The sequence below is a fragment of the Schistocerca americana genome, chromosome 4 (genome assembly GCF_021461395.2).
Source record: "Schistocerca americana isolate TAMUIC-IGC-003095 chromosome 4, iqSchAmer2.1, whole genome shotgun sequence".
Classification (NCBI taxonomy): domain Eukaryota; kingdom Metazoa; phylum Arthropoda; class Insecta; order Orthoptera; family Acrididae; genus Schistocerca; species Schistocerca americana.
Genome location: NC_060122.1, coordinates 561101258 through 561173346, shown reverse-complemented (window position 1 = coordinate 561173346; position 72089 = coordinate 561101258). Strand labels below are relative to the sequence as shown.

At 42.7% G+C, this 72089-nt stretch overlaps 1 protein-coding gene across 1 annotated transcript; it reads left to right on the top strand.

Annotated features, from left to right (window-relative positions):
* Positions 1-12616: 12616 nt before the first annotated feature.
* On the top strand, positions 12617-58641 carry LOC124613615. The gene is made up of 5 exons (XM_047142331.1): positions 12617-12719; positions 22762-22920; positions 33034-33702; positions 44916-45123; positions 58286-58641. The coding sequence occupies exons 2-5, from the start codon at positions 22885-22887 to the stop codon at positions 58639-58641; spliced, it is 1269 nt and encodes a 422-aa protein (XP_046998287.1). The 5' UTR covers positions 12617-12719; positions 22762-22884.
* Positions 58642-72089: the final 13448 nt, after the last annotated feature.

Sequence of the window (72089 nt, the reverse complement as noted above, 5' to 3'; positions counted from 1 at the left end):
TGAGAATATTGACAACCATCAGCTGTGTGATGGAATTACAATGAACATTTGCATGCATGTCCGAAGGAATATTGCATCGTTCTTCCGAACAATACAGACATTGCCATATCGTACTTGTCCGATATGTCCCACTCTTCAATGGCAATTCTGCGTAAGTCACACAGAGTACAAAATCGGTATCGACGTCCAAAACGAGTTCATTTTATTCGATTCCACGTCTGCTCTACTGGATTCATTTCCGTCGATCAGGCGAACCGCTTCAGTCTGGTTATCGTAGCATGTTGAAGGAACGTGTTCACGAGGGCAGCACGGAGAGCACGCGAGCTATCATTCATCGTGATGAAATTGTCACGAAACTCTTGGCGATACAGTCCCGCTAATGGTCGCAGAATCTCGTCCCTGTACCATAGTGACTGTTCTTAAAAAGCACGAGAGGTGTACGGTGACCCCGAGTAATGCCATGCCAGAATACCATTCCACCACCGACTTGTTCCACATGTGGGATCCTATGCTGGAGGCGTTCAGTATAACCGGATTATTTCCAAACTCTTTGTCTGTGACTATCAGATATAAACAGATCAGACTTTCGTCCTTAAAAACACCCGACACCAATCCTGGGGCGTCCATTCTGCCTGATTTCTTTCCGCTCTGTAATGGAGTCTATTGTGTTATGGTATATTACGTGGTGCTCGATAGGGTCGTCGGGAATGAATATTCGCATCATGCAATCGTCTCCTAACAGTTTGATGCCATTCTTGACGCCCTGTGACCTCTTAAAACGCCGGTTTCAGTTCTGGAACTCTGAGCTCACGATTTCTTTGACTTAAAAGTCGTAATTATTGATTATCCTTTGTATCTGTCAAATGTGAGCGGCATGTGCGGTGTAATTCCTCAGCACTACCTGTCAATTGAAACTAATATAATGTCCGCACCACAACACTTTGACTCCGGTGCATACGTCGAGTAACTTCCCTGGTCAACAAGACTTCTGCTCATAACATGACGGGGACCCGATCATGTGTCGCGATTGTCTTTCGTAGCATGAAGGATGTCTCTAATACACCTATAACAGTGCTTTACTTTCAGCTTAAATGCTGCAGTCCATTTGAGTGCGGCGTTCTATCCATAGGTAGGGCTAATGGTAACTGTATGTGTGTTACAACCAACTTCAGTCGTGAGCTTCGGATCGGTACAGGAAAGTTCACAATAGCTACACGTCTGCACGACATATCGGGGCGATGCAGCACTTTGCACGTACGAGCGCGTACGTAGTATCGGGAATACTTATAACGATTGTATCAATCGAGACATTGCGGAAAGTGTGGCTTTTGAATGGAACGGCGTACTTTTCGTTAAAGGGTGTTCGAAGGCTCTTGAAAAGATGAGCGCAGCGATATAACCCATGTTGATACTGCTGTTAAAACTTTTCACTAAAGTCTCTGAGGAGTGTGCTACAGTTGAAAGGCAAGGCGTCAGCAATCTGCTATTGCGGTATAAGTAGGACTCTCATGCTTGTCTTAGTTGCAGCATGAAAATAAGTGTACGCTACCAAGGTAAAATATATTTCCTCTTGGCTCTACGTTATACGACGTAGGTACTAACAAATCAAGCGTAGATGTTGTAAATAGATTCATGTGCTTACATCTAGCGTACGAGAAGGGCTTAGAGAGCTTTAAAAATGTGGATGCATCTGTTTAAGTGAACAGATTTTATGGAAAGTAGTTAACAGTCGAAAGGGTTGATAGGACGATGGAGTCTGTCAAGATAGCCCCTTTGGCGATGTTTACTCCCAGTAGACGATACTGGCAGCCTTGACATTAATTTTTTGCACAATTTTCATATTTTCGCAATTAGTTCTAACAATAAGACCAGCAGGTGTTATATCGCTGTACTCGTGTTTTCAAGAACTTTGGAATGCTATTAAAAAGTACTTCATTCTACCACAGGGAAACCGTACTTGCCTCAGTATCTCGTTTCATGTAAGAGTTAAATTAGTTTTATGCTTCATGGATCATTTTCACCATAAATCGTAATGATGTGGAACGATTAACTTCACATCCACATCACAAATTCACATGTAAATATGGCTACATGGTGAACAGTTGTAAGTGTCCTTTGTTTTCTTCTTTTTGCTTTATTATTATTATTATTACTATTAAACCCATACAATGTGAGTTAGTAATTCCTGTCCACCACCCTTTACACATAACAATAATAGAAGTGCTTCTATGAAGTAGAGTTATCAGGGAGAAAATTTTTCAGTTTGTTTTCTAATTTTGCTTGGTTGCCTGTCAGACAGCACGTTTTTTTAACAGTGAAGACGTCCTTTCTTAATTATAACTTATCCTAGAACGTTATTCCATGTGAATTGAATTGAAATAGGCAAAATATGTCAGTTTATTGATTTACCTCTCCGCAAGGTCTGCCGTGATTCTAAGCGAAAATGTTGCTGAAGTCAGTTGTTTTAGGGGATCTAAAATTTGGTTTTTCCAGTTTAAATTCTCATTAATATGATTACCTAAAAATTTTGCGGTTTCCAGGGTATTATTATTTCCTCGCCTTGTTTTAGACGTATCATTGGAGTAGTACCTCTATATGTAAAAAAAAATTAATGTATTGTGTCTTCTTAAAATTTAGAGAGACCGTTCGGAAGAAACCAGTCAATGACACTGTTAGGAACATTGTTTGCCATTTATTCTGTTGTCGTGTGCATACTTGGCTTGATTACAATACTGATGTCATCCGGAAATAGAACTTTTTCTGCTTGTTGTATATCAGACGGAAAATCGTTTATGTATATTTGTAACAAAGGCGGACATAAGGCGCTCTGCAACTTCTATGTACCTATTTTATTTGTCTGACAAACCCTGTTTTCAGGGCTATATTTTATATAATTAATGTAACTATGCAGATGTTTGCCTAAACGATAAGGACATATCACTTCATGTTGTTATAATACTGCCGTCTTCTGAAGAAGATAGATTTATATCTATTGAAACCTAAGTAAAGATTACTTTATCCTTTGCAACTGGTCGGCTGCTCTTAGTCTGATTTGCGGACATAAGACTAACCTAAGATTGAATGTGTTAGATAACAAAATCGTGACGTTTCAATATTTTGAATCGTTCATGAAATAAAACTGTGAAAGCTTTAGATGATATAGACTACAAATACCTACAACACATTTTTCTCGGAAGTCGTTTGTCAGCCTTGCCTCATACTGTTTTGTGCTGGTAACTTTATGTTATCTGTGTACAGTAAATTTCTGGATACATCGAAAATAAAATGTTAAGAAGCCATTTTAAATGAAGAAAAGACTGTTCAGCAAAGGAAACTGTTCTCTGACTATATTCCTAGAACTCGTTTTGTTACTAACGTGTCTTGTAGTAATTGGTTACAATGTAGATTCAATACCGTAGATGAAATTGTCAAATACGCTCAGATTTCTAATTAGTAACGTAACTGATGATACATGATTTGTGTTGTACAAATGAAACATGACGGAATGAGTTATGGTAATCATGTTAGTACCCTGTGTTCCCGCTAGTAACTGTAGGTCGGACTAGAGCCCACGTGACTCTTAGAGGTGTTTTCCTTGTTGCAGGTGTACCCGCAGCCCAAGTCGCCCACGGCAGCAGTGATTCCCCTGGACGGCGAACACTGCCAGAGGACTTACAACATCACGTGAGTGTGCAGTACCGATCCAAAAGATGATTGTTCGTGCCGATACCGATGACAGCGCATATCGCGAAATAGCGCGCAGGAGGCAGATGCTGAAGTCTGTGCGACTATAGGAAACCACGTAAAACAAAGGACAATGAGTCATTTCTACTATGGGGAATTTCTGTATGGTGGCATAATCAACTCCAAATTAGCAGTCACTGCCAGAATGAGCTCAAGGAAAATGGAACATTGAATTAATTATTGACACAGTTATCCAACGTCCATGTAAATATTACTGTTTTGGTACAGTTCTGCCTTAATGCGAATGTGGATGATTTAACTGAAAATGAAGATAAATATATATATCTGGAAACAGTATAATATAAAATACGCTGTTCAGCAGATTTTGGATTATTAGTTCAAAAAATGTTCAAATGTGTGTGAAATCTTATGGGACTTAACTGCTAAGGTCATCAGTACATAAGCTTACAACTACTTAACCTAAATTATCTTAAGGACAAACATACACACCTATGCCCGAGGGAGGACTCGAACCTCCGTCGGGACCAGCCGCACAGTCCATGACTCTAGCGCCCAAGACCGCTCGGCTAATCCCGCGCGGCGATTATTAGTGATAGGTTTATTATCATCTTTTGGATGTAGCTGTAAAATGATCGCTCCTTTCGCAAACTGTAAATACTATTGAGACAAAATTAATATAACCAACACAAGAGGTTAACATGTGACAATAATTTCTCAGAAAGAAAATAAACAAAATAGTGCACTGACGAAAGCACATAATGTGCTGAAACATGTCTGGGTAAAACAAAACTGTAAAACAATGTCTTTCATAACGCGGAATTCCTCTCCAGATTTAATATCTCGTCGATGCAAAGAGCAAACTGACGTGGAGGCGACGTGTTTCTGCAGTCATGTCAACTGGCTACACATGCGCACTGATAATCCCGCACTAAGGCATTATACCATACCAAGGCGTAGATGTATTGGCGATGATGACTTCAAAAAGTAAGTTATACATTACTACTGGCAGGTCAAGTAGCTTTTATTGAATATTGCGCTACATTACGTTTCATAATGAGACAGATAGATGATTACTTTTCAGCATAGTTTCGGTAAGGAACAGACGGAACGCTCAAGCAGTCGAAGGAAATCCGCTCCTCGGTCACGGAGCCGTTCGAGAACCGCTGTGTGAACGGTCTCATCGTCCGAAAATCTGGAATTGCTGTGAATCAGTTCCTCGTGCCTGGACACTCTCGCCTCCGGTCGATAAATGTGGCCTTCCTTCCCGATGAGCATCACTCACGTCTGTGTGGGATTCGTCAAGCAGCTGGCACTGTTCCACTATGGCTGGACGCCATACTGCATTTGATCCATATGCTGCCAGAATTTCACGGTGAACCTATGTGCAATGTAGATGCTTTGTCCCCATGAATCGTATTGTACCGTGTACTTCAACTCTGGACAACGTTTCCAATTGCCGCATCATTTCATACCTATATTGTGATAGACCTGTTATCCATACTGAAGCAGAAGACAGTCTGCAGGAAATCGAGAACATGTACTCTTTTCTGACAAAGCGTTACTTTTGTAATTCAATAGTCCTAGCGCGAAACAATATGTGTGACTTACTTTTTGAAGTCCTCTCGTATATACAGTTTCAAAGAGATAGCCGCACTTAATATAATGTTCAGCGTCATTGTGCCTTATTCGAATGAATTTCTTCGAGGAACCTGTCATTTCATTTCCCTGCGGAGGAAACTCTATACCTTCCTCCCCCCCCCTCCCCCACTCCTTGAAACAAGAGCAATGTATAATTTTGAAGTCGTAATAAACACATAATAGCCGGCCAGGGTGGCCGAGCGGTTCTGGGCGCTACAGTCTGGAACCGCGCGACCGCTCCGGTCGCAGGTTTGAATCCTGCCTCGGACATGGATGTGTGTGATGTCCTTAGGTTAGTTAGGTTTAATTAGTTCTAAGTTCTAGGGGACTGATGACCTTAGAAGTTAAGTCCCATAGTGCTCAGAGCCATTTGAGCCAAACACATTATAATACAGTATTTATTTAAATGGTGAAACCACCTTTCTTCACAATGAAATGTTCTCCCCTCTGCCTGTCGTTGAAGGCCCCCCCCCCCCCACACACAACTGCATTTGACAGGTCCTTGCTAAGTTTCGAGAGGTATGTGGCACAAGATGTCCACGCACAGGTCAGGCAATTCCCACAAATCGTAAGCCTGAGGTCTGTGGGTGCGATGCTGGTGCAGGATAGCGTCCCATAGGTGTTCCATCGGTTAAAGATCAAGCGAATTTGATGGCCAAGAGATAAACGTGAGTTCGCTATGTGACCGTGAAGTCTCTGTGGCACGATTCTGGCCTTGGAACATGGATACTTATCTTGCAGGACGGTGAATCTGGAGGCGATCATCGACCCTCCGTGACATGATTCATCTGAGCAATGTAATGTTAATTGACGATGTCGTTGGGTTAACATGGGAGTATGCAGGAGTTGTCTGCTGTGGAGCCCTGTGTTCAACACTGTGCACTGAACAGTGTGCTATGAAACGCTTGTGCCTGTACGAGCATTATACTCCACAGCCGGATCTGTCACATATCGCCGCTTGTACTATTTTACAGAGCGGTCAAACCTCCAACCTCCACGTGATGAAGCGCGCGCGTCCATCATGTTACCGCGTACGCATGGTTTCCCCGTCCTCCAACCACTTTGCACAAATGCTCACAACACTAGCAGGCCGACCGTCGTCCAGTTCGCCGTTCCCGAGTTGCTTGTTTCCAGACACCTGGCGATAACAGCCTGCACTTCGACAGAATAACTTATGTCGGGGGATTTCCTCATCTGCTGCTCGTACCACAGCTAGAATCATTCCCCTTTCTTCTCTGCTCCACTTATATATACTGCCCGACACAATTAAAGGGTCACTTCTTCGAAACCATTGTAATCATCTCCATTACGCCGTAGAAGTTCACCGTTGGATGAAAGGTGCCTACAACGTTCCTCTATAATGGTGCAAAACCGTGGCGCCCTCCGTCACACTTGGGCTTCAAACGCCAAGGTGTCCACACGAGACAAGAAAGCCAGAGTTCACGTGAAGTGTAAGATAGCTTAACGATGTCACTTTGGCACTAAATTTGAGCACAATTCTGCCCAACGCCACCGTGGTCGTGTCACATGATGGGAAGGTCATCACACCCCCTCTTATCCACGTTTCATCCCTTCCTTTGACCTCTCTCCGTTTGAGGTCAGGACCGCGACACCAAGCGTTGAAACCGCACGGGTTTCTCATGAGTAAGGGGTATAAAGGCCTCAGAGGGCAGCGCAAAGGACGTCAATGAAAGCACCTCTTTGCTTCGAGCGTTGAATACCACGTATTTACCGGTCCAAAACGTTAGTTCTCATGATATTGAACAACAGGACGACGTTCTTCACAATCTTTGACACTGCTGACACCCCTACCCGACCCCTCTCCCCCGCCCCCAGACGATTCAACTGTACTCTCTGAGGAAATTGTGGGCCTGCAACCGCACTGAACGTGATCGCAGCCCTCTGGAGTGTAGTGGGACTGCAGTTTTTGCTCTGGTATACAGAGTGGAACCACTAGAGACCGTTCAGAACTATTCGACGGAATTTGAATGTGATCCCGAAACAGCAAAGCGTGCTTATGCTATTTCAGCCCTTCTATTTCGTGCTCTCCTGGGGCAGTATCACGAGGTATGGTGGAGAGGAGGGAGCAACATTGACGCATGTGTGAATAATATGGTAAAGGATTCCTTTAAGAACACCCAGTTTCGCAACGCTCTCGGTGCCACCTGCTCACGTTTATTATGCACTTTAAAAATGTAACTGTACGGAGACAAACCGATTCCTAGGCGCCTGCACGCGGGAAATCCCTAACACCCCTCTGAGTACGCATTTTTTTTAATAAGAAAGAAGCTATAAAGAGTTGTCAAGGAGAAACTTTCTCAGTTTGTAATCAAATTTTACTTTGCTGTGTGTCAGACATTTTACATCACTGGGTAAGCGATCAAAAATTTTTGTTGAAGCATTGTGCACACCTTTTTGTGCTAAAGACAACCTTAATGTGGAGTAATAATATAATTTTTGCTTCCGGTATTGTAATTACGTACCTGATAGCTCCTTTTGACCTGTAGTGGGTTATTCATAACTAACATTATGACACAATAAATATGCTGTGAAGCCGTAGTCGAAAAGCCCAACTCCTTAAACAGATATCTACAAGATGATAGTGGATGAGCATCATATATTATTCGTACAGCATGTTTTTGCGCAATGAACACTTTCTTTTTTAAAGATGAGTTAATTCAGAACATTATTACATATGACATTATTGAGTGATAATATGCCAAATTTTCTATGATTCTAAGCGCAAACGTGGCTCAACAAAGTTGTGTTAGAAGTTCCAATGTCTTTTTTCCAATTTAAATTCTCATGAATATCGATCCCTAAGAGTTTTGAAGTTTCCACCCTATTTATTATTTAATCACCATTTGCTACACTTATCATTGGTGTAGTACCTCTAGATGTGCAGAAGTGGATATGTTGGCTCTTTTCAAAACTGAGGGTGAGTCCATTCGCAGAAAACCATCCAATGACACTTTTACGAAATTTGTTTATCGTTTCTTCTGTTTCTGTACGTTTGCTTGGATTGATTACAATAATAGTATCGTCTGCAAAAAGAATAATTCTGCTTGTTGTGTACTAACGGGAGAGCATTTACATATATCTAGAAGAAGGCTGTGACTCACACAGTGAGTTGCTTAGAGAGGTCGCAGAATATACCAACCGGCGCTATTTTATTATTCAATCCTTGTAAAATCTGGTGACTGAACGTGCATTCCCAGTAGAACAACGCTTCTGAAACACAAACTGTGATTTTCTAAGCGTACTATTTTTTCTAAGGTAAGATACTATTCTGGAGTAAATCACCTAAAAATTTTGAAAAATGAAGTCAGCACTGAAACAGGTCTGCAGTTATTGACACCTCTCTTATCATCTTTCATAAAGAGGGGTTAACAATTGCATATTTCAGTCTCTCTGGAATAATGCCTTGAGTTACTGATGCATTACATATTTCAGATAAGACTGGGCTTGTTACTTGGGAGCAAATTTTGAGTACTCTATTGAAAACCAGGTGAGCTTTCATTTTGGAGAGAACGCATTGTTTCCTTAATTTCAAAAGGATACATTCGTATTACTGAATTTTGTGATAGTTACAAAGTTAATGTTGTGATTCTGCTCGTGAACCGTTTGACCCTATGCTTTCTACTATATTTAAGAAATGATCGTTGAATGGATTTGTTACATGTCATTCATCATTTATAGCCCTTCCATTTCATTCAGTAAAAAAGTTGTCTTTTTCTCTGGCTGGTTGTCCTGTCGCTCGTTTACTCCATTCCATATAGCCTTAAGTCTGTCTTCGGGGATAGAGCAGCAGCCTAGCATGCCTGTACGAACCTAAGACTCCATCATCTGTTGTCTCTGTACAGGTACGTTTACAAAGTGCTCAACAAAGGAATGGGGGTGGCAGCGAGCGTGTTGCCGACCTGCGAGATCTTAGAATCTTAGAGGGACCCTCTGCCGTTTTATTCATGCATGTGGCAGTATCGCCCCCCCCCCCCCCCCCCTCCGCTTTTCCACCGTGGTCACGCCACCGGAGGGAACGAAATAGTAAAGGTGAAAAAGCATTAGCTTCCTTTGTTGTTTCAAGATCACATTCAAATTTTGTCGAATGGTTTTTAACGGTCCTTTGTGATTCTACCCTGTACACCATAGCAAAAACTGTAAAGGGTGCTAGAGTGCTCAGTGCGGTTACAAGCCCACCCTTTCCTTAAAGATAGGTTAAATTGTATGGGTGGTGTCAGGAGTGTTAAAGGTTATCAGGAAGGTTGTTCTGTCGTTCATCACACTGCGATTTGTCGTTTACGACCCCGAAATGCATGGGATTCAATTTATGAGCTCTGGCTTTTTTCTCGCACGTGTCGACACTATTCTGTTTGAAGCGTCGCCAGCACGAGGGTGACATCGCAGATCTCCACGTTTTTGCACCGTTACAGAAGAAGGTTTAAGCACCTTTTAAGCAAATCTGAAACTTCTCCATCGCAATGACCTTTTAAATGTGTTGCACAGTTTACTTACCTTACCGCACACGCGGCCGTAACGCCACCAGGCGGTATTAAATTTAGGGATGGGTGGTAGTCATAGTGGCTAAATGGCTCTGAGCACTATGGGACTCAACTGCTGAGGTTATTAGTCCCCTAGAACTTAGAACTAGTTAAACCTAACTAACCTAAGGACATCACAAACATCCATGCCCGAGGCAGGATTCGAACCTGCGACCGTAGCGGTCTTGCGGTTCCAGACTGCAGCGCCTTTAACCGCACGGCCACTCCGGCCGGCGGTAGTCATAGTGTTTTGGATCATCATTGTATGATAGGAATAAAGTTGTGAAAACTAAGTGCTTATACCACACCCAACAAAGCTTCGTGATCGTCTATAATTACATTCTGCAGCGGAGTATCTGCTGTAATAAAAGTTATGTGCTAGGTTTGAACTCGATGTTCCGGCATTTGGTTGTCAGCTACTAACTCATCTCAGCCCGTTTCGGTGGTATAGATATCGATCGTGATGTCGAATGTTACCCTTAATCTCCCTGTCCACACATAATATTGAGGTGTTTGCACAAACTCGCAGGCCGGTGTGGCCGTGCGGTTCTAGGCGCTTCAGTCTGGAACAGCGTGACCGCTACGGTCGCAGGCTAGAATCCTGCCTCGGGGATGGATGTGTGTGATGTCCTTAGGTCAGTTAGGATTAAATTGTTGTAAGTTCTAGGGGACTGATGACCACAGATGTTAAGTCCCATAGTGCTCAGAGCCATTTGAACAAACTCGCACATTGTTAATAGACAATCGATTGTTCTTCGTGGCACGGAGAAGACGATTAATAGGCCATTAAATAATCCAAAGGCAACAATAGAAGGCGTCTTGCTGGCAATAAAACGGAGAAGATCTGTTTTGGCTGGGCTGCTGCAAACATGTGGTAATCAGAGCTACGAACTGATCGATTCAGCTTAGTAAATGCAAGCAGTAGAGTTTATTTCCGTGTGGCACACCGCTGTGGGGGCAGCCTTCTTGCCCTATCTAAGTCTTTACACGATTTGTTTGTTTGTTTGGTAACGTGACTCTGATCAACAACTTTTTAAATATAATTTCAGGGTAGAAAGCTAAGAAATGGCTATCTCCGTAGAAAACCTATTAGTGAATGGCCATTGCCGTCAGTGTGTGTAAACTTTACGTTTACTAGGGAGAATATTTTTATTTTTGCTCAACAGCAATGCCTGTAATAGGTACAGATGGTTTTATTTCAGCTCATGTATTCATTACTTTTAATATAAATAATAGTTACAGTAAGAATAAACGTGCAAGGCACACGATCTGAAAATGTGCTGCTGGCGTGTGAATTCTCTTTGGTGGTAAACCGCGAATAGCCAGAGTTGAAGAAAGTCAAGAAGTCAAGCTTATATATATATAAACAGGGGTCGGAAATGTTGTGGATTGGAGGTAGAGAGGAGGGGAGTGGAGAGGGGACGTGTTGGAACCCGATTCAGGGGTTTAGTCTAACAGTGTCTACTTTCGTCTCCGTCAAATTCATCAGAAGTGTTCTGATTACCCGTTTGAATTAGTACCTCTGGAGTAAAGTAAACAACTCAGTTATGCTTCGTCATTCAGAATCATGTCTAAAATAGTTTCACATAATCCATATTCGCTTTTCAGGTATCTGTGGTAATTTTTTATTTGAAATAACTACTAGCATTCAAACACTTTAATCTTATTTAACGCAATTCAACAACCCGTTTCGAGAGACAGCCTGATGATGAGAGCATATTCTCATACCGCGTTGTTGATTTGTATTGAGTTCGATTTCGGTAGCTGAACAGAACAATTACCAGTGGTGTCCAACACAGTTTGAATATTGTTCCTCTTAAGATGACAGTATCTTCTTGCGAACTATGTTTATCTATTGCATGGAGTCTTCGTCAGTAATACCAGAGAACGTAATAGTTGCTGTGGTATCCATATAGGCTGCGCACGTAATTTCCACCATGAGTCCATAATTTGTGACATTTTTCAAATGTCTTATTACACACATGGAATATATAAACATTTTTGGTTCGAGGACAGGAGTTAATAAGTTCGATACAACGACACTTCATAATGATCTATCGCTTGAAAATGACATAAGTCTGAATCACTATCGTGCTGAATAGGTGTAATAGACACAGAATACTGCAGGAGTATGGGTTCAAGCAAACAGTAAATAACAGGTGTAGCAAGTGTAAAGCGATAGCAGTCGGTATTGGAGCTGTTACTGTTCATTTAGAAAGACAGACAGGGACTGCGTTATGTTTATTATTTTTCCTATTGGCACTACCGAACCCTACCACAAGTCATCTTCAGCTAAAAATGTGCCTTGTCCTGACGACGAAATACGGTTCGCAATCGTTAGATTTGGACCTGAAGATGACTTGTGGCGAGCGTCCAAACCAGCAAGAAAAAGATAAAAAAGTAACACAAGCAGTGCTGTCTTTCATCATTTTGCTAAAAGGGGTCTCAGTGCCGACGTACGTCGCTTACTCGAGCTGTGCTGGCCGTGTTCTCAGGTCGGTGCCGCTGCCGGCGGTGCACACGCCTCGGAGGCTGAACGGGGGCGGCGCCGTGGCCGTCTCCGGCTGGCAGTCGGCCGACCTGGAGGTGCCACCCCAACGCCAGCAGGACACCACTTCGGAGGACTGCGAGTCTATCGGGCCCACACCGGTGCCGCCTCCGCGCAAGAAGCGGCGCGCGCGCTCCAGTGCGGCCACGGCGGGGGCGGCGGCGCGCGTCGCGGCTGCGCAGGCGGAGGCGGCGGCGGCGGCGGCGGCTGCCGGGGTGGCGGGGCCGCCCAAGGCCCAGCGCCTGCAGCAGCGCAGCGTCTCCACCATCGTGCCACCCACCATACGGACGGTCAGTAACCTCCTCATTCGGAAATCAGGGCGTTGGAAAAAATATTGCAGCACTAACAGAATTTTCCATAGACGTTTAACAGAAAATGACAACAATGTTATGTCGTCTGGAGACAACTGAATGTCGCCATCCCAGAGAAAATGAAGTCAGTGGGACATTCGGTTTTCACTCAAGACGACCTATGACACTAAAGAAGTAATATCTTACAGCTGCCATCCCTCATGTACTGCCTGACAGCTAGCGGACGACGTATCTGCAGGGACGACAATTCCTTTCCGCCGTATGCTGTAGGTGTCACGAAGGCCTCCACAGACAGGCATCACCCCACCAAACGCAGTCCACAAACAGATTTCCTGAGCCATGTCCTCGAACACCCCACATCCTACCACTGTCCCCAAAGAATCAGCTGAAAAGGAGCGCTCCCATCATCACTTAAATGGCATCCTGGACGGAAAAAAATTGAACCATGTCTTTTTTTTTCAGGGCTTCGATTATCCATCAACGTGCCCCAAAATAAGGGACATCCTCTTAACTGTTCTAAAGTGGGGAGCGAACAAGTAAGAACATGGGAAATTCCTCTGCAAACAGTGGAATGCCTTCGATACAGCGAGAATGCAAAATATAGACAACACTGCGGTTAGTCCGATAAGTATTTAAAAATGCACAAAGCACCGATGTTGGTTGTTTATAAAAGAGAGAACTTGTCTTTTTTTCTACAATCAGCAGTGCATTAAGACTGGAGAAAGCAGAGTACCCCACCAAAAACACCTGATCGATTCTTTAAAAACTTGATGTATAAGGAGAATAGTAAAGCACCAGGCGCTGGTAACACGTGGGGTGTTCAATAAGTAACACAACACATTTTTTTGAAAGCAGGTTGGTTTTATTTAGGATTCCAATATACCATATTATTCCCCACGGTTTTGTCTACAAAATCCTATTTTTCAAGGTTATCTCCGTGCAATGCTACGGCCTTACGTCAGCTTACCGGAAGAACCTGTATGTCAGCGTGGTACCTCGCATGGTACCTCTCTGCTGGTCGACGTCACAGCCAACGCCTTGCTGCGTCAATACCTTACCCTTCACCCACGTACTGCCTCCCACGGAGTGCATCCTCCATTGGCCTAAACAGATGGAAGTCGGAAGGTGCGATATCCGGGCTGTAGGCTGGACGAGGAAGAACATTCCAAAGAAGTTTCCAGAGCTCCTCTCAGGTGTGCAGACTTGTGTGAGGCCTTTCGTTGTCAAAGGAGAAGTTTGTTTGCATTTTTGTGGCGACGAAAATCTTAAGTTGTTTCTTCAATTTCTTGAGGGTAGTAAAAATCAGAGTTTATCGTTGCACCATCAGGGTGTAAATCAAACAGAGTGACACGTTGAAACTCTCAGAAGACTGTCACCATGTCTTTGGCGGCTGAGGGTGCGACTCTGAACTTTGTCTTCGGAGGAGAGGTGGTGTGGCACCATGGATTTCGTATTGTTTCTGATTCGAAGTGAGGACGTTCCACAGAAAATACCATGGTCAGCCCTGTAACGCGCAAGCAACTCCTCGAAGATAGTCTTCTGTCAGGCAGGGAGGAATCCAGCGGGCACACACACACACACACACACACACACACACACACACACACACACACACACACACATCTTTGAGTACCCCAGCTGGTGGACGAGTGTCATCACTACCAACAGAGACTTCCAGTTCAGCAACGACGTGTGTGATTGTGAACCGTCGAGCACCTAGAAAGAGAGTATCTGTACGTTCCAACTGAACTGGATGTAGTTAGGCTAATAGGCTGTTGAGCGGTAGGGCTGGACCAGAAGGCACGAAAGCAGCATTCACAGTTGAAAACATGCGTAATCTTTTATTTAAAAAAAAAAAATGGTTGGAATGGCCCTGAGCACTATGGGACTTAACTTCAGAGGTCATCAGTCCCCTAGAACTTAGAACTACTTAAACCTAACTAACCTAAGGACATCACAAACATCCATGCCGAGGCAGAATTCGAACCTGCGACCGTAGCGGTCGTGCGGTTCCAGACTGTAGCGCCTAGAACCGCTCGGCCACCCCGGCCGGCAATCTTTTATTTAAATAAAAAGTCAACAACCTCCTGACCTCTATAAATAGCTTTTTAAAAACAAGTGAGAAATTAAAAAACTTATCGAACAGTAAAGAGAAAATGAGATTTGCAATTGACGTTAGCAAAACATCTTTTAAACAATTAAGAAACTAAGCAATTTGTCTATCATTAACAGGTATCTGAAGTCAGCCAAGCTGCATATTAATAATCAAACCTTAACATTTTTCAATTAGCTTTTAAATATGAAATCTCAAATGATTGCTGCAGACTTGGCAGCCACAGGAGCCACCCACGTGATGCGTCACGTCCGTTAGTGACGTAAGCTCAGAACCAGGGGAAGGTATACAGATACGTTTCAGCCCCGTGACAGGCGAGATAACCCGACGGTCAGTGGGCGGTGTGAACTCGCCACCCTTTGGGGCTGGGGTGCTGGTGCACTAGGCAGGTCCGATAATACGTAAACTACAACAGGCTAAGAACTAACCTTAGAAAACAGCGCACTACTTCATGAAGAGCTGCACTTATTTAATTATGTTAGCATTCAAGAGCCAAACATAAATAAATAAATAACAAGCATCTGCCCAATCAGCGAATATGGTCATAAGCAATTAAGCACTTAACAGCTGGGTAGCACTGCTATTACAGAAATGAGAAACCAAATAAAGCCTAAGCAGTTTTTAATGTTACTGAGCAACAGTCACACAATAATTTTTAAATGAACACACGGTCATTTGACTGCATTGTTGTTTATTTAATTTCGGCTCCATGTTTCGGCCTTTCATGCTATTTTTAAGTGATTCAGTTCATGTGATTAAAATTGATGTCCTGCAATATATGTTAAATACATGAACTCAGTCACTTGTAAAAGGCATAAAAGGCTGAAACCTGGATCGTAATCAAATGGTGGTGCGTTCATTCCATAAAGCTTACGTCCCCAAAAATTATTCGACAAACAGTTACTTGTACTAATTACGCAGCAGGAACTGTGCTTAAAACTATTTTAAAATGGAATAAAAATCAAATTTGCTGACTTTTAACATGCTTTGCAGTAAGGCACTAGCCATAAGTAGCGTATCGAGCAGCTCTTACTAACGTAAAATCCACTACTTCAAATAGTTCAGCAAATGAATCCCATTTGTCAAACTTTGTTTACCAGGCTACCAATACCAACTAAAAAGAAAAAGCACGTTCTAGTTTTAGCAGAATTTACCATGGAAATTCTCAGGGTGGGTCGATTAAAAACCCCACCAAAATGTTTTACAAATGCTTAACTAACATGATTACAGTGAAAGACACTCCTATTAAATTAGACTAACCAAACTAAGATGTTTTGCAAATGCTTTATTAAAGTAATTTCAGTTAAAATTCTCTCTGATTAAATTAAACTTCGCTGTATTTAAAAGGTAAAACAACGCATAGTTCAGCCCTCAACATGATCCACGATCAGCCACTTGAAATATGACCAATTAAAGAAGGCCGTTCTGATTAATTTAATCCAACTAGCTCTGTAACATACGCCACGCAACATCCATATATTTCACAAACAATTGCGACTAACGTCTGTAATGAAACACAACTGCTTCCATTAAGGTAGCACTTCTGGCCCCCACAACCAGTAAACACAGTAGACCATCCGGGAAGGAGAAATTAGTCGCAGTGCTACGATTTTAAGAAACATGGCTCGTAAGCCACGGAAAGAGTCTCATCAAAATATTTGATGAATGGGTAGCAAAGTGGCACTCAAAATCTCCGCACGCTAGGCACAGGCAAATTTGCAGAGTCCCATCGCCACCACAGCCAACCCAAAACACCGCCTTGGCAGGATGAGGTCTGTGCTCTGCAAAAGTTGTTTACTATCGGCTCCAGATGGCGAAGGTAAACCGGCCTCGCGCCCAGCAAGTGCTCGTTCCACTTCGGCCCGCAAATTCTATCTTCGTGGCAGCCAAAGCTCCTCGCACGGAGAGCCACAAAAGATCGTATCCCTTTACTCACACGTAGCGATCGAGTGATTGATGTGAACCGGCACGGCTCGCCTGAACTGCAGGAGTCATGTCCGGCACACTGGAAATCGGGCAGGTTTGCGTGACGTTGTTGCGATGATGACAGATGCCTCGCTCAACGACTCAATGTGCTTCTCTTCACTGACAGGTCTCCATAGACGTTCTGCAAGCGCCTATGAATATCTGTGACGCGCTGGTTTTCCTCCAAAGGAATCTCAATGCCAGCTCTCTGCTTTGAATGGAATTCCGTTACAGACGCCATTTTGAAGGCTACGTATAGCCCCACCACCAATCGGGACTTTACGAAACTGTAGGGGCTGAATGCTGCATTTTTTCAACCAAAACTGGCCAAGGGAAAAATGCGTAGCATTATTTATTGAGCTCGCCTTGTATATATAGATAGCATTATTGACGTGTTTCTGAGGTTTTAAAAACCACAAATGCACAGAAAAATGACACATATTAGCGGACAGTCTATTTACGTAATAAGTGCTGTGGCGAAGTTGCACTAGGGGACAAGCATTTTAGAAGATGGGAACAGTTCTGTATTATCGCATCTATTTCGTTTCCCTATGGACAAAGAGGGCTGTTATCGCGTCTTCCCAGGTAATTCGTGTAAATGACTTTAATGAATTGCACACACATGTTGATGTTTCTCAAATCACAAAGGGCGCCCACACTGAGCACATGTGATATCAGTTAGAAACTTGGGGATATGCTCTATCCACTGATATGTGTCTAAAATGTCTGACTTGTAATAGGTACTTACAAATAACCCTTAAACAATGTGTTACGGGTACAAGTGCAGTTATTTTTATATGTGGTACGTTAATATATACACACATCAATCTTCTGATTGTTTTTCTCTGCGTCGAAACAATCTTCCCACAAACACGTCACAAATTATATGACTTGATGTTTTCTGCACGGTCGTACTGCATCACTAAGTACGCTACGCCTGTTAGTACATGCATACTGTTTTGCTTCCACGTGTCCACACTTCAACTACTGCGCAGGTGAAAATAAGCATTAATCACTTGCTCTTGCCACATGTACTTACAGTTACAAACCAACCTAAAACCGTATGATCTGTAATGGCTATAATTATTAGTCTGCAAATGACGTAAAAACGGCTGTAATGTTGTCCAGTACACCGTCCGTATTACCAGTAGAAGTATCTGAACTTATATCTGTTGCACCCTTTATTTCGAGCTAGTAAACGAAGCAGTGGTGGTGCTATGTGAGGTCTTGACGAGAATCTACAACTTAAACTTAGGACAATCAGTTACAGACGAATAGAATGAAGTTATAGTCAGTTCTGTTTATAAAAACAGATTGAAAGGCAGGACTGTAACAACTATCGAGAAGTCTTTGTGACTTCAATAATTAGAAGATTATAACAGATTTGCACTTGGGATGGTTTCGTATGGGATATTTTAGATGGGGTATTTACAGAATTTTGTGGAGTAACTACTACGTAAAAGCGCACAGAATAATTTAATATCTGTGGAACTCTAAAAGACTGTACCACGAAATAGACTGGAGCAGAATGGTAAATGCTGGCGCATCGCACACATGCAAGTTGTGGAGGCTGTACTCATAGGGTTACAGTAGAAAAATTAGTTTCCCTGCCACTACGAGTCTTCAAAGACTGTGGCGCTCAAACACTGTGACGGTGATGCTCTATGGTCCCAATATTATTTAAAATCTATTTAAAGGAGCTCCGTAAGAGATGGAGAAAAAAGTGCTTCGGAATTAATTTAATGTTTTCATCTCTACTGTCCCATTACACCCAAGACCGCAGACTACTTGACATAAATATAACTACTGTCTTTCCCTTTAATTTCTTGTCTGACGTGAAGTACTCCTGGATGCGTTATTAAAGGTAAAATTAACCTCTCCCTTCTGGTAATGGTCTTCGTTAGACTTCGTCGTATATTTTATACTGTGTAATTATTAAAATTGTTTTGTAACACAATGAATGAAATTGTTTCTTCGTAGATCTTCTCGCGCTTTCAATTCTGTGTTCATGAAGCAGAGTTCCATAAAACCTTCCTCGATTCTGTGTGAATATTTGATAGAAGCGCTCCTCTTTTGGTGATGAAAGGCTCTTTCGTCGGCACCAATCATCGTCTTCCAACTTAATTGACTAAGGCGTTTAGAATAAAATAGTTCCCTGTGGAGCTAAATACCTCCTTCTTTACTTAGGCTTTTCAAAATTTGATAATATGTTGATGCTATCGTTCGCAATATCCTTGATTACGCTTGTATTTCCTTAATTTTTCTTAAACCAGAACTCTGTAATTTTGTACTCTGTACAGTTCATTCCTCCTCAGTCTTACCTGTTCACCCTCAGATGATAACGCCCGGAAGCTCTATCTTCCATGCTTTTTCAGAAAGTATTTGAGTTAGAAAGTTGAAATTTTTACAGGTTATTTATTGGAGTATTGGCTACAATTTAACACGCGGATTTTCAAAAATTTGAATTCAGTTGCTAGAGATTAATTTTTTTTATTGTAATGAAAATTCACTACTTTTTGTGGCATTTTTTGTTTATAGATTCAACAGTATACAGATTTTTTATGAAAGGCTGTGTTAAGTTAAGCGGAAGAGACTGTAACATTTACTGAAAATTTGAAACAAATTGGTTTAATTGCTTTGGTAGACCCTGGAGGAAACATCTAATTTGTGTGAGAAAAACTTTAGGGAATCGAGCGACAATGTTTGTATTGCCTTTTTAGTACAGTACAGGTTCATAGGATGGATTATCTTCATCTTCTGCAAACTCCTCCTCCAACTTCCTCATTGTCTTCCTCCTGTTTACTCTTGCTTCTGTTTCTAGACTATTTACAGCCCTGTCAGCAGCCCGAAGATATTCCTTGTCTAAAGCAGGCATCGTTCGTACCTTGTTGAAAACTATCTTCATTGCCATATTTCGAAATACTTTGCACCTTCAACGTTGGCATCATTGAAAGTAGCAACAGCATCATACACACCAAAGTGAAGTATTTCTGTTCTAGCAAACACAGTCTTGTGGATTCTTGACCATGTAACTCTAATTACACTTTCTTTGAGATTTTGAGTTTTTCCATGAACACACTTTTTCAACAGTTGCTGCTAACTCTCACCTCCATTACCGCATCAGGCAGACTATGTTTATCTGTGTACTTCATGAATTAGCAATCCATTGTTGTCCGTACACCAAATGTTTTGTCCTTTGGGACACAAGAAATGATGGGGAATTTCATTGGTTGAAAAAGTATGAAAAAGAGCCCAAACAGCTTTCTTCATCCCATCAAATCTGTGTGTGTTCTACACTACAATATCATCGCCATAGGGCTACAGATCCTTAATATGTTTGAAACTTTTTAGAATCACCATCACCAAGGGGATTCACATATCGTGCTTCATCACACGCAACAAAACATTGAAATATACTAGCAACACCAGTCACTTCCAATCCTCCATTACTGCCTCTATAGTTAGTTGTGAAATATTTTCATGGATACCTTTATTTTTTGTGGACACCTATAATATTTGGATGTTACTGCTACATCTAAAACTTTCCCTGTATTTATACTGGTGGTAGATAATACACCATGAAGAGATGTGTGTCTCCGTTTATGTCAGGTAGCAACGAGTGCTGCAGGCAAGTGTCCGTTACCACTGATTTCCATTACTGCCTCTTCCACAGCTTTCTTCATAGATTCTTTTACAGACATCTTCTACTTTAGGCACTATAAATCTATTATAATTCATAAACTTGGTTGGGGGATTTGGAAGATTCATCATGCCACAGAAAACTGCATCTGCAATAGCACCCTTACCAATGGTACACAAGGCGTAAGTAAATCTAATGTTGTGTTCATAGATTTTGCTACGCTTTTCTTCATTTATAGTTACTGCAACACTGTTGCAAATGGTGGTCATGTGGAACACTTACCACACTTTAGATCCATTTTACTGGCGAGTCCTAAGTGATTTTTTGTACAAAATTCCAGTCCGACCCACTACACTGAATACATCTTACACAGTTGCAAAAATTCTGTTGAGAACTGACTTATCAAATATTTCATCCATATCCGATTCGCCCATGAAACATTCATACTTTTCACTAACGGAACCAAGCTTCCGCTGCGAATTACTTTTTTTCTCACTTTCATTGCAATGGGCGAATGTACCTGCAAGATTAAATTTACACAATTAGTTATCGTCTTTACTGTTATGGTCATAAGACATACCTTTGGCTTTCAAACAATTATTCTTTACTTAAAAGTCTTAGGGGATTTCTGGTCACTTTTCGTTTGCCCATGATTATCCTTCAACCAAAAAGACTTAAATGAAGAGAATTGAATATTTTCAGGACTACAAAAGATTAAATAAACATGAAACACATGACAAGCGAGCGAGCGACGGATATCGAACTGTCAGAGGTTAGCCGCAACACTTATTTTGTAACACTTATTTTCTCTCACATCACTAAAATGTACATGATGAGAATGTAGATTCATGAGTACACCATTTGACAGCAGTTTAACTTCACCACAGTAGGTGAAGCCCACGCAGAACATATTTCAAAAATATCTTTAAAATAGTTGTTGTCCTTTGAAGTGAATAAATTACATATCAATTGAAAGGGAAACGTCTGTAGATTTTTAAAAATGTATAAAAGTAAAAATTGAACATTTCATGCTTTTGAATCTTTCCGGAGCCCCTTCATTCGCAGCAAACTTTTATTTTTTCGAGAAATTTTCGCTCTCTTCAATATTTCAGAGGCTTTGAAGACAGCAATAATTGCGAGATCTAATACCACGACGTCTTAACATAAATTTGTCTTGCTTCATTTCGCTATTATTACTACACCGCCATTTTTGTGGATAATTACGCCTTTATTTGCAAGTTTATCTACGTAATTCTCAAAAATATTCATGCCCTGTTATGAAATCTGGCAGGGAAAGAATTCTGCGCCCTACCTAGTTCGCTGTGACTTTATTTTACGAATCTGAGTTCCAAGAATTTTGCGCGCTTTTTAATATGCAGGGACTACATGTCTGCCAGTTGTGGAGTCAGATATATGTTAATAAAGATTTAGTCTAAGATTCTTAACTGAGAAGGAAAATAAGAAAGAATGAGAAAATAATTACGTAGCCTTCTAACTTAAGTAAAATACTTTTAAACCAGAGCAGTATTACATTGTGGAGCAAAAGAAAATCGGACATACCTTGTCCAGGTTTTTCAGAAAGTGATGTTTTGTGTGTAGGCGTATGTTTAAGAAACTTCATAGTATGATTACGTAGCTATTCTTACTGCTTTCTAGGAATTGATTTTGGCCAATTTTAAGATCGTCTTCAATTTACCCACCAAATAAAAACCCTGTTAGAAAAACTACGTATAGCTATACTCGCACACAAATGTACTGAAACAAAGCTGCAGTTACACTTACTTTAAGTAATTAGTTGAGCGTTATAAACTAAAATTTCTTTTGAAGAATGTGATCAGTACTGTAGCACTAAAAACAAAATAAAAAAGTAGAAAATCACATATGGTATGTGAATACAAGTCTTGTACAAAGCGCTCAAACAGTTTCCAGAATATTACATTAACCAGAATGTCAGAATTACGGATATGATGTATGATCCGCATATCTACTGCTGTGGTCTTTATTATTCTGCTTGTAGGTACGTAAGAATCAACACATAAGAACGTCCTGCGGATCTAATACCGCTCAATGAGTATTATTGACAGATATCAGATACTACATAAACCTTTTCGTTTTTGTATTTGTAATAATACAGCAAGGTATTTCAAAATTCGATGGAAAATAGTTTCATCAGTTTTGCATATTAACTGTTTCACCCGAATGCAGTTTTGACCTTTTGTCTCGTGCGGTCCTACCAGGTGCTTTGTCGTGCTCGATTATGTCGCGGTGCGTAACGCTGGCGGACTTGCCTCCCCGTGTTGCAGGATGACGGCGACATCCGCGTCCAGAAGCTGTCCACGGTATCGCTGCCTGACTACCAGCAGCTGGACCAGGCGAAACTCAAGGCAGTGGACAGGAACCACCTGAGCCCGGGCACCGGCAGCGGCATGGCCAGCAGTCTCAGCTCCATCTCAGAGGCCACGGTGAGTCTTTGTTCTTCAAACAGAATCTGAGTTTATCTACAGAAGTCTTGTGTGTTTTATGCTCAACAGCTTTGGCAAAATATACCAGGTGATCAAAAAGTCTGTATAAATTTCAAAACTGAATAAATCACGGAATAATGTAGATAGAGAGGTACAAATTGACACACGTGCTTGGAATGACATGGGGTTTTACCAAAACCAAAAAAATACAAAAGTTCAAAAAATGTCCGAGAGGTGGCGCTTAATCTGATCAGAATAGCAATAATTAGCATAACAAAGTAAGACAAAGCAAAGATGATGTTCTTTACAGGAAATGCTCAATATGTCCACCATCATTCCCTAACAATAGCTGTAGTCGAGGAATAATGCTGTGAACAGCACTGTAGATCATGTCCGGAGTTATGGTGAGGCATTGGCGTTGGATGTTGTATTTCAGCATCCCTAGAGATGTCGGTCGATCACGATACACTTGCGACTTCAGGTAACCCCAAAGCCAATAATCGCAAGGACTGAGGTCTGGGGACCTGGGAGGCCAAGCATGACGAAAGTGGCGGCTGAGCACACTATCATCACCAAACGACGCACGCAAGAAATCTTTCTCGCATGTGCAATATGGGGCGGAGCGCCATCCTGCATAAACATCGTACGTTCCAGCAGTTGTTTATCACCCACGCTGGGGATGATGCGATTCTGTAACATATCGGCGTACCTCTCACCCGTCACTGTAGCAGTTACAAAATCAGAGTCACGCATTATCTCGAAGAAAAAAGGCCCGATAACGGTAGATGTGGTAAATCCAACCCATACCTTGACTTTCTCGTCGTGGAATGGAGTTTCCACGAAGTTCTAGGATTTTCGGTAGCCCAAATTCTGCAGTTGTGGGCGTGACAGACCCTCGGATCGTGAAATGAGCTTCGTCGGTCCACAACACGTTACTCAACCAATCGTCGTCTTCCGCCACCTTTTGAAACGCCCACACCTCAAATGTCCTCCGCTTCACTAAATCGCCAGGTAACAGTTCATGATGCCGATGTATTTTAAACGGATAGCATCGGAGGGTACGTCTAAGTGCCAACCAAACAGTAGTGTATGGAATGCTGGTGCGACGTGCGACTGCACGAGCGCTGACGTCCCCGTGCATAGACGAACCCGCTACAGTCTCCATTTATTCCTGAAGTGTCTCAGCAGCATTAGGCCTTGTGCTCGGTCGGCCACTACGGGGTCTAGCGTCCAAACAACCCGTGGCTTCGAACTTCGAAATCATTCTCGCCACAGCTGCATCTGTCAACGGACCTTTACCCGTTCGAATCCCCTTCCTGTGGCGATAGGATCATAATGCTGAACTAGCACATTCCCCATTCTGATAATACAGCTTCACTAAAAGCGGCTTTTGAGGTAACGTCAACATGCTGCGACTACTGGCGCATCTCATTCTCTCTCTCATTACAGCTCCTTTTATACACGATTCTCATGCTCAGTCACTGACGTTTTGCTGTCGAACGCCATCTGTTAGACATTTTGTGATCTTAGTTTTTTTTTGTTCTAATAAAACCCCATGTCATTCCAAGCAATTGCGTCTATTTTTACCTCTCTATCTACATCAGGCTCATCCAAGAATTGCGCCCGGCGGGCGCGCCCGCGCCCCGCGGCCGCAAGGCAGTGTAGTTCAGCGCCCCGTCCGCGACCGTTTGTCGCTAGTGTCGCTATAGGAGCGAGCGAGCGAGCGAGCGATAGAGAGAGAGAGAGAGAGAGAAAGACCGCACAGCACTGCTCTGCGCTGGACTGTCCCGCGGTCAGATTTAACGTAAACAAAATATTTTATTTTAGAATTAATTTTGTGTATGGGACATAGAGTATCATTCTTATTGTTAGTAGTTACAAGTAAGTATTTTTTGTTATACTTCGTGCTACAATTTTTTGTATCCCTTTTCAGAGTTTAGAAATCGGATCCTTAGTTTGCTGTTTTGTACGTAATAATTTTAACTGACAAAGTTTGAAAACTTATTAAAATAGAATTAAGTTATAAAGCTCTTTTATTCTTACAGTCAACATTGTTAAAGAAGACAATTAACATTTTACACGTTTTTCTTTTTCGAGGAAACGATTTTGTCTAGGCTTGGTAGAATACTCCGTGAAACTGCTAACCTCAAATAATTGGTTAAATTTTTATCGCCAAGGAATGAACGGTTCTTAGTTTTAGGAAGTTACACATAAGAAAGCGGTCCTTCAGGCGGGTATGGCACTATAGGTCAATCAGCTCTAGTTGAAGCACTTGTGAAACGTCCTCTGCCCGAAGGGAAACGGGCGAACAAATACAGGGTGAGTCACCTAACTTTACCGCTGGATATATTTCGTAAACCACATCAAATACTGACGAATCGATTCCACAGACCGAACGTGAGGAGAGGGGCTGTGTAATTGTTTAATACAAACCATACAAAAATGCACGAAAGTATGTTTTTTAACACAAACCTACGTTTTTTTTAAATGTAACCACGTTAGTTTTGTTAGCACATCTGAACATATAAGCAAATACGTAATCAGTGCCGTTTGTTGCATTACGTCGGAGGTTTCAAGCGCCAACTTTAGGTTACTCAAGCGTCGACTTTAGGTTACAATATCTCCGGATGTAATTAACATTTTACAATGCAACAAACGGCACTGATTACGTATTTGTTTGTATGTTCAGATGTACTAACAAAACTAAGGGGGTTCCATTTAAAAAAAACGTAGGTTTGTGTTAAAAAACGTACTTCCGTGCATTTTTTTTTTACGGTTTGTATTAAACAATTACACTAGCCCCTCTCCTCACGTTCGGTCTGTGGAATCGATTAGTCAGTATTTGATGTGGTTTACGAAATATATCCAGCGGTAATGTTAGGTGACTCACCCTGTATATCTATCGGCTGGCGTTCGGGTGGTGGTGGTGGTTGTTGGGATGTTTAAGGGGGACTAAACAGCTAAGGTCATCAGTCCCCCAGCGTTCGGGCGGTCCGCACGGCCAGCTAAGTGGCACGGCTCGGCCACTGCAGCAACACACGAATTCGCCCGGGGCGCTGGCCGCGGGCGATCGCGGGCGCTAGCGCCCCAGGGGCACAGTTTGGACGAGCCTGATCGACATTATTCCGTGGTTTATTAAGTTTTCAAATTTATACTGACTTTTTTATCAGCCGGTATTTTTACTAGCAGCGTTCAATAAGTAACGCAACACATTATTTTTCTGAAATAGGGTTGGTTTTATTCAGTGTTTCAATACACCGTATCATTCCCAGCTCTTTTGGCTACAACAGTGTATTTTTCAATGCGACGGCCTTACGCCACCTCACTGGGAGGGCCTGTATGCCCGCATGATACGACTTTGCTAGTCGACTTTGGATTGGTGGACATGTATATCCGCATTACCAACAGGGACGTTCAGTTGACCAGCGAGGTGTCGATTGTCATCCATCAGTCACCTAGAAAGAGAGTGTCCGCACATTCCAACACCGCAGGAGACATTGCTGTGTGCGGCTGGCCGGCACGCGGAAGATCTCACAGATTTGCACGACCTTGTTGCGATGATGACAGATGCCTCGTCCAACGACTGACAGTACTTTTGTTCACTGCCAGGTCTTTGTAGACATTCCGCAAGTCCGTATCAGTATCTGCGGTTCTTGGTTTTCCGCCAACAGAAACTCAATGACAGCGCTCTGTTGGGAACGGACATCTGTTACAGACGCCATTTTGAAGGCTACGTATAGCACCGCTACCAATCGGATTTCCATGAAACTATAGGGGCCGAAGCGTAATTATTCCATGATGTTCCACAGCAAATTCTGCAATTTTTCTTTCGCAATTGGCCGAGGAAAAAATGTGTTGCATTACTTACTGAATACCCCAAAAAGCTGCTATAAAACTATTTTACTACCACTAATTTCCACTGTTTCTTAATTACCTGGCAAACTGTTCATCTCTTTATAACTGCTTGGCTTATATCCCCTTTCCTGTCCAAAAATGTGAAATGTGAAGCACGTAAACGGAGAGGGGGAAACGAAATGAAATTTCTCGGGTTGAGAGGCTACGTGATGTTATTGGAGTAGTTACAAGATCGAGTCATATTTACAAGGAACTTGGCAGTATGGGCTCACTCATCAGAATGATGTAGCACCCCCTAGGCTTGGATGCTTGCACCCATACGGTTGAGTAGGATTTCATAGAGCCTTCATCCTGTCCTGAGACAAGCTGATCTAAGACTGTTGTAACTGGTCATTTGTATCCTGGACATTGGTACTGACACACCGGAAATGGTCTCACACATGTTCTATCGTGGACAGATCAGGGGATCCTTCTGGCACTGGAGTAAGCATTACGCAGAAAGATTATAGAGACATGTGCCAGATCTGGACGGGCATTCTCCTGTTGGAAAACGGCACCACGATACTGTCGCGTGAGAGGCAACACGTGAGGACGCAGGATGTCCGTGACGTACCGTTGTGTCTTCACTACCAGCCATGACCTGAAGTCGTACCCAGTGGCTCCCCACCTCTTGACACCAGGTGTAACACCGCTGTGCCTCTTAAAATAGTTGGAAGACTGGGGCATTTCCCGAGGTCTCCACCATACTCATCGATGATGGACATATGAGATAATGCGGAACCGTGATTTATCGCTGAATACAGTTTGGTGTTTCACGGTCACTTCACCATTCCAAACGCAGGCTTTTGTGTTATATTAATGGCAGGCTATGAATGGGACGGTTATTTCCTAATCTTGTAGCTCGTGGCCTCTAACCGATGGTGTGGGACGGCACAGAATGGTTGCAAGGATTACATTACTTGTTCTCGGATGGCACGCGCTGATGTGAAGGTGCCGGCCGGTGTGGCCGTGCGGTTCTAAGCGCGTCAGTTTGGAACCGCGTGACAGCTATGGTCGCAGGTTCGAATCCTGCTTCGGGCATGGATGTGTGTGATGTCCTTAGGTTAGTTAGGTTTAAGTAGTTCAAAGTTCTAGGGGACTGATGACCTCAGTAGTTAAGTCCCATAGTGCTCAGAGCCATTTGAACCATTTGATGCGAAGGTGTAGGAATACGGCTATCCTCTGTTGCGGTGGTCAGACGTGTTCGACCGGAATTTTGATTACTAATGTGCCTGCCTTCAACTTCTCATGTATTCTAGCACTGGGCCAATGTGACATTCGAATGCACCAAAAATTTCATTGTTGCTGATTCTACCAACTGGTCAAGTGAAGACTCATAACAAGACCATTTTCAAACGCTGTCAGGTGTTGATAACGCTGTCTCACACGAGTATGGTACATATCTATGGCATTCACTATGATCACCCAACATCTGACGAAATTCAAGCCCCTTATGTACTTTAATAGGCATGGTAACAACACTGAATACGAACAACACTCATGCACTCTGATGGACATTCTACCTATCACAGAGAATTGTGACTCTTCGTCATTTACATACCAGCCAATGGTCCGTACGTGTACGAAGTTACATTGACAACCGACCATGTCTTCTGCGTACATCAGGTTTTTATTAGGTAGCGCATGTGAACCTGCTTACTCTCTTCTGCACTGCCAGACTGACGATTCTCAGTACCTCAGAATGTGTCCTGTCACCTATCTCTTCCTTTAGTAATGTTGTGATGTAGTAAAGTTGTGATATATACATTTCTCGCAATTTGATTTAGTTGCCTATAATCTTAGACATTCTTCTGTAGCGTCACTATTAACAGCTTGTATGCTTGTCATGTCTGAACTGCTTATCGTTGAAGTTTCACATTCGTCTCAGGTTACGTTCGAAACAAATACCTTGAGGAAGGACTTATTTAAATTTGTATCTGAAGCTAATAATTTTTTCTTTTTCAGGAAAATTCTTTTTGCTGCTACCAGTCTGTATTTTGCGTCCCCTCTACATTGGCCATCGTCAGTTAAATTGATTTGGTGGTGGCAGTAGGCGGAGCGTCGTTGTAAATAATATATTCATCTCATAGTTTCCTAGACGGCTTTATTCGCAAAAAACTGCAAACCATCATTTGCCTTAGTACACTCTAAAACAAAGGAAAAGAAAACGACACACCACGAAGGAATGAGATGGAAATCGATAGATGTGACGTACATGTGAAGGCAAACAAATGATTACAATTTCGGAAAAAGTGGGTAATTTAATGAAGAAAAATAGCTTTACAAATCGAGCAAGTCAGTAACGCGTTGGTTCAGTTCTGGTCCTTATGCAAGCAGCTATTCTGTTTAGCATTGATTGACAGAGTTCTTGGATGTCCTTCTGAGAGATATCGTGCCAAATTATGTCGAAGTGACACGTTAGAAAATCAATATCCCGAGCTCGTAGGGGAGCCCAGCTCATCATGCTCCAAAAGGTCTCAGTTGCCGAGAAATTCGGAGACCTTGATGGACAAGGTGGGTTTGGCAAGCACAAAGACAAGCAGCAGAAACTCTCGCCGTTAGCGGGCGGGCATTATCTTGGTGAAATGTAAGCCGTGAGAGGCAACAAAACGGGGCATAGAATATCGCAGACGTACCACTGTGCTGTAACGATGCCGCGGATAACGACCAAAGGGGTCCCACTATGAAATGAAATGGCATCCCAGACCATCATTCTTGGTTGGCAAGCCGTATGGCCGGCGGCAGTCTGGTTGGTATCTCACCGCCGTCCGGAGCGTCTCCAGACAACTCTTCGCTGGTCATCAGGGTTCAATTCGAAGCGAGATTCATCACTGACGACAGTTCTACTCCAGTCAATCAAATTCCATGCCAAATGTGTCAGGCATCTGTCAGACACCACAGCAAACCGACTTGTAAGTGTAGAGAGGTCGATGGTAGTTGGCGCAAGAGGCGCCGTGAGCTCAGGCCTCTGTCTGCGAGGCGCCTATTAACTGTCCTTGTAGTCACTGAAGCACCAGTCGCACGTCAGATCGATCATAGTGATGAATCCTGGGCTGTGAGTGCCTCTCTGACGTTTTCTCGGTCCTCTCGTTTATCTACATCTACATCTATATGGATACTCTGCAAGTCACATTTAAGTGCCTGGCAGAGGGTTCATCGAACCACCTTCACAATTCTCTATTAGTCCAATCTCGTATAGCACGTGGAAAAATGAACACCTATATCTTTCCGTACGAGCTCTGATTTCCCTTATTTTATTGTGGTGATCGTTCCTGCCTATGTAGGTCGGTGTCAACAAAATATTTTCGCATTTGGAGGAGAAAGTTGGTGACTGGAATTTCGTGAGAAGATTCCGTCGCAACGAAGAACACCTTTCTTTTAATGATGTCCAGCCCAAAATCTTGTATCATTTCTCTGACACTCTTTCCCATATTCCGCGATAATACAAAACGTGCTGCCTTTCTTTGAACTTTTTCGGTGTACTCCGTCCGTCCTATCTGGTAAGGATTCCACACCGCGCAGCAATATTCTTAAAGAGGACGGACAAGCGTAGCGTAGGCAGTCTCCGTAGTAGGTCTGTTACATTTTCTAAATGTCCTGGCAATAAAACGTAGTCTTTGGTTAGCCTTCCCCACTACATTTTCTATGTGTTCCTTCCAATTTCAGTTGTTCGTATTTGTAATACCTTGGTATTTAGTTGAATTTATGGCTTTTAGATTAGATTGATTTATCTTGTAATCGAAGTTTAACGAGTTCCTTTTAGCACCCATGTGAATGACCTCACACTTATCGTTATTTAGGGTCAACTTGAAACGTCCCCTTAGAAAAACTTATAAATGACTGTGCTAAAACTGACACACAATATTTTTAGCGCAACGCAATCTGACTTTCAATAATCTCTACAAAAGAATGGCCCTGACAAACGATAACCTACACCTTTCATGAATCACTTACCTCACAAAAATCTTCATTACTCGAACTACTGCAATACTGCGAGAGCCACTACTGCCAGCTTAATAGTGTTCAAAAGTCATAATATATATATCAGTTCATGACATCCAGTCTTACAAATTTACTGTCTCTGATGGGCACACGTCCAGATCATCCGCTCTCAAAACTCCACCATTTCTCTCCCCACATGCACCACTGCTGGCGGCTCACCTCCAACTGCGCAACGCTACGCACTGTTCACAGCCAACTGCCGAACACTACAATGGCGAATGTTCCAACAATGCAAACCAGCCACAAACTGCACACAGCACAGTCAGTGATTTTCATATAGAGCGCTACATGGCGTCACCAACATAAAAACCTAAACAGCCTACTTACAAACTGCCACTTTTCACACTATTCAGATATCTTTTCTAAATCGTTTTGTAGTTTGTTTTGATATTCTGTTGTGATGACTTTATTAGTCGATAAACGACAGCGTCATCTGCAAACAACCGAAGACTGCTGCTTAGATTGTCTCCAAAATCATTTATATAGATAAGGAACAACAAAGGGCCTATAACACTACCTTGGGGAACGCCATAAATCACTTCTGTTTTACTCGATGACTTTCCATCAATGACTACGAACTGTGACCTCTCTGACAGGAAATAACAAATCCAGTCACATAACGGAGACGACATTCCATAAGCATGCAATTTCACTACAAGCCGCTTGTGTTCTGTCGTCTCTGTAGGTCAACAGCTTCCTTCTTGACACTGTCTTCGCTCACAGTTCACCAATTCCTGGAAACATGATCTAACAGTGGCTTCGCTCCTATTAAAATGTCGAGCGAATCGCCGGTTGCTACAATCGGCTTCTTTGAGCCCAACTACACGTCCTCTCTCAAATGCTGACATCAACTCATATTGTTCGCGTACCTGTCTGCGGGGCGTAGTTACTGCCCAGCTGAGTGCACGGAATAAAATTCACAAAGCTTTTAGTTTGCTGGTAACGACATGTCCCCTGTTTACCATTCTTGCCAGCTGCGCAGTGAAAATGCGCTGCAGCGTCACGCACTCATCCAACGGCTGCAAAGTTTAGAAGTTTTAATACCAATATTTGGCTAATATGCATAACACCTTCGTGGTACGTCCTTCGTGTAATACAGCCGCTATTTACTTACCAGGAGACGGCGCGACCGTGGGGTCGGGGATTTGTCCGTAATTTTTTGTGGTGAAAGAGGACCCCTAACACCTCATGTGGTTAAAGTATTAGGACGCACCACTCGGTAAATCCCGAGAAAAATCGATCCAAAGTTTCCTAGGTGCCTTATGCATGTAAAATGTTAATCCACTGCTGAGCTGCCGTCTGGCCTACATGGTTAGCGCTCGGACCCTTACGCCAAAGGTCTCGTGTTCGATTCCTCCTCTGGCACTTATTTTTTTCTTCTGTTGCTTGCAAAATTGCAGCGCATTGTTACAGGAAGATTGTACAAAAATTCATTCTATAATTCACCATCAATTATCGTCACCAGTATTCCGAGACATGATTCAATATGCCTGGTTTGCCTCAAAATTGTCAGAAACTCGAAACATTTTCGTAAATGTTAATGGGCCATGTTTTTGTACAGATTTATTGCAAACGCCATGTGATTATAAAAAATCGGCTTTTATATGTTGCGCAAGATGTCGCAAAAATTATTGCTTTGTTTGTTTTTAGGATAATTACCACTGTGGTTCTTGTTTATAATCATTATATGCAGAAAAATTGAATGTTTTCCAGTCGACTTTGTTATTCTGATTAAAAAGCAATGTTTCTCGTCGTATACATTACAATGAAAATGGAAAACCCACCGCCATGAATTGTGTTGTTGGACAAAAAGAAAATAATTTTTATTCAATAATGAAACTAATTTGTTAAAGATAATGTAGGTTTGGGAAACTTTCTGAATAATTGGTGGAATAACCAAAGAAAATGAAACAGAAGGAAAAAAAAGTGCCAGAGGAGGAATCGAACACGAGACCTGTGGCGTAAGAATCCGAGCCTAAACACCTAGGCTAGACGGCGGCTCGGAAGTATACTAACATTTGTACTCATAAGGCACCTAAAAAACTTTGGATCTATTTTTCCCGTGTTTTTCCGGGTAGTGCGTCCTAATATTTTAACCACGTGATGTGTTGGGGGTCCTCTTTCACCACACAAAATTGCGGACAAATCCCCGATCCCACGGTCGTGCCGTCTCCTTGTTAGAGGTGACGGTGCTCTTAAGGACTCTGCGCCTTGCAGGTGGAGCGTCTGGAGACGTACCTGCGCCGGTGCCGCAGCTTCGGCTCGGTGAACACGGAGGAGCTGGTGGAGCGGCTGGCGGCGCAGAGCCGCTCGCACTCGCCGTCGCACTCGCCGGCGTCGTCGTCGGACGAGGAGAGCGACGACTCGTGGGACATGGGCGGCGTCGACAACCCGGTGAGGCCGGGCGAGGGCCCGCCGCTGTCGCCGACGCACCGGCTCAGCGGCAAGCGGCGCCGGCTGGGCGTGGCGCTGCCCCGGGGCTCGCTGCCGTCCGAGGAGCAGCCGTGGTTCCACAGCCAGCGCGAGCCGAGGGAGGCCTCCGACTCGCCATCCGCCTTCTTCGCGGACAACGACTGCCGCCCCGAGGAGTCCGACACCGAGTCCGGCCTGCGGGAGGTCAGGAAGGAGCTGCAGTCCATCGTCTACGACTTCAACGTGTACGGCAACAAGGAGAACAAGTCCAGGACCGACATGGAGATACTGCCCACCAAGCCCATCACTCAGGAGCGCAAGAAGAAGATATCGATCAAGAGCATCACCCCGCCCCCGTCGCCAGAGCTGACCGACCACGAAGAAGAGCCTATCAAGAATGGCGAGGTCAACACTCGCACTGAAGTCGTTTCAAAGATACTGAACGGCTACGACAAGGTCATCGCCTCAGCCACGGTAAGTGAATGGTAGATTAGTTTAGTGCGTTATTTAGTGATAAACCTTTATCAGAAAGGCCTGTATTTTTTAGAAGAGCAACCGCGAAGTGCTAGATCAAAAGAATAGGGTCGATGGGGACAGTTATGTTTATTTTTGCCAGCAACTCCCTTTCAATGCGCGAGGCGCGTGCAGGTCCATTGTCCAGACGCAGCTAACGGTCTTTTTTCCCCATCTCCCAGGTCATTTGCGTCTAAAATTAACCTTCATTCTCCTTAGAAGGTAGCAATAGATCTTCTCTGTGACATGGAAGATATGGACAGTTTCAGGAATAGATAAAATTGAGATTTACTGAATGTAATTGCGAAATTGGGGCGCTTTTTCGGCCGGCGGAGAGGATGGTGTCTTCCACTGAGAAGATGGCCGCTTTCTTTCACTGTCATAGCTGGACACGCATAATTGACAGTTATGAACTTTGATAGAAAATCTGGATCATCTCGAACTGTTGTCTGCAGTTCCATGCACTCCTACATGCTATGGTTTCGCTGGTCGGTGTTCAAACACCGAGGAGTGAACATAGCTACAATTCCTCATGGTCAGTTCATCAGTTGTAGCTCATCGACAGGTCCCTTCGAAATTCTACTGTTTCCACTGTTTCCACAATCGTCATGGATCGTCTGCGTACAATTTCAGATTTGTGCTTGACGATGTTTGGCTCGAATTTTCGTCAATTTCGACGCATTCCGGCCATATTTAAATCGCTTAAACCAGTCAAATGTTGTTGCCTGACTCAAAGACTGCTCACCAAAAGCCTTCCTTGACATGCGGTGGTTTTCAGCTGCCGATTTATGAAGCCTGAAACAAAACCCAATACTGAAAGTGGAAATTGCCTGTATTAAATCGCAACTGTGACTGAATTAGAGAGTCACGTACAACATTACTTCCTCTTTCATAGATTTTGCTACGTAAAGACGACGAGGAAAACAGAGACATTTTAACCCATACGGAGGTTTACCGGCGGGAGTCCTTGCCTAATATCATTTGAGGTCGGAAGAGGAAAGGCTGCAAATGATAGTGTTACTAGAAGTACCGTCCGGCACACCCCTTAAGGTGGATTGCGGAATATATAGATATAGATGTCGATATAGGTATATTACGTGGTGAGTTTGAAACGGGGCCGCTGTTTCACCTCATTTCACTGCACTGCTAAAGTAATACCACGCAATATCACTGTCTAATGACGGACAGCTTGTCTGGCATAGCGGTAACAGATTATACACACAAACCTCCCCCGGGAAACAGGCTGTTGCGGAAACCATATCAAAATCTCTGCTGTAGTTTCTGAGATTAGTCTTCACATACAGAGAAACATAGCGGAGGACATTAATTTATATATGTATAGAATGTTAAATAGCTCTTGTTGAAATGTAAATGCTGTATTCCGAGATTTCCTTTGTTTACCCTCGCCATGTATCCAATTTTTATAATAGCCTGTAACAGGAGATACTAAGCTCCTGACCCATTTTAACTGTGATTTCCTCTATAAGAGATATGCATTGGCAATTGGGTCCCTGATTCTTTGGTGACATGTTATTTCCAGTCTCGTAAGATAAGTCAGACTTGCAGAATATTCAGCGACCACGTATAGCGCAATTGTCTGAATAATAATCTGACAGCTTGTAATGAAATTTTGTTGTTTATTCACAGAAGATTCGTCTTATAGCATACTTTTCAGAGCATGTTTGTAGATTTACAGTTTATACAGACTGCACTCACAAGTGCAATGAATGGATGAGTTCTATAAGGACAAATCCAATTACTTTAAAGTTAACAGCCGCATCTTATCCATTCACTGCAGGGCCTAAGAACCATTGTGCGTATGATTAATTGGTTGGTTGGTTGATTCGGGAGAGGGGACCAAATAGCGAGGTTATCGATACCATCGGTATAGGGAAGGAGGACGGTCGTGCCCTTGCAAAGGAACCATCGCAGCATTTGGCTTAAGTGATTTAGGGAAATCACGGAAAACCTAGATCAGGATAGCCGGACGCGGGTTTTAAACTCATCCTCCCATATGGGAGTCCACTGCGCCACAACGCTCGGTTGCCGGCCGCAGTGGCCGAGCGGTTCTAGGCGCTACAGTCTGGAACCGCGCGACCGCTACGGTCGCAGGTTCGAATCCTGCCTCGGGCATGGATGTGTGTGATGTCCTTAGGTTAGTTAGGTTTAAGTAGTTCTAAGTTCTAGGGAACTGATGATCTTAGAAGTTGAGTCCCATAGTGCTCAGAGCCGTTTGAACAACGCTCGGTTAGGATTAATTGAAATTCAATTTGATAATTAGTAGGCGTTTCTTATTGTGAAAGTTACCAACTGTAATATTTTAAAGTCAAATGCTCCAATCACAGCAGACGGAAACGAAATGAAATTTGACGAGTTGAGAGGTGTGTGATGTCATTTCAGTAATGTCGGTATCGAGGCAAATTTACAAAGACCTTGGCAGTATGAGCCCACTTACCAGTACGACGTTGCACCCCATCTGACCTGAAGAATGCGCTGATTCGTTTGGAGATGGTCTGAAAAACAAGAAGTTGTATCCTCTCATGCGGTGAGTTGGCGTACAGCTGTTGTAAATTGTCCTTGGTATCTTGGGTACTGGCACTGGGACGGAGTTGATGCCCAAGGTGGTAGTACACATGTTCCATCGGGGCCAGATCTGGTTATCTAGCTCAGCATCACGCAGACAGTACATAGAGCAGCGTGCGATGTGTGGACGAGCATTATCTTGTAGAAAAATGGTACCACGATGTTGTAAATGTCGTGCGACTATGGCCTCCCATTGGGTAGACCGTTAGCCTGATGCAAGTCTTTCGGTCTGACGCCACTTCGGCGACTTGCGCGTCGATGGGGATGAAATGATGATGATTAGGACAACACAACACCCAGTCCTTGAGCGGAGAAAATCTCCGACACAGCCGGGAATCGAACCCGGCCCCTTAGGATGGCCATTCTGTCGCGCTGACCACTTTTTTTTTTTTTTTTTTTTTTTTTTTTTTTTTTTTTTTTTTTTTTTTTTTTTTTTTTTTTGAAAGGCGAACAAGGGCAGCGTGCACCTGACAGTCAAGCACTTTACCTTTTTTTTATTATTATACAAATACATAAATAAGAGTTACATACAAGTTAAATGAAGGTGATAATAAAAAATAAAAATCCGTATTCCAAGCGGATTTTTTTTTATCTTGTTTGTGGGAGCAGGAAGGCAGGGTAAACAAACAATCTTTATTCGTACAATTGTACCATCTTAGGGATAAGAAAAGGATCGAGACAGCAAAAACAATTTGGGAACCAGAAAATCAACGTAAAGGCCGCCCTTTTTTTTGTGTAACATGAATAAAGTAAATGACAATCCTAGTCACGGGCGGGAGTGAAAATGAAGTTATCATCTGCATCACAATCCCTGCAGCACACGGTGTCGCATCATAAATCTGGCAGACAGCCATATAATATTGACCATTTCTGCCTTTGTGGGCGGCATATATTTATGTATATCTCCTGCGTCGACCATGTAGGGGCCAGTTTTCTTCTCAGTGTGCTGTATGCCAATATAACTGAACCGCGCACTATTGTCTCTAGTCGTTCTGCTGCAGGAGTCTTCTCAGTTCTGGGACACCCCAGCTGTCGGGCGGATTGTGAAAAACACTTCCTAAAAAATTGGAAAAGTAAGTCCTGTATTTCGTATGACTCCGTATGAGCTCGTGTTGTTCTTGTAAATACATCCAATAATCCATCACGGACTTAATATCGTACGAATACAAATATTTAGTCGCATGTCCAGCGATCCAATTGACCGCATACGTCTTTTGTTTGGGAAAAAAGGTCTTGTCCGGTAGAAAAAGTACATCCGATGTGATTTCTGTGTAGTTAGTGCGCCAAAGGAAGGCCAATATTCGACGCGTCAGCATCCAGACGTCCCTCGCTGCGCCACACACTAAACCATGTTCTTCCGTTGCTAACAGGCCACAGTTTGTGCAAAGAGGAGAATCGACCACATGAATTGTATGTAATCGACTCCTGGTCACAAGTTTACGGTTTATAAGAATGTACCACATCGATCTCGCTGCTGTTGACAGTAATGGAGTATGCACTGCACACCAAATGTGGTTCCACGTTCTCGACGGGTATTTGAATTCCATTACGTTGCGGGCATGGTGATCCATCAAGCACCTATAGATCTCCCGAGTCGTAGGTATTCTCGTCGAAGGTACTTTCAGACGAACATAACTGTAATCAACAAGAAATGAGGCAATGTGTGCAAGAGAAGGCGAAATATTGCCCACCGCAATAGGGGGTTCGTACGAAGGCGGAACAAGTACTTCTATCAGAGCTGACGTTATGGTGTGCTTTCGTTGTTGCCAATTTCGTATCATCGCTCGCATGTAAAGCGCCAGAGCTTTGTTTCGCACGTTTGTGAGGTTGAGGCCACCGTTCCGGAATTGTAGCGTTAACGTGTCATATGTGATCTTAAATAACATCCCAGTACTAACATAGTAACCAAAGGCAGCCATGAGGCGGTCTGCAATACCCTTCGGTATTGGTAGGATCTGCGCTAAATGGGGCAGTCGTGACGCTATGTGAACGTTAATGTATGTCACAAGCTGGATCATGTCAAAGGCTCTCAGTGAGTTGTTCCGTATCGCCAGACGAACATTTTGCAGAAGCCGCCGGGAACTCGCCGCCGCTGACCGCCGTAGTGAACGGGTAAATGTGATCCCCAGACATCTCAGCGATTCCACCGTCTGAAACGGTCCCGGTACGTCTTCCAGACCCCGTCCAATGTGCATAATTTTGGATTTCGTCATGTTAATGACACTGCCTGCTGCCGTCCCGTAAGATTCTAGATATTCAACAGCCTGATGCACTTCATGACCTGATCTGACAAGAAGGATCAGGTCGTCCGCATATGCGCGACAAACGAAGGAGGTCTCATTAAGCGCTATCCCAGTAAATGAGCGCCTCATAACACACATCAGCGGCTCAAGCGCTATCGCAAACAGCATCATGGAGAGTGGGCACCCTTGTCGGACGGAGCTGTTAATAGGAACCGAGCCCGCTTCCCGACCGTTTACAATCACCTTCGATGTAGCCCCTCTTATTAGCCTCATAATGATGGAGATGAAAACAGTTGGAATCTCCATTCGGCTCATGACTGACGCCAAGAAGTCATGGTTTATCCTGTCGAACGCACGATCGAAGTCCACAGATATCATCGCTGCTCGCATGTTACAAGTTTCCGCAAGGGCGATAACGTCACGGTATTCACTTAACGCCGAGGAGATGTTGCTTCGCACCCCTAGGCAAGCCTGATCAGGGGATATTGTCCTGGATATCGCCACCTTGAGACGAGACGCTAGTAGCCGTGCAAAAATTTTATAATCGGTGTTTAGCATAGTGAGAGGCCGATATTGATTAACACTGCGACTCCCCGCCATCTTCGGGATGGGAAGAAGAAAGCCCGTCACAAAATCCGACGGTAGGCGCATGATCGGACTCATCGCCTCATTGTACATCGACACCAACTGTGGCATCATCATGTCCACGAATTCTCGATAAAACTCTAACGTAATCCCATCTGGCCCCGGTGATTTATGGGCCGCTCCTTTTGTGAGTGCCACCTTTATATCGTCTTCTGTGAGTGGCTCCATAAGCGCTGCCTTATCCGTCTCTGTCAGTGTCGTTTGCAGATGTTGCAGTATCTCTTCCCCTACCTGACGGTCCGTCGGTGTACCGGCATAGAGATGGCGGAAATGCTCTAAAAATTCATTTGCAATGTCCTGTTGTGTTGTCAGTTGACGGCCATCTAAACCGTGGAGCACTGTTACCAATGCCCGGCGGTAACGCTTATGTTCCCGCGACACATGGTGCATCGAGGTACGTTCCCCAGTGATGGTGTCAAGACATCTTGCCCGTATTGGGATGCCACCCAGTCGTCGTCGCGTGATCGATAGGATTTGTGCCTTGACACGATGAACTTCCGCACGATGTTCTGCAGACGGCACCTGGAAGGACAGCTCACGAAGCATGGTGTAATAATAATCAAGAGTGTCTCTCTGCCATCTCGCCTTATCCCGACCATACTGTATTAGAGCTCTTCTTATTGCCGGCTTAGTGCACTCGAGCCACCATTGAAGCACGGAGGTATACGTTGGTAGACGGCGTTGACATGTGGCCCATACCTCCTCGACTCTCTGACGACATTCGGGGTCCGCCAAAAGGGACGAATTGAGCTTCCATGTCCCGCGGCTTCTCCACACACTTTGCCTAGGGAGTGACATGGTACAAATGTAAGCCAGATGATCAGTAAATGCCGCAGGCCATCGTTCCGCGTCGACTACCTTATCCTGTAGGCCAACCGAAACATATATTCGATCGAGTCTGCTCGCCGAGTGACTGGTAAAAAAAGTATATCCCTCACGGTTCCTATGAATCATGTCCCAGGTGTCGCTTAACTCCAGATCCCGGCATAGCACATGCAATTCACGACAGGTATTGTAATGTGGTGTCTGGTCTTTTTGGGCTAAAACACAATTGAAGTCACCACCTATAATGAAATGATCGAATCTGCCGGTAAATAAGGGCACAATCTCTTCCGAATAATATCTCGCACGCGTCCGTCTGTTTTCTGTGCCGGAAGGGGCATAAACATTGAGAATGCGAATTCCATTAACAGTTATCGCCAGTCCTCGTGCCGATGGTAGATAAGCCAGGTCTCGGACCGGAATCCCGTACCGGACCAATATCGCCGTTCCACTGTCGTTGTTCGAGTGCGGCGAGGTGTAGGAGATGTATCCATGTACTTCCTGGAACTCAGGAATGTAAATTTCCTGCACCATCAGTATATCCACATCCGACGCGTACATCATGTCCCTAAACAACTGCTGTTTCACGGGCGATCTAATGGTATTTACATTCACTGTCCCTATTCTGTATGCCTGGGGTCGAGTAGCTGTCATCTCCACATGATGTTAAAATGACAAAGTTTCACCGTGTCGATAGTCCCTTTACACATCCGCCGAGGGTCGCCCGAGGAACGTGTCCCTGCGGCATTAGGTTTCTTGAGATGCGGACGGATGCAAGGCCCCGCCAATAGAATGGTCCGCATCGGTGATGTCGTCGTCCTGCTCATACCAGCTGATACTATTGGTGTGCTCCAAATTTTCCTGTGCGGCATTGATGTGTGACATCTGTTGTTCTTTCGCAGCTGTAGACTCCACCGCCGAAGGGGTAGCAGGCCCCTGAGCGGATGCGTCGTCTGAACGATATGACATCATTTCACTGTCCGAATTCATATGATCTGCGACATCCGAAGCTTGTGGTTCCATGTCAGACAGGTCCATAGTGTTAGACTCGTCTGGTCTCCCTAGAAGAGAAGGGAGCGTCTCCGCAGAGTTTAGTCGGCTCTTCTTGCGGCGCTTTGGCGAGCGTTGTTTGCGGGCCCTAACCTCGGCCTCTGGTGTTGGCGCATCTTGCATCTCCTGCGTTCCCGCCGCCGCCACAATGCCCTGGGGCCGTTCCACTTCAGCTTCCATGCCTATTGTGATGCTCTCATCCTCTTTCTGCGCCACCTATAGTGTCTGAGATTGGAGGTTGGTCGGAGCCATTCCTTCTTCAGTGGCGTCCGAAGGCGCCTCAATCAACTGCGGCGTCGGTTCGATGGTGCGCTCCGACCTCGGCGTCACATCCCCGCGAAGTGCCGTCACGTAAGTCATCGGCAGTGACGTTGGTGTAGTCGGATTCTGGAAGTCTCCGCTGGGGAGTTGCACGAGTCTCCACTGCATACACGCTGATCGAAGATGTCCTTCACCACCACACCCGGAGCATGTCCGGGGCTGTCCATCATAGATGACAATAGCTCTACAGCCGCCGATGTTTATGCACGATGGCACATGTTTCGTAAGGGCAATTCGCACCTGTCGGACACCATTGAGCACTGGATACGTGCTAAAACTTGCCCAGCGTTCGGCCGTATGACTAATAACTCTGCCATATGGCTGGAGTGATTCAGTGACCAATGATTCGGGTACCTCGAAAGGCAGCTCGAAGATTCGAATCGTACGCACGCCCAGGCCCGAATGAGCGACTAAAACTTCGCCAATATGACCATCGGAGTGTCGGAACTGGAATCCTCGTTTGGCGGCTTCAATGATCCTATCGCATGCTGCGTCGTCAATCATCTTTACGTAAAGAGTGCTGCTCACGATTGATAAATGAATTCCAATAATCTCCGTGTAGTTGAGATGCACTTCGTCCCTCAAGAAACGTTCGATTTCGAAAGCCTTTGGTCTTGCATACTCGTTACAGAACGTGAACTGTATCGTGGTTTTTCGGAAATTGTGTGCCATTGCGTTCGATTCAAACAGTAACACACGCGAGTGACGACGGTGTAAACACCGCTTCTTCCGCGACCGTTCGCAGCCGAGACGTAAACAAGTCCGAGCTGCTCCGCGGCGAAAGGCGGACTGCCACTCAGCTACCGGAGGCGGACGGTACCACGATAATACTATGAGAGGTAATACACTAGAATGCAGGATGTTCGCGACATAGCGTTGGGCCGTCAAAGCTCCCTAAGTCAGTACCAGCCGTGACCTGAAGTCATCTGGCTTCCAATACCGTGGCGCGAAGATTAACATCGCTGCGCCTATCCAAAACTTCGGAAGAATAGGACCTATTCCCAGGTCACCCATACTAGCTGACAATGACCATCCGAGATAGTGCAGAACCGCGATTCATCGCTGATCACAAAGCGACGTCATTCACAAGCATTACAAGCTTCCCCGTCGCGGCAACACTCTAAACGAAGCCGTTTGTGTTGTGCTGTTAACGGCAGCTAACGCGTCTGGCAGTAATTAGCTTGTCCGGTTGTTTCTAGTCTCCGTCCAATGGTACAGAGCCGCGCGGGATTAGCAGAGCGGTCTGAGGGGCTGCAGTCATGGACTGTGCGGCTGGTCCCGGCGGAGGTTCGAGTCCTCCCTCGGGCATGGGTGTGTGTGTTTGTCCTTGGGATAATTTAGGTTAAGTAGTGTGTAAGCTTAGGGACTGATGACCATAGAAGTTATGTCCCATAAGATTTCAAACACATTTGAACATTTGAACAATGATACAGAATGATACAAGCGTTCCAGGGAGACCATTCTACGTTCACGGATGGCAGATGCAGATACGAACGGGGATGGTACTTTCTTGATGCACTGTACAGTGATCCTCCATTAAGATGGTAAGGCCAGAACCTTGACGACGAGTATGCTTGGCTCACGTTCCCATGCTGTCCAACGTCTGGTCACTGTCACAAAGCTAGACACTGCACGATTTTACCGGCCAGCCAAATAGAGACCCACAATTAGGCCCCTTCAGTCTCTGGCAGGTGCTGACACTGCGGTCTCAAACGAGTACGTGGGATCTCCGTTTCCTTCGCAGTATTCACTAAACATATCTAACGTTGTTCACGCTTCTCATTTACCCTGCTGGACGTGGTAACAACACTAAACAGAAACAACACTAACGCACTCTGGTGGCCGTTCTACCCCTAGCATAGTGTGCCAACTGTAATCCAAGCCGAAGGTGTGTACATGTAAGAAGTTACATTGAAAGCCATGTCTTCTGGGTGCCTAACTTTATTTGCCTGGCAGAGTGCATTGTTAAATTAAAGAAACGATAGAAATTTTCTTCATTGGGGTACCCCAGCCATGTTGACTTTGTGGTCTTCAGCCCCAAGATTGGTCTGATGGTGCTCTACATGCTGCTCAATCCTGTGCAAGCCTTTCCATGTCTGAATAACTAATGCAATTTTACATCCTTTGAATGTGCTTACTGTATTCTCTTGGTCTCCCTCTATTACTTTTACCCCTAACACTTACCACCAGTACAAAATTTGTAATCCCTTGAAGAGTCAGAATGTATCCTGCCAACCGATCGCTTCTTCTAGTCAGGTTGTGCCACAAATTAATTTTCGTCCGAATTCTATTCAATACCTCCTCATCAGTTACGTGACGTACCCATCTAACCTTCAGCATTCTTCTGTAGCACCACATTTCAAAGACTCTGTTCTTTTCTTGTCTAAACTCTTTATCTTCCCAGTTTCGGTTCCATACTTCCTCTCAGAAAATACTTCATGAAACTTAAATCTATGTTCGATGTCGACAGCTCTGTCATCTTCAGAAATGCTTTTCTTGCCATTGCCAGTCAACATTTTATATCCTTTCTACATCGGCCATCATAAGTTATTTTGATGCCGGAATAACATAACTCAGCTAATGCTTTATGTGTCTCGTTTCCTTATCTAATTCCCTCAGCATCATCTCATTTAATTCGACTATATTTCATTACTTTGGGAATGTAAACATGATCTAGGTAGGCTGTATTCTTTTGATTATCTATGTGAATGACCAATTTCAACTTTCTGTCATTTTGAAACGCATATCTTCAGCTACCACTTCATATTACATTATAATATATCGTTGGTACACGTCAACTGGAAAATGATGCTGTAAGCTTAAGATACGTACATGAAAATGACTAGAGGTTGAAGTTGACTAACCGCATAGATAATAAAAAAAGTGCAGCCTACCTGGACCATGTTTTCATTCTCAGAATACTTTGAGGCTGTGGGCCCCCACTAAAATAAAATTTTTGATACATTCCATTATGCTTCTCTCGCTTTTGTTGATGTTCATCTTCTACACTCATTGCAAGACGCTGCCCATTCCATTCAATTGCTATTCAAAATTATTTGCAGTCTATGTCGTAATTACACTGTCATCGGAAAATCTCAAAGGTTTTATTTCATCTCCTTGGACTTTAATTCCTATTCCAAGCCATATATTTATTAAAAGACACTTGGAAGTTATTCCACTTCGAATATTTTTGACACGTATTCACTTTGTTACAGCTTGCACGACTGATCGCTTAAAAGTGCAGTAAGTTTCGATGTGTTGTACACTACAGTTGTTGTACACAATAACTGTAGAGCACATCGACACCTACTGTGCTTAAAAATGGCCTGTAGGCCCGAAATTAGCCATTTGTGTAAGATTTAATAAAATGAATACTTGTGAAAAATAGCCGGGGTGGCGTAACTTCGAAATGCCTTTTAACAAGCGACACTAAACTTTCAAGATGGGCAGTGGTGTTGCCGGTGGAGTGGAGTCAGCTGTTGCGGTGACACGTCCCTTGTTGGTGCGCAGGCACTGCGGAGCCCGGAGGTGGAGGCAGAGGCGGTGCTGCGGCAGCTGGGCGTGCCGGCCAGCCTGTCAGAGGGCTCTCCAGCAACAGCAGGCTCCAGTAGGCGCTCCTCCATGACGCCGTCGCTCAGTGAGCTGGAGGCCGCCATCTCGGACCTGCTGGAACAGACGCAGGCCGCCGACGGCGACGACGACGACAACGGCTCTGCTGGTGAGTTCAGTAAGAGGCTTCAAAGCGGAGGCTCCGGCAAGCAGGCTGAGTTTCTCAGTCGGTGGTGACATGACTCACTACGAGAACGTAGCATCCGCTAAGCGGGGAAACTCCTAAGCAGTAACTCGTGTGGTGAAAGCTATAGATTAACGATAAATGCAGGAACGACTACCTTTTGATTATTGGATTTAGACTTCACCATTCCTAACGAGCACCTCTTTTCAACGCACCTCGCAGAGACTCTGAATCATGGGACTGATGAGTAGCGGTATACACCTATATCAAACGCCACAGGGGACACACATCTCGCCTTTAAATGGAAAAAGGCTTTAAGTTTGGTTTTGTTAGTATGACCAACAAGTAAATGAATCATAAACTTGAGATAGTGTTATTTTTATCAATACACCAGGTGCTGACACCGACATCGACTGAGAAATCAACATGTCCAAAATCAGTGTTACCAACACAAGAATGAAGTCACCCATACACACTGACAGCTACACAAGAAACACGTGCGGCACATATTACAATGATCATCGATATTTCAGGTAATGAGACGTTAGGTAGTGAGGCGTGCTATATGCCATAATGGTGACGTCACTTGTAAACCATATAATCATACGCTCAATTTATTATCCATATTAAAGCTTTAAGAGATGTTGGTGTATGATGGAATGACAGAATACACATCAATCTTCAGACTGCTTTGATGTATTCCGCCACGAATTGTTCCCCTGTGCTAATCTTTTCATCTCAGAGTAGCAATTGCAACCTGCGTCGTCTAATATTTGCTGGACGTATTCCAATCACTGTCTTCCTCTACAGTTTATATCCTCTACAGTTCCCTCTAATACCATGGAAGTTATTCCCTGATGTCTTAACAAATGTTCTATCATCGTGTCCCTTCTTGTCATTGTTCTCCTTTCCTTTCCTCGCCGATTCTCTTCATTCCTTACCTGATCAGTCCACCTAATTTACAACATTCTTCCCCACCACCACATCTCAAATGCTTCGATTCCTTCCTGTTCCGGTTTCCCCACAGTCTCTGCTTCACTACTATACAGTGCTGCGCTCCAAATGTTTATTATCAGAAATTTCTTCTTCAAATTAAGTCCCGTGTTTGATAGTAGTATACCTGGATTTGATACTAGCAGACTTCTCTTAGCCAGAAATGTCCTTTTTTCCGGTGCTATCCTGCTTCGTATGTCCTTGCTTCGTCCACCATAGCTTATTTTGCTGCCTAAGTAGCAGAATTCCTTCGCTTCGTGATCCGCAGTTCTGATGTTAAGTTCTTCGCTAATCTCATTTTTCCTACTTCTCATTACTTTTGGATTTCTTTCATTTACTCTCAACCCATAATCTGAGGACAGCAATGTCCTCAGCGAATCCTATCATTGATACCCTTTCACCCTGAATTTTAATCCCATTCTGGGACCTTATACTTAACGCAAGACAGAACATGGTAGTAAAGATTGCCAATGAGGAAACAGATAAAACAGGCATTAGACTAGCAAGTAGACAAGAACGTCATTTGTTTTGTTTTTACTCTTTCCTACTATAGCTGCGATGGTTGTCTGATAGTAAAAGTTTCCTTGGTCTATCCGTGTCCTGCGTTGAGCCGGCCACCTTTCAAACTAAACAACTGTTTCCACTTTTCCGATATCCTCGAACCTAAAACACAGTCCAGTCTGCTCCATACAGCCTCCGCCGCCCGTATCGATGCCATCAATATTTATTGAATTCATTCTTAGAGGTACACGAAATGTATACACCATATAAAGTAAGTCAAGATATCCGAATATCACATTGTCACAGAAACGTCTCAGTTTTTGGCAAAGACCCTGTTATCGGTTTTGCACCAGAAGTCGATAGTCCAATGTCGCTGAAGTTGGTGAGCTCCGCCTTTTCCTTTCCGAAAGTCTGGTAATCTTAGCTGCTGGAAACGAGAAACAATTTAATCCGATCCGAAACTATGCACATCAGTGGCACCGACATGGTCCTTCAACTGCAAAAGGCTGCGTTCCGTTTACTTGAAGGCATTCTGGAAGACTTGTTTCTTAACTGGGATGACTCCCGCTGTGGAAGATGCAGAGTGCACGCTGATACTTTTTCTCTCTTTGAGCTTCATATTCTTAATAGGCTCAACCAACCACCTAATCTGGACATTTCAACTACCAGTAACCTCCTCTCTTTTGAATGCCCGGACTTGCAGGACGAGAGGAAATCTTCAAAACAGGGCAGGCAACCACAGGCGGCTCAGGATCAGTGTCAGTCACTGTAAACGACTGGTAACTGTTTCTCAGGCAAACGAGGGAGGCTCTTCGGCTGGCCCCCCGTAAGTCTTTCGCGGTTGCCTGCCATATCTGGACCTTCCCAATCATGCATGGGTGAAGGACCCTCCTCAATGCGGGCAGAATCCGAGATGGCCACATTTGTTGATCGGTCGGCGTACGCTTAAAAAACACGTAGGAAGTCATCTGTATTACTACGTCGGTTTGCATGCAGCACAGGGCAGTAACGGCCTATGGCAAAAGCATCAAATTGCGTGACCTACATGAGCACTAACTGAAGCTATGAGCGGATAGAAACCAACTCAACTATCATCTGAACGCAATAGTCACAGTCCCTATTAGTTCTACGTACATACAATGGAACATACTACGAACTAAAAGGCTGCCGTACTGAAAAATACCTATCAAGAAATCTGTAACGCTGAAGTTAGGTAGCGAACTATACAAAATTCAGATTCCATTGATTTGTATCGTTCTATCTCTTTACAAATTTTTCCAGGGTTTCTACATGTTGTGTGAGAGTACATACACAACGTCTGTTTATAAAAGAGGTTTCATCAGTGGTGGCTAGCAAATAAGATTCCAACCAGTTCAGGATTTTAACGATATAACGCTTCAACTGGTCAGTATTTGGCATGATAACCCTCACGAGGACACCAGACAACTGCTTGCATACCCGGACGGAACTGACTAACGCGTCACTGACTTGTTCATTTTGTGAACTCATGTTGTGAAGTTCTTTGTTTTGAAATCATCAAACTTTTCTGAAATTGTAATCATTTGTTTGCACATGTACACATCACATCTATCGATTTCCGTCCCATTCGGATAATTCTGCATGCGGGACTTTTTAAATTGCACAATACTGAAATTATGCTTGGCCCAATCAGGCAAAGATCCGTATCTACCATGTTTAAACGATACCGACCATGAAGCTGTCAGCGACGATCTAAACAGCGCTGACAATCTACCGTAGCGCTACTTACAAAAACAGCAACATGCAGTGACGCAATGGTTCGCCCCAAGCTTTGTTCGCCATTCTCTAACTACGTTTAAGACTGAAAGTTTGTCATATTACAAACCAAACATTTTTTCACCATTGAAAAGTCACTTCCTATACGGCTTTGCATATTTCCCTTGGCAGTATAAATTAATTATTTCGCCACTGAGGTTCGATCGCTGCAGGCAACATAGCCCTTGGTAAGCCAACACTCAGCACGATCTCCTCAAAATAATGGAGAGCTGTCTTTATAAGCAAACTCTTCCCCGTCTCTGGCGTCAGATACATTAATTTCCTTAGGCAATTTAATCAAAATACTGTCGTTAGCACAGGCGCCGACGAACGCTCGTAATCATTCAGAGCAACCATGACGAGAATTTTGCTACGCACATTTATCTTCTAAGCAATATAATTACTGACTCGCTATTCTTTGCCTCACTTAAGAGACATGGACGAGCCCATTCCTCAGGATCTATTGCACTTAAATTACGTCCTATTTTTCCTTTCATCGGAAATGTGTGTGCTTACGCCAACCTCGTAGAAGGTTCGAGAAGACACGTTGGAACTTCTACTGCAAACAGCTTCCGCCCACGCCATCGTCGCTGCTGTTCGCCAGTTTGTTTTCCCTCGCGCTCACAGGAAATCAGCAAACATGGCTACCATGTTCATCTTTAAATTCTGCTGTTTAGCTGTCTTCAAAGCTCCATATAAATCAAACCATAGGTTAGATTTATACACGGATTGCAGCAATGATCTAGAATTTCCCACTGCATATTCAGTTAAGTGAACTTACTTTATTACGTAATATTAGGGTCGGTAATGAGCGTGGGCAATGCAATGAAATATCATTGACACGTCTCAAACTGTAACTCTACGTTCTCTCCTATACAAAACAAACTACACCGAATTAAATGCTCTTAAATGTTATTAATAGATCGATGGGAATAAAATCAATGAAAACGCAGTGACATCAAATTGTATTTTTGTGACTTACTGATATATGCTAAACCTTCAATGCATTCCACTCTTATCATTAATATCCCTGGCTGAGGGACACGCTACTGTCATCCATGGGCATCGTTTTTCCAGTGGCATTACTCCCTCATATCCGCATATACCTCTGGTGCTAGTGTTCGAAAATCAAAAGTGGAAATTACAGAGACAGTTAATATTTGAGTTCGACCTAGAGGCGAGATCAGGTAGCATAGTGGTTGATGGAACCGCTCGAGATATGCAGGAAATCCGCTTTCGAGTTCCTGAGTGGCACAAATTTTGAATTTTCGCTACATGTCACTAGTGCAACACGAAGTGTACAAAGTATAAAAGCCTCTAACTGCTAAAAGCCTAACTGCTAAATCAAAAACTGAGATTAATGACACTATTCAGTATATGCTTGAAACCTGTTTGAAAAGTGGGCCCTATTCTCAAAATCTACAGACCTGTATGAGCGTTCCCATCATCCAAAAACTATGAATCGCATCGCAAACGTCGATAATGGGTCTATGTAGGAATTACTCTTTAGTTTGTAAACCATACACTTCCTTTTGTAATGTCCTGAGTACATGAAAATGCGTCTCCAGAAAAAATGCCCTGGATGTGTATTCCTTTTTACGTATAGTTCTGCTGAGCAATGACGTGTAATGCAGTATGACTATATTTCAAAAACACAGTAAATAGTAGGCAGTGCTTGGTTTGCGCAAAGGAGGGAATTGGGGGCGTAAATGAATACTTCAACGATTTTATAATCGCAAATACTTATAGGAGTTTCATCATCTGATCTGAAGAACATGTAAATGGTCCACCTTATACGTAAATCATGAGCAGTGAACATGCGTGGCTCCATCTAGTAACCTAACACGTTTTCACACAAATCGTGAAATATAGAGACGCACAGCAAGCACGTGAAACATAATATGACATGCAGCAGACAGTTTTGGAACCTCCATACCATCGCTTACCTTCCAAACTGTGAAGCATACAAAGAACAAAAAAGATTCTTGCTGATAGCAGTGCTGTGCCGGCCGGAGTGGCCGTGCGGTTCTAGGCGCTACAGTCTGAAGCCAAGCGACCGCTACGGTCGCAGGTTCGAATCCTGCCTCGGGCATGGATGTATGTGATGTCCTTAGGTTACTTCGGTTTAATTACTTCTAAGTTCTAGGCGACTGATGACCTCAGAAGTTAAGTCGCATAGTGCTCAGAGCCATTTTGAGCAGTGCGGAAAAAAAAAAAAAAGAAACACGCTGATAGCGTCTATCCCTCGCAGTGACTAACATTCCAGTTTAACGCAGAGTGTGGGTTAGAGATCGCAGTAGAAATTAAGTGCAGACTAAAAAAGTGCAGACCAAGCCACGTAGAGCTTCGTGTCTTTAAATATATTTTCATCAGCGATATGAGATTGGAAATAAATAGTAAAAGCTTCACGTAAATGTATGATTACTACAACTCGGTCCATAATCAGCGGAACAAGAAACAGTATAATTGTCCTTACTGGACCACGTGGTATACAGGACCACTACTTAAGGAAGAACTAAATAATGATTCCAGATACGTTAGAAAATATAACGTATTCAACATGCTTAATGTGCAGATGGATTAATGAAAAGCCGATACTGTGCGATGGGCATCGACAGATAACTACCTCGCTGACCATTGAAATTTAAGTTTGAACATGGCTAAAGGCACGTTAAAGATCTGAAAATGTTGCAAGCAAATACTGCGCTAAGGTACAAAATGCAAGCTGCAGTCTCAAAATTCGTTTGTAACTATATATGTGAGAGCGGCCATCAGAAGGCAACTTCAAAGTAAGTTACTACACCAGCCGTCCACAGCAAAAACGAGGAAGTTCAGCAAAGAACACCGCAAGAGAAGCTTGCCGAATACCAGCCGGAAACAATGACAGGGACAGACAGAAACAGGAAAAGGCGACCTAGCTAGTTAAAGGCATCTAAAGCCATGAAAGACAGACGGAACAGAAAATAAGGTTTACACAGATGCTTTCAAGGAGGGCAGAGCACAAAATAAAGGACCTAGCACCCACTCCAAAGTACACGAATGTTGAACATTTTCGTCTGCGTGTACAATCTATGAGTTTCCTGTACTACGGATTGTTAAAAAACATGGCAAATACGTTGGATAAAAACTATCTAGCGCTGGAATGCAAGTATATTCGACTCATATGTTGAACTGAATATGCGTTCTAGAGACTTAGAAGAAAGGACTGCGTGGAGTGAAGCACAGAGCGCGCGTTCTCTATTGGTGAATTTTGCAACTTTGCAGATTTAATAGTGTTTGGCACGATTATGAAGTTAGGACTTACGCTGTGACTTGTTAAGACTGAAGAAATGGCTTGATATCTTTTGAGACCCACAGGAAGGCTGTTGTTCGGCTCATAATATTCGTAGGTCTACGGAACCCGTTCTAACGCAAAACCAGGCCACAGTCGTTACGTCTCTGATGGGTAGGCAACCTTGAACGCAGGAAAGCCAGTGCTGTTGCCTCCCGTCCAGGCGTTAAAGCCACTTAACGGAACACTCGGGGCTGGAGTTCTTGAAGGGATGCTAAGAAAAGTACTTCCGGACGCGTATTACTATATATCTGTAATTATTATCTGTTAAGGAATAAAAATAACGTAGCGCACATAAACGCAAGGATTCAAAAATCTAGGTTTTTGAAAGGATACGCGATTTCACCGGCATTTGATACCATTTTTTTTATAGTTTCAAGTGTGTAATTGATAAGCAGCTAAGTAAAAAGAGACAATTCACAGCCAAATTATATACTTGAATTTATGTCCCGATTTTTTAAAAGATGATTTTTCGCTAACATGAATGGTTCCTGGCTACATGAATCATGCGAATTTCACAGACAGTGGAATCTCACAATGGGCAGACCCTTCACTCCCTTCACTTCAAATCACTCTCAACGTCCTCGGAACTTCGTATCGCAGTTTTTACTGCGGAATTGTGGCCATTATTAATAGACGAATTCTGAGTACCTCCTTTACTAGGTTATGCTGAGCAAACATAAAAGCTTCTGCGCATCGTCTTCTATTACTGTATTTTAATCCATTGAAAGAGTATTTATCGTGTGCATTCCTCTGCCTCAACCACTAGTTGCCGCTGGCGCAGTTGCTCCGTGCTTTGCTCACTCGTTAAAACATTTCTTTCTTGATTTTAGGTTATAGGCCAAGGCTAAAGTGGATTAGGACGTTTCAAAGAAGAGGAACGAAATTTTATTTTGAGATAGTTCATTTTATGTATGAAATATTTGAAAACGTGATGCTGCACTCAGAGGAACTACCTTTTTTCGAGGGCTTCTTTTCCTGCGTACTCCACGCCTCTTTGTTGGTATTTCCTTCGTTCTGCTTGTTGTGAGTAGCCCTTCGTAGACGATTTTCTCGAATTGTTGACCCACTCGCTGAACAAGATTATCAGCTGACACTTGCTTCATTCCGTGAACGTGTACGTCCTGCTCCAAAGTGCCGGCATCATTTTCGCAGTTTGGTCTCACGCACGACAATTACGTTATATGGGCTGTTAGAAATCAGGCAGAATCCATCAGCATGAACAAATCGGATGAAAGCATACATATCACACCTGACGGGAGACTCTGTTGTTCTGGGCATCTTTATGTGCTGTCCGTGCACTCACAACAGAACAGTGGGACGTGCCGTTATCGACGAGCATACTAGAGAAACTGCGTAACACATCTTCCCAAAGCTAAATTATATTTTCGCTTTGGTTTTAATTTCCCGACAGATTGGATCGGAAAAGTAGCTCTCTTATTTTGACAAGATTTCTGTAGTGACGTAAAAATGAATGTAAATGTAAAACACAAAACCATGTAGTTCGAAATAGTTAAACGAGCCGCTAACAGTTACTACAAACCTCTGGTCAAAATATGTACAATAAAATAATTTTCTACTATGTTGAAAATCATCGAAAATGCCTAATGAAGAGGCGATACGTGCTTGGTAGACTCAAATGAAACATATACCTGCATAAGACGGAATTCTTTCTTGTCAGTATGATAAAGCAAAAGTAAAATAAATAATTGGAAATAAAGGACTTACCGGTCTTTAGATTTTTTCCTCATCACTAGCACTGTGATGTCCACACCTCAATGTCCACCATGGTGCCCGTTCTAAGAATGAAAAATTCTAACAAAATCTTCGTGCCTTTCTCAAAAACATGGAATAGGAGAGAGCTGACAAGCAGTAAAAACATAATAGGACTGTAGGGATTCTGATAATGAACAATTTCCGAGGAAATAAGTGACATCATATATCTTTGCATCAGTTTCAAGTAAATATATGTATAGCCTACATCTTGGGTGTCTCGTAATTACTAGAACTTTACTAGCAGAGGAACAAGATTTTAATTATTGATACGTCTTAAATAATTACACTAGTCAGGTAAACGCTTTTTGTGAAACATTAAGTTGTAAGATTAAATAAGGACTCGTCATGATGAAACTAAAAGGTGCTGTTGGGGATGGTTTAGGAAGCGTACAAATCCACTGCTTTGAGAGAGTTTGCTTCGTCAATGAGAAATACTTCATAAAAGTTATAAAGGCGGTAGTGAAGCCCATCGCTTGTAGGCGAAATCCCAGCGAGATAAAAGTGGAGCTTTACGTGCATACAATTTCCTTTTTCTTTGCTTTTTTCACTGTCCTTTTACGTCAACTTTTAAAGAACAAACGGTTTAAATTTTTGTTATTGAGGTCTTGAGTTCGAAGACTTTTACGATGCTGCTTTCTTCGCTAGCCTATCCTGTAAAAGACTCTTTCGTCTTTCCCTATGTATAGTAACCTACGTCCACTTGGCTTGCTTACTCATCATCATCATTCGTATCTCACACAATGCAGTACATCTATAATAAGTAATGAATGTCATTCAATAAAACAAAAATAAATCAACTAAATATTAATATATAGGTTTCTAATCCATTTAACCGTTGTGACATTGTCATTTATAAAATCTTTCCGTGTGCCCTTATAGCGTCGTAAGAAGCACCCATTTTTGATATGTCTGATACATTGTTTTAGTGCATCACAGTCAAAACTCGGATACTCGGAGTGAGTTAGAGCACCGACCACATGCAGCGTGGATTCTGTTTGATTTGCCCCACAGTCTCCAGTTTCCTGTAATCTCGATACCACAGTATCGTCGTCGTATTTCTGGAACCATTCCCGTTCTTGGTAGTTTCCCGTGATTCGGCAGCTCTTCTTCCAGAGACCTCTTACTTTGGAGTTACTTGTAGCTAGCTGTTCAGCGTATAGGAGTGGCGGGTGTCTCGAACGAAGCCTATTTCTTCCTAAGACAGGTATGTCGTAATGAAGGGATAGTTCCTTATTCTCTTGTATATTGTGGTAATCAGTAAGCACGATCTCAGTTCCGAGAATCTGTGCTTAGCAGAGGAAGCCAGTAGACAGGAGATAGGCTGATTACATCAATAATCATGCACATCGTGAGCTGCGCATTGATGAACCTAGTGTGACAACTATTAAACCATACCAATCAACAATACTCTGTGGCCGAAAAAAAAAAAAAAAAACCAGTGGAAGAACTGATGTAGGCAATGTCTCGATTGATGAGCCCCCCTCCCCTCTCCAAAGTTGTGCCACACAGCCTCTGAATGATGTTGTTGTGAGTTTTAATATTGGCTGATATGTTTCCCAGATGTTTTTTTTTGTTAAACAGAGTGCAGTCGAGTGCCAAGGTACTTGGGCTATTTGTTGTGACGGAGACTGTTGCTATCTAACTGGACCTTGTGCTTAGTGTTAGTTTCTTTGTTATTAAGGTGAAGGGCACAAACCTCGCTCTTACTGGTACTGGGTCTCCATTTTTTAAATATGAGTTAAAGGCCACTAACTCCTCTGTTAGTGTTCCTCTGACTGATCAAGCTCTTTTGATTGACAAGCCAAAGCGATGTCTTCTGCATAGCAGAATTTCCTTGAAGATGTGTTTGGAAGGTCATAATTGCTGAACAGGAGAGATGCGAGAACTGAGCCTTGTGGCCGTCCGTTATTTGGTTTCCTTATTGAGCTTCTATTTTGACCCAAGCAAACCTGAAAGTATCGAACACTTATCATGTTATTAATAAGAGATGCTGTTGTCCGGCATTTAATTATTTTTAGTAATTTGTAAATCACACCTTCCTTCCAGACGGTGTCATATGCTGTCTCCTGGAAACTGGCCACCATGAAATTTGTCAGAACTAGTATAGTCGTTGCAGCTTCGGTGAGACCTAAATCCCGCTTGTTCTGTTGGAATGTGTTCTAAAAAACACCCACTAATTCTTTTGTAAATATGTCACTCTAAGAGCCTTTACGTGCAACTAAGCAGGGAAATTGGCGGAAATTTCTGGAGGAGATCCGGTGATTTGTTAGGTTTCAAGACCGCCATAAACTTTGTATTTTTGTAGTTCGATGGGAACTGTCCCTGTTTTAAAGTAACAGAGAAGAACCGAGTCAGCCCGTGTTTGACATTTTCCCCAAGAATAATCAAACCCTGAGCCTTACCACTTTTAACCTCTGGTAAATCCAAATTTCATCTACGGTGAATGAGGAAGAGAATTTTGAATCGCTTGGAGACTGCATTTTTAGATTTTTTGTCTCTTTTTTAATCCTGGAGGTATGCTATTGATCTCTGGACGATCTGAACATTTTTACTTTATGCTTAACAGTATGATTAAGTGAAATACCAGGCTTCTGATCATATTTATTAAAGGAGCCGTCCAATTTACGGAGCAAGGACCAAGCCTTAGCACTTGAATGTGTGAAATTCAAGTTTCCTACCATATGAGACCAGCTCAATTTCCTTGCATTATCAAAACTATGACGACGTTCATCTGCAATGTCACTCTCTCCGCTTCTGTTAAATTGTTATTGTCTCATTCCATCTCGGGTTATATTCTCCTCTATCTACACTAGGAATATATTTCTAAGCCAATCCAAGAACAGCTCCAACAAAACGGTTCTAGGTCTGGGGTTCTGGTGGAATCAAAGACTTTTTTTCCAGGTAGTCCTGGAAATCCTGCCAGTTTGCCTTTTCAAGATTCGATCTAGGTCATGGCAATGACTTAACCAATGGGATGGATAAGCCACTATTGGGACTAACAGGTCTGTGTTGACTACGTGGGAAGTTTGGAAAGACTTTTCTCGATGCAAGAATTGCATGCTCTTTACAGTAAAACGAGACGAAATAGAGAGGTCTGGGTTGTAGCCTTTCTGCCATGCAAGTGATCTAAAGGCATCCAAATCCTTGGCGTCAAAAATTTGGTAAAAGTTATTATTTTCAGCCCACCTAACAAGTGCATTACCGTAGTCGTCGATCCGTGCGTACTTCCACTGATCGTGGTGGCTGTTAAAACCACCAGCGTATATTGATGGATGGACAGTAATCGGTAGAGCATTTGGCGCCAATCTACATTAGGTGGTTTATACATGTTATGGATAATGAGCTCTTCAAGCTTTGTTGATACATTATCAATTTCATCAGCTGTATTTGCTTTGTTTAGGTGTGCACGAACAAAGTCAGTTCTAACGTAATTAGCAACGTCATAAATGTTGTGGTACGTTGCACCAATAAGGTCATACCCACATATCCTTTCTCATTTTCGGAGATCTTCTTAGTTTGATGCATGGGCTTCCCAGATTAAAACCACTTCCGTATTTTTACCTAAAAGAACTGTTGACAACTGATCACTTTTAGCTCGGCTAATTCCTTCTATATTTAGTTGCCAAACACGGACTGAAGGTCCCAGTTATATAGTCATTTGGTTCTGAGAAGCACCTTTTGCTAGTGTTTGGTTACCTTAGCCTGCATGCTTGTAGTCAGATGCTCTAGCCGATACGCTCTAGCTCATTTAGCGTTACCCATGATGCACCTGTAATATTTTACTGCGGATGCGATCTAGATTTTCACCCCACCGAGCTTATTAATTGTTTCGATGTTAAAATATTTCTTGTTTTTGTAAACACTTTTCCTGCTATTGCTCGTCTGTATTTTATATCCTCTTTATCTCTGCCATCGTCAGTCATTTACTGGGCAAGCAGTAAAAATCGACCGATACTTACAGTGCTCAATTGCACAACACAGTTTCTTCATTAGCGCCTCAGTTTTTGTTTCTTCTCGAAGTGCAGATTGAACAACGGCGGGGATGGGCTACAAGGTTGTTTCTTGTTTTCTCAACTACTGCTTTTATACCATGTTCCCCGACTGTTATAACTGCAAGTTGTAAATTAACTTTCCCTCCCTGTTTTTTACTCCTTCTACATTTAGAATTTCAAGGAGTGTGTTGCAGTCAACACTGTCAAAAGCTCTATCTAGATCTAAAAACACTGTAAAGGTAGCTTTTCCTTACCTCACTCTAATTCTCAAATAATCCATAGGGTGAGTATTGCCCTAAGTGTTTCTACATTTCTCTGGAACGTAAAGTGCTATTTCTGGAGGTGGCTTCTACCAGTTTTTCCATTCTCCTGCAAACGATACGTGTATTTTACAACCATGACGTACTGTATTTTACTGATGGTTCAGTAATATTTTCATCGGTCAGCGTATGCCTTGTTTGAAACTAGGAGTGTTATATAATTCCTGAAGTCAGTCTCATATCTCTTGCGTACCAGGTGGAATAGCTTTATAACGATTGATTGGTTTAAATTACACGCTACCTGCCTTGCTTCTTTAAGGTGTTCTCGATAGTGAAATATGGCTGTTATCCGACAGAATAAAAGCGAAAAATTGTTTTACTGATCGATGATGTCCTTTTAGAAATAAAACATAAGCCAATACGAAAGTATACTAGGTAAAAAAACATGAATTTTCAAGGACTGTGTCTGAAAGCGATTTTTCTTCCTTTTCTTTCTGCAGATAACAGAATAAATAATATGCTGGAAGACAGTGACAAAAATAAGCGGCCTGATGGAAAAGTCACCCAGACAACCGTTCCAGGAGTAGCGGGGCTTCCAGGCAAAACTGCCGGCGCTGACAATGAAAACCTCAAAACCGACTCGTCCGCGCCCGCCGACCAGGGAAGCCGTGCTGCAGACGCTGCAAGTAGCAACGAAGCGACCGGACCGACGAAGAAGAGAAGCCCTGATAACGTGGCCAACGGTATCTCGAGGTTATCTCAGCATCATATAAATAATAACAGTAGTGGCATACCCATCGACGTGTCTGCCAGTAAAGAAAATCCAAGTATCTCGATACTAACAGACACCAGTTAGAAAGCTCTACTTGAAGAATCATCATTTTTCCATTGTGGATAAACTCCAGGTATGCGATGAAACTCGCACTTAATATTTGCAGATATCTACTGTATATTAAAAAAGAAATGACTTGCTCGCTGAGCAGCAAAGTTCTAACATCAGATTGACAACAGTGACAGAGGGGAAGTTCCTGCAGGTTCTGCTAGAGTAAGGACCCTCAAATTAGCATGTCATTAAAGATATGTAAAAAAGCAGAACTGGCAGTTTCAGATTTAAATTAACCCAAGTTATGTAGCTGTCTTGTATGTCATGTTCGTTACGCAGTTCTAAATTTTTAAATTTCTTTCGGTGGTGCTTAGAATTAATTCGATGGGATGAAAGTAAACGATGGAGCATTTGAGAAATCTGTGACTTGAGCCCAGTTAATCATATATTTTATGTGGTTATTACACTTTGATATACAAGGGCATTGTAAATGATATCAGCTCCACCCTCGACAAATGGCACGCGGTTTCAAAACTGTTCAACAGAAGGCACGCAAACAAATCCCGATTCTAATTCCGTCATTTTATTAATGTGTCTCACCCGAGGCAATCGTTCGTGGGGATAGTTCACCAAACTTAGTGAAATTCAGATGACAGGAAGTTTATTATAAATTTAAGAAGCAATACTGCTCGTACTGTAACTGAAATATGTAAATTTTGCTTTGTTATTATTTGATTCTTAAATAGGTTATATCACGTAATAATGGAGACCTTGTATTATAATGTACTGTTAGGGCAAAATTACAAAACTGGTACATTTTATTTACCACATACATGTAAATGATCGAACTAAGTCATATGTACAAGTCTTTGTGTAGAAAAGGTATGTAAATTTCAATGAACAATAAAACTGTTGCTAAAATTACAGAGTTTTATTCAGTCGAAGGTTATCTGTCTGAACGACAGCGCTTAATACTTTGTGTTTTGAAACAGTACTTTTATCATGATAAAAGCTTCACTTAGTTGTGAATGTAGAACCTCTGGAAGGTCAGACGAATACCGAAAAGGTCTCAGACAGTCACTATGTAGAGAGTTCTCTAATTTTGTGAATGTACTTAAAATTGTTTATAATGTTTACGAATTTATTGTTGGATTCATACAATGAATCACAAAGCTCCCGATGGTGACTTTTTCTTCAGCGATAACATTTTATAACGATATATATGGAAGCCATATGAAATTATCATTAATTGTCTTGATTTAGCACAAGAACACCGATGTAGGGTAAGGTACCTAAATATGATACAAAAGCAGAACTTTAGTCCGCATTTTTCAAAGAAGAAGATAGACTGTCATCAAAAAATTGTAAATGTTGCAGGGTTTAAGCTGCTTTAAAATGACACTGCATTTATTTCATTCTTTAAAATTGCAAATTGTCTCATTTTTTGGACTGAAATTCTTAAATATGATTTGGCTCGTCCAGAATGTGATACACGTATCGTATTGTTATGTAAATTAAAAATTAAAGGTAGGAGGTTCCGGTCTTATATGGATATATGAGGTTCACGAAATGAAACCTGGTCAGTGAGTCTACCTTTGCCTAATAAATAGCATGGCACCATGCAACTGCGAGTATGGTGGCGCCATTTATTGGTAGAGATATTGACGCGTGCGCACCGTTTGAAGTTACATAGCGCCAGTGTGGTTTCACGCCGAAGACAAGGTGGTCACACAAGTTATCGTCCACTTCATGCAGGCGAGTAAGCAGGAACGACGAGGAGTGATTCGATTTTTGGCGACGGAGGGAGTTGAAGGCCGAGAAAAGTATCGACGGATGAAGGCTATGTACGGTGAGTACAGTCTGAGTCGTTCAAGTCCTTGAGGGGCACGAGTCACTGGAAGACAATGCTCATCCTGGACAGGCTCATCGTGTCATCACATCGGAAATGGTTGCGGAAGTGATTGCTTAAGTCTTGGACAACCGCAGAATCACCGTGCACGAGCTCCATCGGTTACTGGGTATTAGCGCGGGCAACGTACGACGAAGTGTGTGACTGGGTCCAAGCCTGCATCCGACAGCAGCCTACTAGCTTCTTCAAGGATGGAATCGACCGGCTGGTGTCGCAATGGGATAAATGTGCCAGCAGTTTTGGTGACTACTTTTGAGTATGTGTACTGTGTATAACTACATTTTTGAGTTAATAAAATCGTTACTGTTACTTCACACTAGTGACCGAGTGTCTCACATAACTTTGCAACCTCAAATATCTCTGGAATAACAATAAATATTCAAAAATGGTTTTCACCAGCATGGACGTACGGCAGGGGCTTAGGAAACCAAATACTATATGAAATTTTAAAACGTAAACAAATACTATTTTCAACACAAACTTGTGTATTTTAAATGGATACTCCCTATTATTTACGCAATCAATAGCACGAAAAATCACAAAAATAATGTCGTTGGTTTCATCGCAATACGTCAGTTAAACCCGATAAATTTCGAAGTGAAGTTGACGCTTGAAATAAATGAAGTTTGCAGATAGCGCACGTTCTGAGACTCGAACGCGCACCTCACGCTGCATTTGTCAAGGGCTCACACAATGGGAAGGTATGCAAAATCCAAAAAAATAAATAACACGTCCAACGCAAAGTTACGTTTTTCAAATTGTAAATGTATGTTTACTCTAGCGAAATGAGAACTAGAGATAATCACTTGAATTCACTTTGCTAAACACATTTACTAGTGACCTGTCGCCAACAAAAACTGTATTGTTGTCCACAGGAAATACACCCACATCTTGACCAATGAAACTGTATCACGTCAACATATGTTCGAAGTTAAAATGGCTATGAGCACTATGGGACTTAACTTCTAAGGTCATCAGTCCCCTAGAACTTAGAACTACTTAAACCTAAGTAACCTAAGGACATCACACACATCCATGCCCGAGGCAGGATTCAAACCTGCGACCGTAGCGGTCGTACGGTTCCAGACTGTAGCACCCAGAACCGCTCGGCCACCCCGGCCGGCTATGTCCGAAGTGCCCTCCATTTGCATCAATATACGTTTTCAGACGGGTAACGAGAGAGTGCTGCACAGATTGTAGAGTTTCTACAGATAATGCCGCACACGCCGCAGTAATACGATATTGCATATCCTCTACCGTCGTTGTGGGTGCTTAATACACTGCGTCTCTCACTGCGACCCAGAGAAAGAAGTCTAATGGCGTCAAGTCGGGGGACCGTGCTGGCCATCGTACAGTACGTCGCAGCTCCATCCACCTATTAGGAAATGTCGCATCTAGAACGTCTCTGACAACGTTTTCATTGTGTGCGGGACATCCATCATGTTGGAACCACATTGGTAGAAGAGTTTCCAATCCTAGATCCTTCATGAGGAGCGCTAATGTGTGTTGAATAAATGATGCATATCGCTGTCCATTCAATGTTCCATGGTAGAAATAGGGACCTACAATACAGTTACCAATGATACCGCACCAAATATTGACACACCACTGTCATTGATGAGCACGTTGGCGAATCCAGTGGGGATTTTGCACGGACGAGTAGTGCATGTTCCGCAGATTCACATTACCATGATTTATAAATGAAGCCTCGTCCGTAAACAACGTATTGCTTAGGGATACTGGATTGCCTTGCAACTGCTGAAGTGCGAAATGACAGAATGCAATGTGGGATTCAAAGTCATTCCCGAACAGTTCTTGGTGCAGTGAGATATGGAACGGATGAAACAGATGCCGATGCAAGATTCTACACGCACTACTGTGGCTTATTCCTACAACTCGTGCAATTTCTCGTACACCCACCTGAGAATCGTGCGCTACAGCAGCCAGTCGCTGGCTTTGTACGTCGACGTTGTGTGGCAGCCCAGCTTCCTGTTTCCGTGAGTGTCTTGCGGATGCTGCCAATGGTTCGACGTGACGGCCACCGTCGATCTGGGTAGCGTTCAGCATACAGTGTCACAGCTGCGGTTACATTTCTGTGACATTCGCCATAAATTAAAATAATATGTAGTTTTTCTTCATTACTGAAAGCAGGCATATCGACTAGATGACGGCAAATGTAACAAGCCAGAAGAAAGCAGTTTTAATGTGGTAACGTATGTGAACTACTTTACTGAATTACGTTACAGCATGGGAGCAGTTCAGCAGACCAGATTAGGAGACACTTGTACACTGAAGGTAGAGCGTGCCGTGGTAATATTGGTACGTTTACGGAAGGATACAGGCGACAGTGCTGGCAATCCCTACTCTGCGCACAGTACTACATGTGAGGGATTACGTAGGAAACTGTGACGCCGTTGGTATCCTTTACAAGCCACATATTTCAGAACTTATGAGGTTTAGAAACGTGAAACCAATTGTGTTACCACTAATTGTACCTCTAGTTGTCATTTCGAATCAATAAACATTATGTGCAGGACATCCATAATTCTGATACCGCATTATTTGACACATTATAAGAGGTGGACCTGTTTAAGTAAGGTACAGCTCAAGAAGGGGCTAAACTATTCCCCTCTAGGAGTGCTATCAGTGAAATATGGGTCAATGATGTGTTGTCATAGAATACCACACCATACACTAACACTCCACTGATGTATTACGTCAGTCTCAGGACGTGCACTAGCTGTGCGCTTCATTTATTTCAAGCGTCAACTTCGCTTCGCAATTTCTCGGGATGTAATTGACGTATGGCGATACAACCAAAGCCATAATTATTGTGATTTTTCATTCTATTGATTGCTTACGAAATAATAGGGGGTGTCAATTTAACAATTCACAAGTTTGTGTTGAAAATAGTATTTGTTTCCGTTTTAAAATTTTGCATAGTATTTGGTTTCCTAAGCCCCTGCCGTACGTCCATGCTGGTGAAAACTGTTTTTGAATATCTATTGTTGTTTCACAGATATTTGAGGTGTCAGAGTTATATATATGGAGGGGGAGAGAGAGAGAGAGAGAGAGAGAGAGAGAGAGAGAGAGAGAGAGAGAGAGAGAGTGTGTGTGTGTGTGTTTCGTATTTACCACTCCCCACTCCAGTACCAACATGAATTAGAAATTTCCCTATCATATCACTCCTATGAATAAGAGGGATATCTTTTCCACTGAACTAAAAATCTATTTTGTCCTTGTGCACAGACATTAGAGACTTAACGTCTATGCCACTTTCCAGTATTTTTTGTATGGTGCAGACATATCTGTCGCAGTACGAATTCTCCTTCCCTCATCTAAATTTAGCCAAGATGTGACCTTTTCCATCTACATGTACTGGATCATTCATTACAAAAGGGCCGAGTGTTGATTCTCCAAACATCTTCCACGCTGTCGTCACTCCTTAAAGAGATGTCGGGATCAGTGTCAGTTTCCTCAGTTCCTTTTTTGTGTACTTGCCGCAGCTTTAGTAACAGCATAGCTTTCTGGTCCTCCTGCTTCTGGCCTACCCATTTTTTGTTTGGAGGGCTGTATTTTTCAGGAATGAGTTTACCGCTAGAGATGTGGTCTCCGTCGGTGGTGTGGCAGACGCCTTGGAACGGTGGCAACACGCAATACACCGCTGTGTATATGCTGGCTGGGTCGTAGGCGACACTGTGTCACGTTTGGGAATCAACAGTATCATATTTTGGAATGGAGCATATCAGACTTAATGCTTATATTGACTGCTTCATAATAATCTTCCTATTATAAATGTGAAAATAATGAATAATTCAGTAGATATGTCATAGTTTGCTGTGTATGTAACACAAATTTAGTCAATGCATAGCAAATACTTGCGTAAGTATGACAAATGTTCTATAGCTTTGGGCACATATATTTTCAGTCTGCTATTGCTGTTTGTCAAAATTATTTTTTACTTCCAAAGTGAAGTTTCTAATACAAAAACAGATTATCACCAATTATCACTAAATAATGGCTACGTTAGAACGTTAAGAAACATTTGTGATAGGTACGGCCTTATAAACAGACTGGGTGCATCACGTTTTAGAAAGTTTTGGCTGAATCAGTTTTAGGACATATTACCCTAATTGTCTTGTTTCTATTCCCTTGATTTTACTAATCCTATCGGAAGCGAGGTTGCGGTTGTTACACACTATCTGTAATTGTTATTAACAAGCAGCAACATAGTTAAACGTATTCTACACAATACATAACAAAGTCTTTCGACAGTAAATTCCCATTTTTTATGTTCTTTTGTGAATTTACCTCGTTACGAAGCGAATATATAATGAGGCCTAATCATGGAAGGCACAAAATGACTTTGGGTGCATGTACTAGCGAGTGTGCGTCTCTTATAAAATTTAGTAATTTCTATGGTTATAAAAATCTCAACTTACTTAAGAAATGTATCAAAAGAGCAACTGGTAATTCCGTGTATCAGCGTCTGAAGTTGCTAGCAGTTACATAAGGAACGTTAATGAAGCCAGCAATATAGACGAAAGTATAGACCGTAACTGAGCGTTGATCAGTTCTTGAATGCGTGGGTGGAAATATAATTTGCAGCTTATTATCGTCTTCTCTGCCATCACGGAAAATATCAACTTCTAGTTTGGCATGTTTACACAGATGCCCTCTAAATAACTAACCACAGGACGATCAAGTTAAAGTTACATAGATCGTTAGTAATATTTCTCATGGTATTTAACAACCCTCAGTATTAAACGTTTAAAGACAAATATTTTTTACTAAAAATAATAAAGAAAGTAATAAAACGTATAATGACAAATATTTTTTATTGAAATAAAAAAATAAATTTTTTCCAATCAAGTGAAACTTTACCTTCGTGTACGACAACACAGCAACGTTTCTTCTTCGTGAATGATCCTACACTCACACTCAGAACACGAAATTAATGTAAATGATCTCCAGATGATGCTTTATCATTATGGCCTCCCTGTTAGGAGCTGTTGTACTTGTTACTTTACACCTTGCAACCTCGATAAACTCACTGACTTTACATATAAATACGAAACATGATACCTTTACACCTTAGTCAAAAAGGAGAGATGATGATGTATGGGAAAAATTTATGAACCGAAACATTTTATTCATTTTAAATTTTTTGACGAATAAAGAAGTTTGTTGTTGGAGTGGTAAATGAAATGTTTACAAAGACAATGGACTGACATTCGTTCAGCAAATCACCAAATCAGAAAATGTTGAGTGTATTGAACCAAAAATTCACTATGAACATAAGAAGCGCGTTATGATTTCTGCGCTTTAAAGTAAGTTTTCTTTGCTGTAATTTCGTTCCTGAATTAAAAGGCAGCGTTGTATAGGATTTCAGGCACTGCCTATCATGAGCTTGATCAGAGATGGTACAGGAATGGTACCTCCTTAGAGAATCTGCTTGGAGCTGCCTGGTCTGGTACCACACAACCGTAGTGCCTGTTTTAGTTACAGGAGATGGCGATACACGTCTTCAGAGGCGATCAAGATGACATCAACTGTGATGAGGAGGACAATGCGCAAGACAACAGTCGCAGACCGCTTCTCGTCACACGAAAAGGAACGGACTCCATCGACAAAGAATAGCATTTCCAGTTCGGTCTCTACTCGAGAAAGTATCCAGTGAAACGTAATCAATTTAAATTAGCATACGTTGCCTTTATGCAGATGTGTTGTAGCGGTTTGATGTGGGAAATCTGAATGACTACGTAGCTGCTTTGTTAAGGTAGACAAGTACATGTAGACCATAAAAAATTCTAAAGTATTCTCGTGGACAAAAGGCATTAAGTAATCAAAAGTGGTCCAGAAATAGCTCAAGAGAAAATGAATATAATCATCTTTCGGTTGAAGCTCTTTCCTTTGAGTTTCCTTTAACAATACATAAGTTTTTGGATGGGGTCCACTCTTTAGGAAAACACGATTTTGTTTTTTATCTCAGACATGTTTCACTGCAGTTTCAGCATCTTCAGTGGGCTTTTATTTTATGGCTGTTAAAGATAAAGAATATTTTTTACTGTTTGAATAAATGTAAATATTAGTTTTTAAAATCGTAATTACAAATTTTTGAAGAAACACATAAAAATATGAAATCATAGCTTTTTACCACATGGTGTGTTTTTCCTGGTGTATTATGTTTTTACAGTGACTCTCACACTTTGTCATCTTCAATCATATACACCTGAAAGTAGACACATTACTTAAGCAAAAATTACGATTTGAAAATAGTTATGGCTATGCCTGAAAGTAATTAATTCTATGTGGAAGGTTGTGTGTGTGTATGTGTGTGTGTGTGTGTGTGTGTGTGTGAGTGTGTGTGTGAAAAGGGGAGAGAGAGAGAGAGAGAGAGAGAGAGAGGAGATTTTTCATCGTTATTATTTTTTGTGTTGTGGATGAGGGGGAGAGGGGGGGGGGGCAAAGGTTGGTGTTATGTATTAATTCTTTGAGGGCAGAGAACATAATTCCATTGCAAAGAGCTGTGTGTTCATTATTACTTGTTTTCCTTCAACTATGGCTTTTTGTATTACATAGTTTTCTTCAATTATTAGATTTCTGTGGAGGGGGGGGGGGGGGGTTGTTGCTGCGTTTGAGAGTTTTCAAGTCAGTATTGACCCCTGTTAGCATATGTTTCTTGTTAAAAAATGAAAAATCCTCAAACCTACTCTCCCTCCCCCCCCTCTCTCTCTCCCTCCGTTTTCACACACACACACACACACACACACACACACACACACAATGCACAGATACCTATGAAAGATTCAGAACAACCGCCAGAAACACCTTCAACTGTTTTACTGTCAGCCATCTTGTTTTTTCACCTACAAGTATTCCACTGTCCGCCATCTTGTTTTTACAGCTGGTAAACAGTAAAACAGTGACAGTAGCTGAGCGGTCAGCACGAGGAATGTCAATTTTAAGGGCCTGGGTTCGATTCCCAGCTGGGTTGGAGATTTTATGTGTTTCTTCAAAAATCAGTAATTACGATTTTAAAAACTAAAATACATGTATACAAACAGTAAAGAACATTATTTATCTTTAACAGCCATGAAATAAAAGCCCACTGAATATGCTGCAACTGCATTGAAACATGTTTGGGATAAAAAACAAAATCGTGTTTCGATAAAGAGCGGATTCCATCCAAAAACATATGTAAAGAAAATGAATATCTCTACTGTAAGAGAACTGGAGAATAGCAACGTACAGTAACAAGAAACAGATAACACATTTGTCAATAACAAACTTAGGGAGCCTTGCAATGGTCTTGTATGATACATTCAATATGAAGTTTACGTGAAAACGAACCACAACCTATAATGAAACAGCAATGAGAAAAAAGCAGTTCTATATCTCATTTCTGTCGATCCAGTTGGTTGACAACGATTTTGCAATGAGTTCTGGAGTACTGATTCAAACTAAGATGTCATATGAAAGAAAAACTTCATGATGTTAAAAGTTCGTATTGCCGTTTGTCTGTGTTAGTGAAACAGAGTTTAGTTTTAAAATAACTTTGTCTTCCGAAAAATACACAATGTCCTTTTTTTCATTGTTTACCCGTAAATTATCGATATATTTACTGGTGAGCTAAAACGTCTTGACCACCTGACTAACAGCGCTCCGGTGCCACATTGCAACTCAGTACAACAGTGATTGTGCGAAACAATGATTCGAGGGGTTCCTTGCATGTTTCGGAGACATATGGCACCAATGTCTACGCTCAGTTCACACATTTCTCGCAAATTACTGGTGGGTGGTTTTTGGGCGCCGAGTTGGCGCCCCATACCGTCGCCGATGTGTTTCATCGTGTTTACATCAGGCGAATCTGATAGCCACGACATCAACATGAGTTAAATATAGTCCTCAAACCACTATAGTATGATTCTGGCAGTTTTCCTGCTGTATGATGTCATCGGCATCGGGGAAGACATGAAGCGTGAATAGATGCGGGTGGTCCGAAATAACGTTCACATAGGTATCACGGTGTCTTAGATTACGATCACATGCCCCATGGAAGCTGAAGTGAATATTCCCCAAACCAAAATAATGCCTCTAGCAGCTGACGTTTTGACACGGTGCATGTTTCGTGCAGTCGTTCACCTAGATGATGACGTATCCGTGCGGGACCAACGACCTGGTGTAACTAGGAAAGCCATTAATTCTACTGGATGACACGTTACCGCTGGTCCTCGGTGCGGTCTCGATGACCCTGTGCCCAATGCAATCGTAACTGAATACGTCGCTGGGTCATCAGGAGAACACGTGGAGGTCGCCTGCTATGGAACCCACTGCCCAATAATGAGAATACACTGTGTGAAGAGCACTTGCGACTGCTACTGTAATATTCTATATTCTGTGATTCTGCGAGACGGATTGGTCAGCTTCTTCTCCGTTCAAGCCACTAATAGCGAGAGAGGTGGCGCAGGGGTTACCTCACTGGCCTTGCATTCGAGAGGACAACGGTTCAAACCCACGTCTGGCCATCCTGAGTTGGATTTTCTATAACTGCCCGAAACTGATTCAGGCAAATGCCAGGATGGTTCCTTTGAGAGGCACGCCCGACTACCTTCCCATCGTATCCTAATCCGATATGACCGATGTACTCACTGTTAGCTCCTCTCCCCTCAACCAACCAACCAAGCCACTATTGACCGTGTATCACGGAGAACAGCAATTCATTACAAATATACGGAAATAAAATTTAGAAAAAAACAATTACTTGTTCATCAAAGAAAAATACTTTTCCCCACTACTTTCCAGACAATAGGCTGCCAGGTTTTAAAATGTATAGCTGCAGGCCGTGCTTTAAATGAAGCACCTTCAGGTTGACCGATCACAACGGAAACACAGTTTTTTACTTACAATTCCATATCATATTTTATAGAAATAAAAACGAGACACTCAAAGATGTCGAAACACATACGGTTAAACAATAACAAAAAAGGAAAACGTAGCGTTTTGCAAAAAGCTATGTTTAAAACACGTTCCTCATACCCTGAGGTGACAAGACTCATGGGACAGTGGTGTGCACGTACACAGATGGCAGTAATATCGAGTAAACAAGGTGTAACAGGGCAGTGCATTGCCGGAGCTGTCATTTGTAATTCATGTGAAAAAGCTGCCGACCTGAATACGGGCTCGCGACGGGACTCAAAAGACTTTGAACGCGGAATGGTAGTTGAATCTAGACGTGGGACATACATTTCGGAAATCGTTAAGGACTTCAATATTCCGAGATCCACAGTGACAAGAGTGAGCGGAGAATACCAAATTTTAGGCAAATACCTCTCAACCACAGACAACACAGTGGCCGATGGCCTTCACTTAACGACCGAGAGCACCAGCCTTTGAGTGGAGTTGTCAGTGCTAAAAGAGAAGCAGCACTGCGTAAAATAACCGTAGCAATCAATGTGGGACGTAAATCGAAAACATACGTCAGGACAATGCGGCGAAATTTGGAGTTACTCGGCTATGGCAGCAGACGACCGAAGCGAGAGCCTTTGCTAACAGCACGACATCGCCTGTAGCGTCTCCATGAGCTCGTAATCATATCGGTCGGCCCCTTGACCACTGGAAAACCGTGGCCTGGTTACATGAGTTCCGATTTCGGTTGATAACAGAGGATGGTAAGGTTCGAGAGTGGCGCAGGTGTCACGAAGCCAGGACCTAAGTTTACAATAAGGCACTGTGCAAGCTGGTGGTGGCTCCATATTGGTGTGGTCTGTGTTTACATTGTATGGACTGTGTCCGCTGGTCCAACTAAACCGATAATTGATTGTAAATGGTTATGTTCGGCTGCTTGGAGACCAGCTGCAGCCACTTCATGTTCCTAGACAACGATGTCATGTCACAGTGCCACAATCGTTCGCAATCGGTTTGAAGAACAGTCTGGACAATTAGAGTGAATGATTTGGACAACCAGATCGTCCGACATGAATCCCATCTAACATTTATGGGACCTAATCTAGGTGTCAGATCGCGTACAACATACACTTTCGAAACTATGGTCAGCTAGAGAGTCAGCATAGCTCAACATTTCTGCAGGAGACTTCTATCGACTTATCTAGGTTCGCGTACTATCTGTAAAACTTCGCTCTGAAGATTTGGGACACCCAGCGTACATTAACATAATGAAGTAAAATTTTTACTTCCAGAGAGACGCAATATCGGTTGCACTGAGAACGAAGAAATGAAAAAAGTACTAAAGTAAAGACTCACTAGTAAGCCTCCTGAAACCGTTAACAATGAGATGGAATTACTTTAATACAAGTTTTAAGAAACAAGTTTAAACGGAGCTATCAGCGTTACTTGAAAATACGTTAATGCTGGACGCACCCTCATGGAGTTACTAACACGCAATGAACCTAGGAACACTGTCGAACGTGATCGGTTTGATTTTCCTGTCTTTGTGGTGTGTGGAGGCATAAAGTTACATGCGCGTACTGCCCTCCAGATCTTTGAAATCGATACACTTATCGAACGACGTTATTGTGACACTGTACTTCATCATGTGTGTCTTTTCAGGGCTCCATTTGGCCTTGACTTCATTTTTATGGATGCCAATGCGCGAACGCAGAGAACAGCGGAGATAGAGGATCTCTCGTTCAAAGAGAATATTTGGCGAATAGAATGGCCTGCTCGTTCCCCCGAATTAACTCCAGTTTTGTGTGTGAGGGATGGGTTGTGGAAAGTTACTGGAGCACGTCCATATACCCCAACACCCATCTTGTTGGAGGAACAAAAGAAAGGAAAAGTTGTATTAGCCATATATTACAATTATATGACCTTATTAAGGATTCTGGCTGTAGTAAATATGATGCAAAATCAGCACCAGATAGAATGAGATGCCTGATAACATCAGAAAATATAAGAAGGAATAGACTTTCGAAGAGCAACTGAGAAATGATCATCATAATAAAATAAGAGAAATCAGAGCTCGAACGTAAAGATTTAGGTGTTCCTTTTTCCCATGCACCAGTCGAGGGTGGAATGGTAGAGAAGTAGTATGTAAATGATTCGATGACCCTCTGCCAGGCACTTAAGTGTGAATTGCAGAGTAGCCATGTAGATGTAGATCAGTAGCTACGGAGCTATCAGCGTTGTGAACTCTGGCTGTATACTTTGCCCCAAAGGGTACTGACCACTCGCCTGAAACCACTCATCCAGAATACCTCGCTTGAAGAACGGAGTGAGTTCCATGTAAATACATCCGGCATCGGTAACGTTTTGGTAACGATCGAGAAGGGTGGGGGGGGGGGGGGGGGTGGAGGGGGAAGACAAGAGAAAGGAGTGGCAGGACCTCCAACCTCCATTGTATTTGTTGATTATGTTAGGATCTGCTACTGAGAAGTAACTTCTCTGTTATTGTGAATAAAAGAAATAGAGAGCGACATCTCCATGATGAGTCGAAATACGAGTCAACGAGAATCTACGAGAAATTATTTGAAAATATGTTCATGCTGAACGCATCCTCATGCGGCGCGATTTACGAACACATAATGCAACTAGGAAGATTGTAGAACGTGAT

What these genes read in the sequence shown, in the direction of transcription:
- LOC124613615 (XM_047142331.1), top strand. Translation starts at nt 22,885, where the DNA reads ATGGCCAGCAGTCTCAGCTCCATCTCAGAGGCCACG. An exon ending in GCTCCATCTCAGAGGCCACG is followed by an intron (nt 22,921 to 33,033) that starts GTGAGTCTTTGT and finishes TGCGCCTTGCAG; the next exon opens with GTGGAGCGTCTGGAGACGTA. An exon ending in CGACGACAACGGCTCTGCTG is followed by an intron (nt 45,124 to 58,285) that starts GTGAGTTCAGTA and finishes TTCTTTCTGCAG; the next exon opens with ATAACAGAATAAATAATATG.